The sequence below is a fragment of the Marmota flaviventris genome, chromosome 1, assembly GCF_047511675.1.
Source record: "Marmota flaviventris isolate mMarFla1 chromosome 1, mMarFla1.hap1, whole genome shotgun sequence".
Classification (NCBI taxonomy): Eukaryota; Metazoa; Chordata; class Mammalia; order Rodentia; family Sciuridae; genus Marmota; species Marmota flaviventris.
Genome location: NC_092498.1, coordinates 220,034,755 through 220,101,249, shown reverse-complemented (window position 1 = coordinate 220,101,249; position 66,495 = coordinate 220,034,755). Strand labels below are relative to the sequence as shown.

At 59.7% G+C, this 66,495-nt stretch overlaps 4 protein-coding genes and 1 long non-coding RNA gene across 12 annotated transcripts; 3 read left to right on the top strand and 2 right to left on the bottom strand.

Moving 5' to 3' along the window:
* The first annotated feature begins 11,635 nt into the window (after window positions 1-11,635).
* Window positions 11,636-34,108, top strand: Stk11 (serine/threonine kinase 11). Of its 5 annotated transcripts, none has more exons than XM_027952745.2 (10): window positions 11,636-12,194; window positions 24,922-25,005; window positions 25,459-25,548; window positions 26,229-26,361; window positions 26,444-26,580; window positions 27,100-27,227; window positions 27,928-27,985; window positions 29,398-29,594; window positions 29,978-30,161; window positions 32,180-32,261. In XM_027952745.2, exons 1-9 carry the CDS (start codon window positions 11,905-11,907, stop codon window positions 30,115-30,117), a joined length of 1,257 nt encoding a protein of 418 aa, XP_027808546.1. In that variant the 5' UTR covers window positions 11,636-11,904; the 3' UTR covers window positions 30,118-30,161; window positions 32,180-32,261. The 5 variants fall into 5 exon arrangements, with proteins under 5 accessions (XP_027808546.1, XP_027808543.2, XP_027808545.1 ...); XM_027952742.2 differs by lacking the exon at window positions 29,978-30,161 and adding an exon at window positions 33,244-34,108 and having other exon boundaries at window positions 11,792-12,194; window positions 32,185-32,391; XM_027952744.2 differs by lacking the exon at window positions 29,978-30,161 and adding an exon at window positions 33,244-33,329 and having other exon boundaries at window positions 11,792-12,194; window positions 32,180-32,391.
* On the bottom strand, window positions 33,701-42,108 carry Cbarp (CACN subunit beta associated regulatory protein). The gene is made up of 10 exons (XM_027952739.2): window positions 41,956-42,108; window positions 40,218-40,318; window positions 40,000-40,139; window positions 39,805-39,869; window positions 39,277-39,421; window positions 38,985-39,156; window positions 38,670-38,810; window positions 37,976-38,216; window positions 36,412-36,592; window positions 33,701-35,526 (listed from the first exon to the last, which is right to left on the bottom strand). The coding sequence occupies exons 2-10, from the start codon at window positions 40,308-40,310 to the stop codon at window positions 34,578-34,580; spliced, it is 2,127 nt and encodes a 708-aa protein (XP_027808540.1). The 5' UTR covers window positions 40,311-40,318; window positions 41,956-42,108; the 3' UTR covers window positions 33,701-34,577.
* A 3,149-nt stretch (window positions 42,109-45,257) lies between these two features.
* Window positions 45,258-47,712, top strand: Atp5f1d (ATP synthase F1 subunit delta). The gene is made up of 4 exons (XM_027952750.2): window positions 45,258-45,485; window positions 46,233-46,386; window positions 47,052-47,140; window positions 47,288-47,712. Exons 1-4 carry the CDS (start codon window positions 45,345-45,347, stop codon window positions 47,408-47,410), a joined length of 507 nt encoding a protein of 168 aa, XP_027808551.1. The 5' UTR covers window positions 45,258-45,344; the 3' UTR covers window positions 47,411-47,712.
* A 2,981-nt stretch (window positions 47,713-50,693) lies between these two features.
* Midn (midnolin) lies at window positions 50,694-60,104 on the top strand. Of its 4 annotated transcripts, none has more exons than XM_027952747.3 (9): window positions 50,694-50,799; window positions 52,067-52,723; window positions 53,789-53,876; window positions 54,094-54,156; window positions 56,167-56,295; window positions 56,382-56,681; window positions 56,821-56,977; window positions 57,225-57,497; window positions 58,159-60,104. In XM_027952747.3, exons 2-9 carry the CDS (start codon window positions 52,491-52,493, stop codon window positions 58,434-58,436), a joined length of 1,521 nt encoding a protein of 506 aa, XP_027808548.1. In that variant the 5' UTR covers window positions 50,694-50,799; window positions 52,067-52,490; the 3' UTR covers window positions 58,437-60,104. The 4 variants fall into 4 exon arrangements, with proteins under 4 accessions (XP_027808548.1, XP_027808547.1, XP_027808550.1 ...); XM_027952746.3 differs by having other exon boundaries at window positions 56,818-56,977; XM_027952749.3 differs by lacking the exon at window positions 56,167-56,295.
* Window positions 56,209-56,884, bottom strand: LOC117794920 (uncharacterized). Its single transcript, XR_004618798.2, has 2 exons — window positions 56,632-56,884; window positions 56,209-56,483 (listed from the first exon to the last, which is right to left on the bottom strand). It is a non-coding gene; the product is annotated as an uncharacterized lncRNA (long non-coding RNA).
* Window positions 60,105-66,495: the final 6,391 nt, after the last annotated feature.

The following is a 66,495-nucleotide window of genomic DNA, read 5'->3' as shown; positions in this document are numbered from 1 at the left end:
TCCATCCTCATTGACCAGCCATGTCACCACTGTTCCGCCGGACCCTGCACGCGTCTCGTCCCATGTTGGTAGGATTCTTGGTTGTGACAGAAATGGAAATTTTGTAAAGGAACTGTCTGCTCATGGAACTCAAAAATCCAGGGCAGGTCCAGCTGGGGTCCCACGGTCAGCACTCTGGACCTTCGGGTGTTATGGGTGCAAGTGCGCTGTGAATGTGGGAGGCTGAGCAGTGATCCTGGCTTCCACCCACTGGACGTCAGTAGCACCTCCACCCACTGAGAATGACCAAAAATATCCCCTGATATTGCCCAATGTCCCCTGGGGGACAGAACTGCCCTTGGTCAACTGGCCAGTGGTCTAGCTGGTTTCAGCCTCAGCTGGATCCGGGCCCCCAAAGTCCCAAGGACTCGTCCACCTCTCAGCTCTGTGTGTGTGTGTGACTCTTTTCCTCAACAGCCTTTCCCTTTATGGGGACAAAGATGGCACCCCTGCCTAACTTACAGCTCTCCCCCGTCACCTTCCAGCTCCAGCAGAAGCTAGCACTTGTGGCAATGGAAGTCCCAGGGAGGGTCCTCACTGGCCCAGGCTGGGTCACCTCCCCTGGCGGCCCCTATTGCTGTGGGCAGGTAATGGAAGGCCCTGGCTGGCCAGGCTGAGGTCACATGGCTGCATAAGAATCCAGTCACTGAGGCGTGGTGGGAGCTGGTGGGAGCGCTCCTGGAGGGAGGGGCTAGCCAGGCAGTCGGCCTGCTCATCACGCTGGGGCTCATCATGCTGTAGCCTTCCGAGGATGCCTGAGAGGGGTCCCGTAGTGCCTAAAGAACACAGGCAGGGCTGGGGAGGTGGCTCCAGCGGTAGCACGCTCGCCTGGCATGCGCGGGGCGCTGAGTTCAATCCTCAGCACCACATACAAATAAAATAAAAAAAGATGTTGTGTCCACCAAAAACTAAAAAATAAATATTAAAAAATTCTCTCTCTTCTCTCTTTCTCTCTCTCTGTCTAAAAAAAAAAAAAAGAACACAAAAACACAGGCAGGAGGTCATGCATGGGTGGGTAGGTACGTAGATGAATGGATGGGTGGATGGGTGGCTGGCTGGATGGGTGGATGGGTGGGTGGGTGGGTGGGTGGAGAATGAGTGGGTGGGTGGGTGGGTGAATGGGAGGATGGAGAATGAGTGGGTAGATGGATGGGTGGATGGATGGGTGGATGGATGGGTGGGTGGTTGGGTGGATGGAGAATGAGAGGGTGGTCCAGGTGGGGGTACTCATGACCCAGTCTGTATTAGCCAACTATGGCTGCATAACAAAGTGCCTGGTGGCCTCAAACCCTACGCACATTCATTTTCTTACTATTGCCCTGGGTCAGGAGTTGGTGTGGTATAGCTGGGACCTCTGCTAAGATGGTAGTGATGGGGTTGCCTGGGCTAGGGGCTCATTCAGAGGCTGGGCTGGAAATGATATCTGCTTCCTGAGACCCTCTAGTATTGGTGGAATGTTCTCCTCAGGCTTGGAGCAACTTCAAGCAATGGAGTGAACAAGGACCCCAAGGACCCCGGTTGCAGCTGGTTGGCGTGAGACCTAAGGCAACGGCAACGCAGCCTGATCATTTTGACCTGGGGGTGGGGTGGGACCAGGGGGACCCCTCAGACCTGTGGCCAACACAGTCATGGACAGAGCTCATGTGCTAGAACCTCAGCACACCAGGGTGGCAGAGCAGAGCCGCCTCCATATGGAGAGGTCAGCCTGGGACAAAATCCTGCCCGCTGACCACCCTCAGACCCATCTGCAGCTCACCAGGACTCATGGGTGGGTTGGTAGATAGATGGACGGCACACAGCGGTGCTGTAGAAGAGGAAAGAGAAGGACACACGGAGCCCGTGTCCCTGACAGAGTCCACTAGTCACTAGTGGCTCACAGCACAACGTCCCTTAAGTCACCCCAGTTGCCCTTGAGCAGTCCTAGGAAGCCAGAGGAGTTTTCTGCAGCCCTTGAGGGGCTTGCTGGCGGACACCTGCTCCCCACAGCTGCAGGTCCTGGGCCGGGACACAGGACCTGCTGTTGCCATGTAATATTCCACATGGTGTGTGAGTGACCGCCACTGCAGAGCTCACGGGCTCACCTCTGGGGGACGGTGTGGGGCATGGGAGGGGCTGGGCCAAGAAGGTCACCCTGAGGTGCAGATCCGGCCACAACCCAGCGAGAGGCAGAGGCCGGAGGCTCCCTGGCCGTGGAGGCCCCGAGATAGGGCCTGCAAACAGGTTGGGGGCTGGACACCAAGACCACCACCACACATCCTGGGCATGGCGCCAACACACCTGTACGGGGGTCCCTGGGGTCCACCCTCCGCCCAGGCCGCCCTTGAGCATCACTTTCCTCAAGGACAGGACAGGGTCTCAAACACAGTGGTGACCTGGGCTTCAGTTCTGGGTCGGTCTGCAGCACATCAGCAGGCCACTGCTTCCTCAAGGCCCGTCTGAGCAACAGGCCAGTGGGGGCACAGAGCGGGGCTCTGCTCCCGGGCACGTGCTGCCCAAGACCCCACTCTGCCATGCAAGTTGGGGTGATTCAAGGCTGGGGTCTCAGGAAGACAGGGCCTGGGGTAGGGTGGAGAAGCTCCCCAGGACCCCTGCAAGAGACCCCCAGGCTCCCATCTGCTGGCCTTCCTTCCACAGGTAGATACTGAGTGGGAGGGAATGGCCGAGGGTCCCGCCCCTCTCTCAATGCCCGCCCTGAACACTCGCCCAGTCACTCAGTCTTCAGTCTCTGCTGCTCCCAGAATGCAAACCCTTCACAGTCCAGCTGGCTCATGGAGGGTGGCTTTCGCCTCTCTAGGAGGACATGACATGGCAGAGGCTGAAACCTGGAGTTGGGCAGGGCTGAACCATGTCAGAGTGGGGTGAGGGCGGGTCTAGCCCAGGCACAGTGTGAGCCAAGGTCCTGGGGTGGGAGAACAGAAGTGAGCCCGCGGCGGCCCTGAGATGGGGCAGAGCCTTTTAATTTAATACATAAAAACTTTTTCACATATTTTTATTGTGCAACATTCGATCCATAAAGTCTACTATCTTGACCATGTTTAAGTGCACAAGCAGTGGTGTCCAGTACTGACCCAGGGCTCTGCAGCCACCTTTACATCCATCTCCAGGGTGTTCTCATCTTCCTGTGTTGAAGCTGTGTCTGGTGGAGTGCTGGCTCCCGGCCTGGGTCCTGTGGCACCCCGTGCACATGACAGGGTGGAGCCTCACAGCTGCCCATGGACGAGTGGCCTCCTGTCACATGGACGGGCCTCGCTGTACGTCCACATGGGCAGTCTGGCCATTGGCAGTTTCTGTGTGCAGAGCTGGAGGTGGAATTCAGGCCCCGCATACGCGAGGCAAGTGCGCCACAGGGCGAGGCCTGGCCCCTGCTCTGAGCCTCAACAGGTCGTGAGCACTTTCCACCCCTGGACACTTCCATGATGGCCGCCAAGTCCGCCTCTTCCCCGAGGTCCTGCACCTGGTGGGCTGTGGGCGGAGGAGGGCCTCAGCGCCCACCGTGTCTGCTCCTGCCTCCCCTGGCCTCCGAGCGCCCTCATCTCCCCCCCCCCAGAGTTCTTTCCTCATGTTTCCCACAATCTAGAATCTGCCATTTCTCCGTCTTGCTGTTGAGTCTTGAACAGCCAACGCATTGGCTGGCTTCAGGACGCCAGAGTCAAAGGTGCTCCCGGAGCCCAGCGCTGGGCCCCTCTCCTCTGCACCCTCATCCACGCAGGGGTCTGGACACACGGTCACAGCAGCCGATAGGCAGGACAGCCCAAGCTTCACCAGCAGATGGACAGATACACACAGTGGTCTGTGCTCCCGGAGGGTCCCTCGGCCAGGGCAGGACCAAGGCAACACAGCTGCTGCGTGGACGGACCTCGTGCTCAGTGAGAGCCAGACACACAGGCCACAGCGTGTGACCCCGTGACAGGAGGGTCCAGGGCAGGAGTCCAGAGATGGCATGTGATCTGTGGATGCAGGGCCGGGGAGGAGCGGACAGCTATAGGAACAAAAATTTGATCTATTAAAAAAAAAAATCCTGTGGCTGGGGCTGTGGCTCAGCAGGGGAGCGCTGGCCTAGCACGTGTGGGGCCGCGGGTCCGATCCTCAGCACCACACAAAAATAAGTAAAATAAAGGTTTTGTGTTCATCAACAGCTAAAAATTATATATGAAAAGATTGTGCCAGATGTGGTGGCCACCTCTGCTGTCCCAGCTACTCAGGAGGCCGGGGCAGGAGGACAGACAGCAAGTGCCAGGCCAGCCTGGGCAGCTCAGTGAGGCCCTGTCTCAAAATAAAAAAATGAAAAAGGCAGGGATGTGCCACGGTGGCGCAGGGCCTGTGGGGCAGGGCTGAGTACCTGGGCAGGGAGGTTTGGGGGGACAGAAAGTCCTTTGTCTTGATCAGGACAGTGAGTGTCCTTTGGTCAAAGTTCTTAGAACCATTCATTTTCAGGGCGGACTTTTGTCATAAAGGATTCTCATCAGCCTTCGCATTAATTTCCAGAGCTGCCGTGACGGGTGACCACGACCTGGGCCTTCAAACACGGGAGCGCTCCTCTCCCCGCCTAGGGCCGTGCCCAGCCCGCTGAGTGTGGGGCCTCCTTCCTGCCTCTCCCAGAGCGGGGGACCCAGGGCCTGGCTGGTGGTCGCGTCCCCAATCCCACCTCTGTCCCCACACGTCCTTTCCTCTGTCAAATTTCCCTTGCCTATCTCCATAAAGACACTGTCATTTGATTTAGGGCCACCTAAGTAATCAGGATAACCTCATCCCAAGATCCTTGACTATCTGTGAAGACCCTTTTTGCTATTTTTAAGCAAAATCCTAGACGTTGTGTCTTCATCCTCAAGTGTCTCCTGCCCACTCAGTTTCACCTGGAGGGACGATCCCACCCCGGGACTCCGGGCCAGGCCTGGGGACATTGTTGCCACTAGGGAGTTCCTGCTCAGCACCCTGCAGGGCCCAGTGCCCCACTAGAATGATCCAGCCCAGTGCCTACGGTGCCCAGGAGGTGAAGGGTGGTGACTTGGGGGTGTTAGGATGGCATCGCTGCCCTGTGACGATTAAGTCCAACAAAGCACTGGAGTCCCAAGTGTCTTTCCATGAGGAACGGCATGTGTGTTGGGACCCCTGAGACCTGGAGTGCATCTGTTGATCACACACGCTCCCCATCCACCCGGAGTTGCCCCTGCAGCAGTACACACCCGCCCCCTAGTGGCCGCAGAGTTCCACACAGACCACAGGCCCCTTTTCCAGGGGCATCTTAAACTGAACGGGCCTGTGGGACCGCGGACAGCCCCTCTGGCGGGTGGAAAGCCTGACCTAGTTCTGCGGCAGAGGGGCTCTCTTGGCCCACAGAGAGGGAGTGTTGTGGGGTCCGGGCCCCCAGACAGACAGGGGAGGCAAGATGCTGCCTCTGCTCAAGAGAGGCCTAGAGGATGTGGGTCTGGCCTCAGAGCTGCAGGAAGCTGAGGGTCAGCAAGGGGGTTCCAGGGAAGGAGTGGGTCTGGGGCAGAGATGCAGCGGAGCCACGGCCTGCAGGCTGGGCTTGGGGTCTGTGTGGTGTGGGGTCAGAAGGGAGGCAGCGGCAAAGGCAGAGATCAGGAGGCAGGAGGTTGGAGGAAGAAAGTGGGTGGGGGGCTGGGGCTGAGTGGGGGAGCACTCGCCTAGCATGTGTGCGGAAATGGGTCCAATTCTCAGCACCACATTAAAAAAATACTGAGTCCATCTACAACTACAGCCGGGTCCTGGAGACTGCAGCAGGCCTCCAGCAGTCCCGTCCCCACCTGTGCCCAGGAGCACCAGCTGGGCCCTTGCTAGTAGCCTGGAACTCCCTACTGGTGCCTGGGCCTCTGGGCCTCCCACCTGCCCCAGCGGCCCACAACCCATGGTGGTCGGTTGGTGTTTTTCCTTGCGGGGCTGGGGATGGGACTGAGGGCCTCGCGCATGGTGGGCAAGTGCTCTGCCATCCCCAGCCCCTGGCTTCACCCACGTGTGTTTTGACACTGAGTGTGTTTTCACCCTGCATGCACCTCAGTGGGGCATCTGAGGGGAGGACCAGGAGGGCTTCTCACAGGACGAAGCCCTTGGGTGAAGGTCCATTTCTGTGGTGGTCACCAATAGTTCATCTCCTTGGCCCCATCCCTGTGTTCCCTACATCAGGAGTGAGGGGCTCTGTGAAGGGCAGTGGGGCCTACGGACACCATGGGGGTCAGATGCAGTCCCCCGAGTCACTGGTGTGGGTGCAGGTCAGCAGTCAGCCTGGAAGATCACAGAGGACACCACACGGAGCGGGTCGGGAGGTCTGCTCCCCTCTGGTCCCCAGGAGAAACTTTTCAGGGCTGGTGTTATTTTCTGAGTGCATTGAAAGGTTTTTCATGAGAAATTCAGGTTTTTTTAATGTTTATTCTTAAGTTTTAGGTGGACACAATACCTTATTTACATTTACGTGGTGCTGAGGATAGAACCCAGTGCCTCGTGCATGCTAGGCGAGTGCTCTGCCACTGAGTCACAAACCCAGCCCCAAATTCAGGTTTTTTAAAAAATACTTTTCAGTTGTAGTTGGACACAATACCTTTATTTATTTATATGTGGTGCTGAGGATCCGACTCAGGGCCTCACATGTGGTAGGTGAACACTCTACCGCTGAGCCACAACCCCAGCACCCCCCGAAATCCAGTTTTGTTATTTTTTAATTTTTTGAGTTGTAGATGGACACAAGACCTTTTTATTTATTACTTTCATGTGGTGCTGAGGATTGAGCTCAGCGCCTCACATGTGCCAGCAAGTGCTCTGCCCCTGAGCCCCGCCCAGCCCCAGAGTTGAGTTTATCCGACAGGAGATGGTGCAGGTTGCCGACCTCTTGTTGCCCGAGCTTCTGTTTGCTTCTAAAGCCATCTGTCCTTTTCGGGTGAGCTGTTGCATTTTTATGGGGAGGGAGTATTTTGAGGCAATCTTTCTTTGGGGGGGCGGGAATGGGGATGGGACCCAGGTGCTCTTAACCACTGAGCCACATCCCCAGCCCTTTTTATATTTTATTTAGAGACTGGGTCTCAATGAGTTGCTTAGGGCCTAAGAGGCTGGCTTTGAACTCCTGATCCTCCTGTCTCAGCCTCCCAAGTTGCTGGGATTATAGGCATGTAACACTGCACCTGGCTTATGATTATTTCTCTCCAAAGAATTTGGGAGGAGGCTGTGGTGCAGCTCAGTGGTAGAGTGCAGGTGTAGCATGGTTGAAACCCTGGTTTCAATCCCCAGCGCACGAGCACACACACACACAATTTACTGATTATGCTCTGCTGTGTAGCTGGGTGGACTGGTACCCCCACCTCAGCATTGTACCAAGTGCCCTGCAAGGGGTCCTCTAGCAACCGGAGAATCTGGGGGGTCCTTCTCAACAGGATGAGCACTGCTACTCTAAATTTTGCAAAGTTTTAAGGATATCAGACTGTGGGCTCACACCCCATGCAGGAGCCCAAACCCCATGGGCTCAGCTCCCATTATAAAAGCCTCCTCTGTTCACTTAAGCATGTTAGTTTAACCAGCCAACATATGTTGGGGACTAAATGGGAAAGATTTGGATGGGGGGTTGGGGGTCCTGGGGCAAGTGCCTGTTTCTTGAACTACTCCAGAGGCTGAGGCAGGAGGTCATTTGAACCCAGGCATTAAAGACCAGCCAGGCAAGGTTACAAGACACCATATTAAAAAACAAAAACAAAAAACAACTTTGGCCAGGTACAGTGATGCACATCTGTAATCCAGCACCTTGGGAGGCCGGGGAGGGAGGACTGCGAATTCAAAGCCAGCCTCAGCCACTTAGCAAGATGCTGTTTAAAAAAAAATAAAACAGGGGCGGCGCTGGGGATGTGGTTCAGTGGTTAAAAGTGTTCCTGGGTTCAATCCCCCATACCAAAAAGAAATAAAATTTTTTAAAAATTGGAGGAACACACTTGGAATGAAGTTGTAGAACATGCTAGGAAACTAATCCTAATCACATTAAAACAAAAAAAAAATTGTGGGAACAAGAGACAGGTCGTCTTAAGTTTGAATGCTGGCTCTGCCAGTCCCTGGCTGTGTGGTCTTAGGGAAGTGAGTTTCCATCTCTGAGCTTCCCTGTTCTCCCCTATGAGATGGAAAGGCTGCAGCAGCACCAAACACACACAGCAGCACTGGCTACAGGGCTCCCATCCTGACTCCTGGAACTCGGGCCTTGACTTTATACGGGGGGGAAAGGTCTGTGAGATTAGTCAGGGATCCTGAGGACCTGAGTCCAACGCTGTCACAAGTGTCTTTAGGAGAGAGTGAGATCACCTCCGCAGGGCCACGCCTGTCATCCCAGCCACTTAGGAGGCTGAGGCAGGAGAACGGCAAGTTCCAGGGTAGCTTGGGCGACTTAGTGAGACCCTGTCACAAAATAAAAGGGCAAGGGGTGCAGCCCAGTGGTAGAGCACCCCTGGGTTCCGTTCCCAATACTAAAACAGCAAACAAATGGACAAAAAAAAAAAAAAAAAAGAAAAGAAAATCTAAGATCACTTATTTTTCCTAAATCGATTTACCCAGGCATGGTGGTGTAGTGAGGCAGGAGGATGAAAATCCACGACTTCCCTCAGCAACTCAGGGACCCTGTCTCAAAGGGCTGGGGAGTGGCTCAGTGGCTAGGCACCTCTGGAGTCAATCCCTGGTACTTTAACATGTTCACTTATTCGTAGCTTCTTTATGGACTCTGTGGAGTTTTCTATGTCCAAGATCCCGTCGCCTATGGAAAAGGACAGTTTTCCCGCTTCCCTTCCAGCGACAGGCTTTACCATCCTTGCCTTCCTGCACTGCCACAAGCTCCGGGGACACGTCCATTCCACCTGGAGATGGTCTGCTTCCCATCATCGTTCCTCGTGTGAGTGGCAGGGTTTAAAGCTGCCCGTTTTCAGGCGGGGGAAGTCACCCTGTTCCACCTCCCATGGCAGCCATGACATGCTGGCATTAATTTTGGTGGGTTGTCATGGAAACAATGGTGCTGCAGCTTGGAACAGCTTGGTCACCCCAGTCCCGCGTTGGGTACTCTGGAACCTTTTGCTTCCTACTTGTGGATAAGGACTGATAAGTGCTTACATGGCAGCAAAAGGAGGAAGGTGCCATGGGACGATGAACAGGAAGAGCCCAGGTCGGGTACTTCTGAAAGGTCAGCGCGTTACCAGCTAACCCGGGAGAGCTTGATAAATGAGAAGGGCTGGGTGTGGCTCAGTGGTAGTGCACTTCCTAGCACGGGCCAGGCCCTGGGTTCCATCCACAACTTCAAACATAAACAAATACATAAACTTAATAAAAAGAAAAGGCAACCACAGAACTTATCAACAAATTCCTCAGGGCCTCCAGGCCAGCCATCTGTATCAGCCCATTTTTTGTTACTGTAACAAAATATCTGAGGTGAGGGAACTTCTAAACAGCATCCTGTGGGACCTGGCCAGGACCCCCAGGTCACCCCAGGGCAGGACTGCATGTGAATGGAGAGTGACTTAGTGGGGAGGGAACCTAGGGCCTCCACACACACACTAGGCAAGTCCTCCACCATGGGCTACAGCCCAGCCCTCCTCCCTAACTGCCCAGGCTGGTGTTGCTCTTCTGTAACAACTGCCCTCACAAAAACTAACTGGGGTCCAGAGGAACCTCCTCGATCCCTCCCACCACGCAGCACCCCCAGTGACATAAGGACTCCCTGCCACAGCCCACCTCTTGAAGCATCCACCACCTCAAGGCTGCCACACTGGAAGGAGCCAGTCCAGGGCGAGCCCTCATGGCCCTCAACCCTGGCACTCAGGTGGGCTCCCTGGTTTGCCAGCCTCTCCTGTCTACCTCTGTTCAAGCCTGACCCCCACACAGCCTCCACCAAGACCTCAAACCCGGCAGTACCTTCCTGTGCCCAGTGTGGGCATGCTTCTCCTTCTGGGGAGGTTTTTTTTGGCGGGGGAGGGGGTTACTGGGATTGAACCCAGTGGTGCTTTACCACCGAGCTACATCCCATCCCTTTTTATTTTGAAACAGGATCTTGCTCAGTTGCCCAGGATGGCTTCAAACTTGCCATCCTCCTGCACAGCCTCCCAAGTTGCTGGGATGACAGGTATGTGCCACTGGGCTTGTCCACAGACAGCTTCCGATTCAGGGCAGGAACACCCCTCACCGACAGGAAGACCAGGACACAAGGATCATGAGGCTATCTTGGAGGTCGGCCGCCACATGTTGCAAAAGGGCCCAGACCTAGGCCTCCCGAGGTGGGCCATATTAAGGGCGGGGGCTGCAGCTTGCGGTACAGCGCTGGCCAAGTGCCAGCCGGGATTCCATCCCCAGCACCACGGGAACGAGTAAGCACTTCCACCACGGACAAGGGTAGAGAATGTAGCTAGCTCGGTGGCAGTGCTCACCACCGGGTTCCGTAGCCAGCACTAAAACGAAACCCCAAACACAAAAGGCCACCCCCACCCCGCTGCCAAGCACCCCGAGGCGGTTCCCAGGGCACACTACGGAGAAGCCCCGCGCCCCGCGCTTCCTTGCTCCAGTCGGAGGCGACTTCTCTCCGGGACGCACTTGGGCAGCACGTCCTGCCTCCCCCCCCCCCCCCCGAGATCCCCGCCGGTGGTTTCCGCTCGAGGCGTCCGGGCGCGGAGCCCCAGCCGCGCGCGCCCGCCCCGCCAGCCCCAGGGCAGCTGGACACCTCGGGTGCCCCAACTGGGACGCTCTCGGCTACTTTTTGACCTTTGACCCCTCCTCGAAGAGGAACTCGGGGGACGGGCCTGGGAGGCGTCCCCACCTCACTCTCGGGACTCCAGGGCCACAGTCCCCGCCACGACCCCGCGACGGTTCCGCCAAGGTCGTTGGAGCCCGAGACCCCCAACGGCAGGACCAACCCCTCCGAGGTCACAGCCGCCACCTCGCCCAACCCAGACCCACTTCCCGCTCCACCTTTCGCATGACCGGCGCCTCCGTCGGCCAATGAACGAGCCGCCTCCGCCCTCGGGCGGAGCAGAGCGCCGGCCAATCCCTGCTCATTTCCCCGCCCAGATCCAAACGGTCCAATCGGCCAAGATCGAGGGGGCTGGCCTAGGAGGCGGGGCCGGCCGCGGCTGCCAACGGGCGTGCACGTCGATGCCGCGAGGGGGCGTGTCTCGCGGCGGGGCGTGCGGCGGCGGCGCGGCGCAGGGCGGTAAACAAGATGGCGGCGGCGTGTCGGGCGCGGAAGGGGGAGGCGGCCCGGGGCGCCCGCGAGTGAGGCGCGGGCCGTGAGGGCGGTGCCGGCGGCCCCGCGGGTGGCCTTGCATGGGCTGGGCCCCCCTCGCCGCCCCGCCTCCTACTGTCGCGCGGCGGCCGCGGCGAGGGGGACGCGTCGCCCAGGCCTTGTCAGCCTCGGAAAGCCCCCGACCCGGAGCCTGCGGCCTGCGCCGCCCCGGCCGCCCGGAGCCCGCAGGCCGGACGCCCAGCGCGCGGCGGGGAGCGCGGTCGCGCCGCTGTCGGAGGGAGGGCGCCGCGAGGACGTCCGCGCGGGCCGGGCATGGACGGCGCGGACGGGCCCCGGCGCGGCCGCCTCGGCGCCTGACCGCGGGCCGGAGCGCCTGGACGATGACCTAGCGCCCCGCACCGGCCCGCCTCGCCAGGGCCCGCGGACCGCCGCCTCGCCCCGCCGCCCGCCCTCGGGCCCGCGGGCGCAGCGCGGACTGACCAGTGGACAGCCGCCCCGACGCAAGAAGAGCTCCCGTGGACTGTGGTGGGGGTGGGGGGTGGGGGGCTTCGTTGCCTTTTCCTTTTTTTGTTAAACCGTTTGGAGGAGGGAAGTGGGGGTCGGAGAAGAGCCGCCCACCGAGGGGACAAGGGGGACCAGGGCTCCCCGGCGCCGGGTCCAGGATGGACGTGGCGGACCCGCAGCAGCTGGGCATGTTCACGGAGGGCGAGCTGATGTCCGTGGGCATGGACACCTTCATCCACCGCATCGACTCCACGGAGGTCATCTACCAGCCCCGCCGCAAGCGGGCCAAACTCATCGGCAAGTACCTGATGGGGGACTTGCTGGGGGAGGGCTCCTACGGCAAGGTGAAGGAGGTGCTGGACTCGGAGACGCTGTGCCGGAGGGCCGTCAAGATCCTCAAGAAGAAGAAGTTGCGGCGGATCCCCAACGGGGAGGCCAACGTGAAGAAGTAAGTGCGGCGTCGGGATCCTGCCCTCCGCGCTCCTCCCTCGGTTCCTTCCTTCCTTCCCTCCTTCCCTCCTTCCTCTCTCCCTCCTCCTGGTCCTTCCTTCTCTCCTCCCTCCTTTTCTCTTAAAGACCCGCGCTGCTAACAAGGATATGCCAGCACCATATCCTCCCAGCGTAGGACAGTGTGGTTGGGAGCCCTCGGGAGGACCTTCCCTAAGTCAGAGTGGGTCCTGGAGACGGGCATGAGTTCCTGGGGCCCTCTAGGAGGGCTCCTAACACGCCCGGTAGTCAGCCTCTTTGGGAAGGGAGCTTGCCTCTCTCCTCTCCCCAATGCCCATGGCCCTGTAGCAGTCCAGAGAACACAGGCACCCCGTGGAACCAGCTTGTGTTTATTTGGGCCCCGCGAGTTTGTGTGCTTGCCGCCAGCAGGTTGTCTGCGCAGTGTGTGGTCGTTACCAGGGCCAGGCTAAATGTGATTTGTTTATCCTGTCGGAGGGGAACCCTGTGGTTGCCAAAAATAATTGTTTGCACCAGCTTATCGGTCAGCGGGAGGGGAACCTAGCCCTTGTTGTTTGCCCAGGATGTGAGGCTGCAAGCATGCTGACTCTGAGCTCTGACCACCGACCTGAGCACTGGACCCTGAGCAGTGGTGGGCTTTCTGTTGTACTTTTTAAACAGATTCCACTAGGTGCTCAGCTGTCCCAGGCCTCCCTGTCAGGGACTATGAAGAAGCAGCTCCTCCCCAGGGCTGCCACTGCTCCCCCTAGCTGGGGGTGGCCTCCTTATCTCTACCAAACACTGCTCCTCCTCCCCATCCTCTTAACTTCAGAACTACCCCCCCCACCAGCCCCCATTTCTAAGAAGGGGCCTTATCTGCTGGGCTCGGCTGCAGAGCTGGCGGGGACACCGTGCATGGTGGATGGTGACCTTGGACAGCAGTCCTGGGGAAGGCTGATCCCTGCTTGTGATCACGTCTTTGTCCCCATCATGTCATGGGAGGGTGCCCAGCTGGGCTCTTACTCACTTTAACAGCCTTGTAGGCTGAAGATGGCAGTTGTGACCCACTGGAGAGGTGGGTGTTTTCCACTAGGCTTTTTTAAAGCATGTGGACACCAAGAGATGACACCAGGTGTCCTGGGGTTGAGTCAGGTCATTTGTCTGTAAGGTGTCTTTGGGGTGAAGAGGGTCTGAGGGATCAGGAGAGACACATCTGGTGCTCTTTCCAGGGGCCAGTGATGCCCTTCTCCGGGAGTTTGAGACCTGAGCTTAAATGCTGCCATTGTTCCATTAAACCAGAAGCCTGGGAGTGTGGAGTGGGCCCATGGACTGCCAGTCTGCCCTTGTTCTGGGAAGCCAAGGAGGTGCCAGTGTGGGCCATTAGCTGGCTTCACCTGTCTGGGGAGTGTGGCACTGAGGGCTGGGGCCTCTGCACCTTGGAACTCCAGGAAGCTGCCTGAGAGCACTTGTCCCAGGGCCTGATACCTGTTAGCTGCAGGGGCCTGGGCCCGAGCCTGGCCCCCTCCCCCTAATGGGAATTGTGTGCTGCCCTCTGGTCCTGCCTGTGTGGGGAGTGCCAGAGCGCCCCAGAGCACGCTGCACGCCACATGCCACACGCGTACCTTTCACTGTGCCATTTCTGCCTCTCCAGAGCCACCACGCAGGAGTGGGACTGATGTCGTGGGAGACAAAGGGCTCCCAGAAAGTTCCCTCTAGGTGTGCCCAGTGTACCCTTCACTGCTCAGGGGTGGGCCCTTCTGGCCGTGTGTTGGTGTGCTCGGGAGGAAGCCATCTGTGCGTTTCTGGGTCTTCAGGTGTATGCCTGGCTGGTGGCAGTAGTTTTCAGTGGGTCAGTGGGCCACGCCCTCAGCACTGGAAGTAACTTGTTGGGTGGGTAAGGGCCAGGAGGTTCTGCCTGCAGCAGACCAAGGATTGATGTGTCCAGGTGTGCGGTGTTGAGCAGTCACAGGCAAGGTCAGTTAGAGGGCTGTGAGTGTGGAGGGGGCCTAGGACTGCCAGTCTGTCCTTGCATACAGGGGCGTGGGGAGAAGACCTGGACCATACGTGTCTGAGCCCCTGGTTTCTTGACTGGCCACTGAAGGTCCAGAAAACATGAGCACCCAGAGCCATGGGGAAGAGCCTGAGGATGGCAGCGGAGGTGGCTGTTTGTGGGAAGAACAGGAGAGGGAACTGAGGCTGGGCTCTCACTGAGGTCCCCCACACATGGCCCCTGACCCGGCTAGTCTCACAGCTGTAGACCCCAGCCTGGGTGTGCAGGTATCCTGGTGGGGGAGCCCTTGGAATGCAGTGAAGGCCCCGTCTGTCCTGTCCTGGCCACCCCCTCGCACACACTGGCCATGGACATCTGCTTTAGAGGCTGGGTTTGCAACTGAGGCAGAAACTGCTGTGCCTCCTGACTGCAGCCCCATCAGAGCCACCCTGCTCTGGGAGCCAAGAGTGCAAGTGGGGCCTGCTCTGCTCAGAGCTCTGGGAGGGAGAAGGACTGTCCTCTAGTCAGTGCTGTACTCCAGCCCACCACACTGCCAGCTGGCTGCAGGGAAAAAGGCCCCTTTGTCTGCAGGAAGCTCAATAAACTCTACTCAGATTGTCTCTCTCATGATGAAGTGTTCAGAACCTCACAGACATGCCTGGAAGTCCTGTCCCCCAGTTTGTGTTGAAGACTTTTTCTTAGCGTACGATGTTGTGGATCTTTGCCAAGGTGGTGGTCATGTAGATGGATGGAACTGGTCGGGTAGCCTGCCGTGCCTTCCCTCTTCCCTTCCCTGGAACCTGGAAGGCTGTTGTGGAACCTGTGCTTGGTCCACTCTCTCTGTGAGAACTACTATGCCAAAGTAGCAAAGTTTCAGAAAGTTTTAAGAAACTATTAAAAACCGGGGCACCTGGCTTTTAATCATGTTTTACCTGTTTTTTGTTTTGCTCCGATGCTGGGGGTGGAGCCAGGGACCCATGCATGCCAGGCAAGCTCACCCCACACCATGTCTAGCCACAAGCAAGTTTTGATGAAAGTTAAATTCTCCTGAGGATCATTTTACTACATTGTGTCCACTTGTTTTCACAGTGGGTGGTGGACTCCCACAGGGGGTCACACAAGGACTTGGCAAGGACCCATGCAGTCTTCTCTCTAGGGGCGAGGGGCTCTGTGCAGGCAAAGACCACAATGAGTAGGTAATTCCTCCTTTTGTACACGAAATGTGCTGTCTTTTCTGGATGATAGTAGAGACCTCCAGTTTTGTGGGATGTGAGATAGCTTCTGAACCTCACCATCCCAATGCAGGGGCAGCTAGGGACAAGGCAGGCCATGGCCCCACACCACTTCACTTGTGGACAGTGAGATTACAGTTTTGTTTCATGTGATGTTGACCTGTGACACAGAGGGTAATTCTGTATGTTTCCCCCAAACTATTTTTTGAGATTGTTTTTTTTCTGCTTTGTCCATGCTGACCCCAAAGGCCCCCGGCTCATGAAGTGGTCCCTCCCACTTCAGCCTCTCAAGTAGCTGGAACTACTCTGCGCCTGGCTCTCCTTCACCGTCTAGAGACCTGTAAAAGTGACTACCACAGCTGTGGTGCAGAGGCAGGCAGTGCTGCTCGACGCCTGCCCTCCAGCCCAGCAGACTCCTTTGTCTGCAGGTCTTGGTTGGCTGTGTGGCACCAGCATCCACTGGCCTTTGCTCCTGATGTTCCAGTGCCATTGCATAGCCCAGGCTGGGTTCCACCAGTTACACCTTACAAGAGGCACCAAGGTCTGCGGGCCTTACCACCAGGGGTGGGACTCGGAGCCAGAGGAAGCATGTATTTAATGAGCTGCTATTGACACCTCTTTGGGGCCTGGTCCCCCAGCCTGCCAGTGTGGTTGGTCACACTGCAGTGTTGCTCCGACCACCTGTCTGGGGCAAGGGAGCATCTGTAGTGTGGAGTCCTGTTTCTGTGGGACACAGTTGGGCTGGGGTGGGGAGCGGGGTGAGGGGCACACCATGTGCTGCTGTTCCTGCTTCAGGCTGTAAGTGATTGGCAGGAGCACGTTATCCCAAAGCACCTGTTGCCACTGCTGGAGCCCTGGGGGTGGGGGTAGTGGCTGGCCTCTCCCCAGGGCCAACTGAAAATGCATGTGGGGGGATTTGAGTGCCTGACCTCCAGGGGCAGGGCCTTCCCCTGAGGTTGGCTGGTGGATACTTGGATCTAGATGGTAAATAGCTAGGATTTTAGCAAGTTGGGAATCAGAGCCTTGGGCTTTGTGGGTTTTCATTCCCACTTCTACCAGAACATTTGGAATGGACTTTATGAGGCTCGGGAGTCTATGGAAGCTTGTGTCCCCACTGCCCTGTATTGGGAAGAGTGCCACTGCAATGCCCAGGTCAGCTGGCACCAGAGGGCACAGGGCTTCTGTACCTTCATGTGCCCCCATAGGCTTCTGCTTGATTTCTTCCCTACCAAGGGTGCCTCTGGAGTGAGATGGAAACTAGGCCGGTCTGTACGGCTGTCGTACAGCTAGCGGAGGAAATGGGTTAATTGCCTGGGGGTCAGGTTGTGCCCTTAGCCATGTGGGGTGTGCAGTGGATTGGGCACCTATGCCAGGCTGTGGCAGGTGTGAAAGGCGTGGAATGCTGAGTCCTTGTCGTGCAGCCTGGAGTGCCCACTGGAGGTACGTCTGGGAATCCCAGCTTCAACTACTAGGAACCCAGTCCACCATATCCCTTGAATTCGACGGTCTTTCTTTCTTTCCCTCCCTCCCTCCCTCCCTCCCTCCCTCTCTCTCTCTCTCTCTCTTTCTTTCTTTCCCTTTATTTCCCTTATTTATTTTTATGTGGTGCTGAGGATTGAACCTAGGGTCTTGCACATGCGAGGCAAGTGTTCTACCGCTGAGCCACCACCCCAGCCCCAGGACTTTCTTTTTTTAAACAGCTTTTTATTTATTTATTTTGGTACTGGGGATTGAACTCAGGGGCACTTGGCCACTGAGCCACACCCCAGTCCTATTTTGTATTTTATTTAGAGACAGAGTCACACTGAGTTGCTTAGCACCTTACTATTGCTGAGGCTGGCTTTGAACTCGTGATCCTCCTGTCTCAGCGTCCGGAGCCACTAGGATCACAGGTGTTTACCTGTTCACCTTGCCTGGCTTTTTAAAATACTTTTGGTTTACTTATTTATTTTTGTGTGGTGCTGAGGAACAAACCCAGTGCCTCACTCACACAGGCTAGGCAAGTGCTCTACCACTGAGCTACAACCCAACCTCTTTAAATAACTTTACTGGGTTAGGGTTAGGGTTAGGGTTTATTGGCATAATTCACATATTATAAAACAAGTCCACCTTTTTATTTATTGACTTTTGCAGTTTTGGATATTAAATCTAGGGATGCTCTACCACTGACCTACACCTGTAGTATGCTGCTAAGAATCGAACCCAGTGCCTCACGTGTGCTAGGCAACCACTCTACTACAGAGCTGCAACCCTAGCTGCACCCCCCAGTTCTTTTTAGTTTTTATTTTGAGGCAGGGTCTTGCTAAGTTGTTCACACTGACCTTAAATTTGCATCTTCCTGCCTCAGCCTCCTGAATCTCTGGGATGACAGGTGAGGCCACCGTGCCCGGCTCGGTGGCACTTAGTACATGGGTAGAGTTGCACAGCCACCACCACTGTCTAGCTCCAGGATGTTACATGACCTTCACCCCTCAAAAGAGTCCTGTCTCCTTGGCAGCATAGGTAGGCTGAGGCAGGAGGATCACAAGTTCTCGGCTAGCCTGGGCAACTTAGCAAGACCTTGTCTTATAATCAGTAATAAAAAGGGCTGGGGATGTGGCTCAGTGGTAAAGTGCTTCTGGGTTCAGTCCTCTGCACCAAAAAAACAAAACAAAAGCCCTGTCCCCATGAGCCCCATTCCCCAGCATCACAAGTTCACATCTGTCTCTGCACTCTCCTATCCTGGATGTGGGCTGTCACTGGGTCACACACCATAGCCTTGTGTGTCTGATTCTCACACTGCATCTGTGTCACCTTGCTCTTGCCCTGCCCAAGGATGCTCCAGGTGTGTGTGGACTACGCTGTGTCCAGTCATCCCTTGATGGACACCCTGACTTTTCTCACCCTTTGGTGATTGTGGACTGTCTGTCATGAATGTGTGTCCTGGTGTTGATATGGAGTTGTGCTCTTCGCCAGCTTCCTCTCCTAGTCCCCGCACACACCTCTGAGAGCCTTTACTGATTGATTTGTTTGTTGGTGTTGGGGTGAAACCCAGGGTCTCATGCTTGCTGAGCTGCACCCCTCAGAGGTGGGCTTTTCTTTTAAAGCATCAGTAGAGACTCAGCTGAAGCCTGGAGATTTTTCTCAGTGCCCATCAGCAGTGCCGTAACCACCTCTGGTGTACCCCTGGGAGCCTCTTCTTGCTTCTGGGCCTGAGGGAGGGTGTCTGGGACTGCAGGTGACCTCTTTTGCTTGCATGCTGGGCGTGGCCACTGGCCTGGCCTGGGTCTCCCCTGTGACCAACTCTGGAGGCAGCTGCTTCCGGTTCCTCTCTTCTTCTGTCATCTCAGATGGCTTTCACAGCCCTCCTTCCTAGTTCCTTTTCTGGTTAATCAAGTCAGTTGGCCACCCTCTTTGGGCAGCATGGGCAGGCTTCTGGGGGCAGCAGCCTGGCAGGTTGCTCCTGGTGGACGGAAGGCGCTGCTTCCTTTGCTCAGGAGCACTTCCTGCATCTCTGTCCAGCGTGGAGCTGCTGCTTTAAATATCACTTTTCTTTTTCCTTTTCTCTTTTCCTTTCCTTATCTGTGGAAAACACTGAGAATGGCAGGTGGGGCAGGCGGGCTCCTCCTGCTGTGCAGTTAGGATGATCCTGAGCTGATCTGCCTAACCCCACGTAGTTGCCCTCTCTTCACTTTGGCACACATGTGTATCTTCTCACTTCTTTTCAAGTTGGACATGGTTTTTCTTTTCTTTTTTTTATATATATATATCAGTGGTTGGTGAACCTTTATTTTATTTATTCATATGTGGTGCTGAGAATCAAACCCAAGACCTCACACATACTAGGCAAGTGCTCTACCACTAATCTTCAACCCCAGCATCTCTATTTTTCTCTTGGTACAAATAACGTGGCTTATATATGGACACAGAATGTTTTGGTCCCCTTAATTAGAGCGCACGTATGTACACTATACCTATAGAAAGAGTATTTATTTATTTATAGTTTTGAGACAGAATCTCACTAAGTTGCCTAGGTTGGCCTTGAACTTGAGAACCTCCTGCCTCCACCACACCCGCATGAATTCATTCCTCTTGATCCTGATAATTGCACAATTTGTTTTCCCTGCATTTTTCTCAAGGTAATTATAATCTATGTTTTTAAGGAGTTTTTCTATCAAGTAATTTCTTTTTGGGATACCACTGAGTCACATCACCAACCCTTTTTTGAATTTATTTAGAGACAGGGATTCAGCCTCTCTGTTCCTGAGGCTGGCTTTGAATGTGATCCTCCTGCCTCAGTTTCCGGAGCCACTGGATTACAGGCATGTGCCACTGTGCCTGGCTCTACCAAGTAATTTCTTTCTTTTTTTTTTTTTTTTTTCTTTTTATGGTGCTGGGGATATTGAACCCAGGGCCTTGTGCATGCAAGGCAAGCACTCTACCAACTGAGCTATATCCCCAGCCCATTTTCTTAATTCAAATTTAAAATTATCTAAGCCAGGTGAAGGGATGTACACCTGTCATCCCAGCAACTCAAGAGGCTGGGGCAAGAGGATGGAAAGTTCAAGGCCAGCCTGGGAAACTTAGTGAAATCCTGTTTCAAAATACAAAGGGCTTGGGGGTATGCTTTCCCAACATGCGTGAGGCCCTGGTCTCCATCCCCAGCACTGCACAAACAAAATATTGTCTCTTTGGAAAAGTTTCCTATGTTACTCTTTTCAGTTGAGGTTTTTGGGGTTTTTTAGTCCATTTTTTTTCTAGTCCAGTTTTTCAAATAGTGTTTTAGATGTTGATGGACCTTATTTTATTCATTTATTCGTATGTGGTGCTGAGAATTGAACCCAGTGCCTCACCCATGCAAGGCAAGAGCTCTACCACTGAGACACAACTCAGTCCCAAAGTCCATTATTTTAAAAAAAAGATCTAAGGCATTGATGGAATGTGATTTTATGCATGCATTTGTGTATATGCTGTGCTGAGGATCGACCCAGTGGCTCACACAGGCTGGTAAGTGCTCCACCACTGAGCCACAACCCCACTGCTCTAGTTCACTTTCTAAAATCGGTTTATTCCGTCACCTGTTAGGAAGTCACCTCAGGAAGACAGGTAGGAGTCACAGCCAGCCTCAGTCGGGTGTGAAGTGGAGGGCTGCAGAGAATCTGAGCAGCGCCAGAGGTTCTGGTCCCTCCTTGCTCGGATGTCCTCGGTGGCATGATTCTTAAGATCTTTCCCAATAGTCGAAAGTCTGCTGCTGTGGGACTTCTGGACCAAAACAGGTCACAGAACCAGTCTGTTGCCTTTCCTGCTGTGAAACGATGGCCACTTTTTTTGTACTTGGGACTGAACCCGAGGCATGCTGGTAAGGGCTCATCGCCCAGCATGCACCTGCACGAGTGGAGCGCTTCTCCAGAGATGTGCCCGTGCCTGCCTGAGCCCCAGTTAGATGCCACCCCTTGTTGGCCCCACTAGGACCTCAGGGAGAGTCAGTTTGGGGAGTGAATGGCAGGTGCTGGAGAAGTCTTGAGAGAAGGCAGCTCTGCACTGCATCTGGGATGCCTGTGGCTTGTGGCTGTGGCAGCTGGTGACATGGATTCTATGCCCTAGACCCTAAGAAAGAGCTGCAGCTCACTGCCCTCAAAGGCCTTGGGGGAGATGGGAAGCCCTGGGTCTGCTTGGCCCTCCATGCAGGGGTGTTTCCTGTCAGCTGGAAATGGGAAGTCTCCTGTAGAGAAGAGCCAGGAAGCCAGGGCTACTGTAGGAGTCCAGGTGGACAAAGTCCCACAGAGTGGAAGGGGAGACTGGGCAGGTCCAGGTGCCCCGGGGCTGAGGGGTAGCAACTGTCACTCAGATGGGTGTGTCCACTGGATGGGGGCAGAGACCATGGAACCAGAGGAGCATTTGAAAACAGGGCTATATGCGTGAGCAGTGGCTGGGTCTGGGGGTCAGCACTGGATGCCAGGCCAGGAAGGCCCTGGGGAGGACAGCACTGAGCCTCACCTGCTGTGGTGCTGCCCCAGGAGTAACTGGGTGATGTCAGGACTGGGGTGCACCTGGCATGCAGTGGAATAAGACCAGGGTCACTGCTCAGCAGCTGTAGTTCCCAGAACACCCTACCCTAGAGGGCAAACTGACCCAGTGTCCATCATGGTACCAAAGGGAAAATCCTGTTAATTATTTGCAAAAAAGTGTTCAATCCATTTCTGGTTTTCAGTAGATGCCAGAATACACTCCTGATGTTGCAGGCAGTATAAACCGGGGTCCAGCTCCTGGGCCTGACCACCTCAGCATGTGGGTTTCAATGTGGACAGCACCCTAGGGCCTTAGCAGGGCAAGTGATTGTGGATACTGGCACTCAACGAGAATTGGGCAGAATGCTTGACAGGGCAGAGTGCAGGATTGGGGTGACCAGTTTTCTTCTCTGGTGGGTCTCTGGGCAGCCCCTGAGCTGTTGGGGACATTCCAGAGGACCTGTGTTGACTTGGGAGTCGGAGGCCTCCTGCTCTCTGGTCTCTGAGGAGCAGGCACATGTGGAGCTGCATGCTGCGCACTTCCTTGGAGGGTGCTGGAGTCTGCCCAGGGCACCGGCTGGGGCAAGGCCTGAGCCTAGAGGGTGCTCAGAGCTGGGCTGTGGCATGTGTGTCAAAGGGTGGAGGTAGGGGCCTGCTCTGTGGAGGGCCTCCTCCTGCACAGCGAGCCTTGGTGTGAGCAGGTGCCCCTGCTGTGGCTTCTCTCTGGTACACTGAGGGCTTGGGCATGACAGGTGGCCTCTGTGTGTGGACATAGCTGCGTGGAGGACCAGCCTTTGCCTCAGCTTCTCTCCTCTCCTTCCTGCAGCCAGGGTCCATGGGAGCCTGGGGTTGTATGGGCCTGTCCCTGCCACAACCAGCGGGCAAGTGAGCCAGGCTGCCCAGGCCCTGGGGGTTCTCAACCTCCAGACCTGGCCCAGGTTTTGGGAGCTCAAGAGGAAGAGGTGGGGCCGGTGGTGGGAGTGAGCAGGAGGCAGGGACAGGAGTGGCGTGGTTGCCCTCACTGTCTCTGGGTTCCTGCCTTCTCAGTACTTTGCAGATGTGTGACGGGTGGCTCTGCAAAGGGCCCCCTGAGCCTGGAGGCTGTGGCCTAGGCTCTGTGCCGCCCGTCTCCCATCTCCCTTCTGCCTCTGCTTGAGGAGGCTCAGGGTCTTGGTGTCAAGAGAGGTGTGCCTGTGCTGCCTGTCTCCTTGGAGGTGGAGGCACACCTGCCTCCTGGGTCTGTGACCCCAGCTGGCAAGTGAGTCCAGGACCACAGAGTGGACTGAGGCCGAGCCAGCAGGACCTCCTGAGCCCACGCGGCACTCTCCTGAGGAGGGAGTGGCCCACGCTGTGTCCAGCCTGATCCCTAGTGTCCTCCATAGGTCTGGGTGCCTGCCAGGCTGAGAACACAGGCACAAGGCAATCTGTAAATAACCTCCCTGGGTCCTGCCATTGTACTCAGAGAGAATGGCACTGCCAGCCCGAAACAAGCCCCAAATGCAGAACTGTGGGGCCGTGGCCACACCCCCACCTGCTTCCTTTCCTCCCTCCTTTCCCAGCCCTTCCCCAAACTGACTGTCACTCTTCACACCCAGCCCTGCTCCAGGGTCCCCTCCCTACCCTGTCCTGGTAGGAGACTGACCTCCCTCGATTCAGTGAGGGGTGAGCAGCACAGAGTCACAGGATTGTTGCACTGGGGTGGGGGCAAGGGCACCCAGGGGCAGGGGCAGGGGCGGGGGTGGGCAGGCTTTCCTGGAAGAGGCAGAACCTTGGGGGTGGGGCCAGGCAAACTCGGGGACACCCTCTCTTTTTCATGTGTCATGCTTGGGCTTCCTAGGTTGTTTGGGTTTTTTTTTTCCCCCTTGTTGATTGATCTCTATTTTATTTATTTATACATGGTTCTGAGAATTGAACCCAGTGCCCCACGTGTGCCAGGCAAGTGTGCTACTGCTGAGCCACAGTCCCAGCCCTTCCTACTTTTTTTTTTAAGAAATTTTTTTTGGCACTGGGGGTTGAATCCAGGGGCCCTCTACCGCTGACTTACTCCAGCCCTTTTTATATTTTTTATGTTGAGACAGGGTCTTGCTAAGTTGCTGAGGTTGAGGTTGGCCTCTAACTTGTGATTCTCCTGCCTCAGCTTTCTGAGTCACTGGGATTTACAGGTGTGTACTACCTCACCAGCAGGATTTTATTTTTAAAATTTAATCGGGATGAAGCTTATATACTACATATTATGAGTGTTGCCACAATCCAGTGTGAGAACCTTTTGTATGGAACAAAGGAAACTCCCATTCCCAAGAGCAGTCGTTCCCCCTGCCCCACTCCCCCCAGTCCTGCACTCATGTATGTTTCGTTGCTGGGTTCTCCTGTCACTGGGCTCATACTGCGGCCTGTGTGTCTGGCTCTCACTGAGCAAGCACAAGGTCCTCAGGTCATCCTCGCTGCAGCTGTCGCTGTGCTCCTGCCCTGGCCGAGGATGCTGCAGGTGTGGATGTGCCAACTGTGTGTCCCTTCACCCTCCTGTGTACTTGGGCTGCTCACCTTGTGTGTGCTATGAGTGTCCTGCATAGGTGCCTAGGAGGACGTTTTTGGTCCTTCTGGACAGCTGCTTGGTAGGGGTTCCCAGGTTGCCAGCTCACAGACCTGGGTAGGAGGCTCCTTGCTGGTCAGACTTGATCTGTGGCAGTGAAGCAGTGCCAGGTTCTCTGCTGGAGGCCGGCCCTGCTGTGGGGGTCCACAGGCACGCTCATCCTGCCCATGCCTTCTTCTCTGGACCATCCTTCCACCACTGGGGCTTGTCTGGGTGGTGTGCCCAGGGAGTGGACCTAGGGGGTTGTGGGTAGAATGCCTGGAGGTGTGGCCTTTTAGTACAAGGAGGGTTATGGAGCCAATGTGGCCCACCCCCAGCACACAGCAAGTGTGCGTGCACTGACATCAGTGAAGCACAACTATTATTTATTTATTTATGAAGCACAACTATTATTCTTGAGTTGAAAAAGTCTGGCTGGAGCTGGGCACGGCTGTACACACCTATAATCCCAGCAGCTCAGGAGGCTGAGGCAGGAGGATTACAAGTTCGAGGCAATTTAGTGAGGCCCTAAGCAATTTAGCAAGACCCTGTCTCAAAAAATAAAAGGTCTGGTAATGTTGCTCAGTGGTTAAATGTCCCTGAGTTCAGTCCTGGCACCAGTAGGGGGTGGTCCTCTCACGCTGGTACCCTAGCAAACCTGACCATACATAGCAGTGGCAGCAAGACCTTCCCAGATGGCTCAACGTTGCTGGCCAGTGGGCTGCCTCGGCAGACGTGTGGTCCCTGTGTGGAAGGTGTTCAGCCCAAGCCCTGGCCCTGAGGTGGCCCAGGGAGACCCGACCTGACTTCTGTAGCTGATAGGCCTCCAGGGGAAGGGGCAAGGGGTGAGACGGCAGGCCTGGCGTCGGCCCTGCTGTGCTGTCGTGGAGCCTGTGCTGACGGGCCGGGGTCACTGAGGTTGAGGCTTGCTGTCACCCGCCTTCTCACTCCAGGGAGATCCAGCTCCTGAGGCGTCTGCGGCACAGAAACGTCATCCAGCTGGTAGACGTGCTATACAACGAGGAGAAGCAAAAGATATATCCTTTCTGCTGAGGGACTTTGGGGTGGGTGTCCTATGTGCAGGCCCTTGAGAAGGTTTTAACCCCGCATCCTGGAGACCCTCCCTGGAGACAGTCCCTGTGGACAGTGCTGCCCCACAGTCCTGCCCCTGGGGCAGCAGCTGTACCAAGTCCTTGTTCCATCGAGGTGTGTACTGCTGGCAGGTCCAGCACTGCCCTCTGGTGGCTCTTCTGAGGTCCTGCAGGGGTAGGAGCCCCGGTGGGCTCTGGTGATAGCCAGGACTCCGAGAGAGTGTAGGGACCTGTGCTCCTTGTTCCCTGCCCTAAGCATGGCTGTTCATCTTCATTAACTCAGTTACTCTGGGCCCGGGGTCTCTCTGGGGTGGAAGCTGCAGAGCCGTCCCTCCTGGCTGCTGCCCTGGTCTGGGGTGGGTGGGCCCTGCCCATGAGCGTGTTTCCTTAGTGCCCCACGTATATGGTGATGGAGTACTGCGTGTGTGGCATGCAGGAGATGCTGGACAGTGTGCCCGAGAAGCGCTTCCCTGTGTGCCAAGCCCATGGGTGAGTGAGCTGTGGCAGAGCCCACCAGCAGTCCCAGCACACACAAGTCCAAGGCCTGGACCATCTAGTCCCATGTTCAAACTGAATTTCCTGATTACCATGGGAGTGAAAACCCAGGTTTTTTAAAAGTAGTTTGGGGGGCATGAGTGTGGTATCCACAGCCCAGCTGCTGCAGAACTGCCCATCATGGGGTCCTCCTGCCTATCATAACTTGGGTTCCCACTCCCAAGGCCTGCAGCCCCTCCCCCTGGGAAGCACTGTGGCTTTGAGACCTGCTGGTTGTCAGGAACGCCCTGGTGGCTGCCTGTGGCCTGGTTGGCCCTGCTAGGTGGCAGCAGTCAGGAGGCTGCAGCACCATGGGGGTGAAGAGAGATCAAGGTTTGAGCAAGACTTAGGGTCCGGGGAGCCTGGGATACCAGGGGCCAGCCAGGCCAGTGGGGTGAGCCTGGGGTCCCTGGCCTGTGGGGGCGATTGCACAGCCATGTGGGGCCCCAGTGGGCTCAGCTTCAGCCGGTGGTCTCTGAGGTTCCCTGGTCTGTTTGCCGGGACCCTGAGCAGCCATCCTGTAGCCTCTGGTCTCTGCGAGACTCCTGGACTGCACAGATCTTGTCCTGGGTGGTCCTGGTGCACCAGTGGAAAGTCAGGAGGCCAGGCAGCTAAGACATGTGCCCCCCTGGCAGGTACTTCTGCCAGCTCATCGACGGACTGGAGTACCTGCACAGCCAGGGTATCGTGCACAAGGACATCAAACCCGGCAATCTGCTGCTCACTACCAGTGGCACACTCAAGATCTCCGACCTGGGTGTCGCGGAGGTAGGCGCCTGTTTCCGCGAGGAGAGTCGGGGTGTGGGTTCCTCCCCTGGCGCTCCCTGAGGGCCACGTGGCACTGCTGCAGGCCCTGCACCCTTTTGCTGCGGATGACACTTGCCGGACAAGCCAGGGCTCCCCAGCATTCCAGCCGCCTGAAATTGCCAATGGCCTGGACACCTTCTCTGGCTTCAAGGTGGACATCTGGTCAGCTGGAGTCACACTGTAAGTGCCCTGGACTCTAGTCCCACCCTGAACGTGCAGTGTGTGCAGCGTTGAGGGGCTATAGTGATTCTCTGGCACCCACAGGCCCTGTCAGGCATAGGGTGTGGCTGTAAGTCCAGACCCTCACACCTCTAGACAGCTCCTGGGTAGGTGTGCACCTTTGTGGAGGTAACAGGTCACCTATCCCACATTCCCCTTCTCACAGTGTGCAGTCACTGGGTTCTGGTATGTCCAGAGTGGCTCGTCCCCATCTCTAGCTAATTCCTAATGCTTACATCACACCAGAGGAAGCCCTGCCAGCGAGCATGGCCTCAGGACTGTTGGCCCCATGGGCTCAGGGCATGCTCCCCTCTCCCACCTCACCTGGCCATGGTCAGGGCAAGTTCCTGCCTCCAGGAGCATGAAATGGTGCTGATGGGGCCTGTCTCAGAGCCTGTACAGCCCCCACAGGCAGCCTCACTGGGGGTCTGAGGGTGCCAGCCGGCAGCTGACCACCTCTTCCTTCCCTTGGACATAAAGCTACAACATCACAACGGGCCTGTACCCATTTGAAGGGGACAACATCTACAAGCTGTTCGAGAACATTGGGAAGGGGGACTACACGATCCCGGGTGACTGTGGCCCCCCGCTCTCTGACCTGCTCAAAGGTGGGCGTTGCCCCTGTTTGTGGCCCAGTGTGGGGCACTTGGGCCTGTGTCGGCCAGAGGGTGTCCTGTCGGTGACTGGGCTGGAGGCACAGACCCGAGGGGAGGCTGCCAGTGGATGATGGGTCTTGGGTTGGCCTGTGGTCTCATCACCCTTTCTGCCTCCTGTGAGCAGTGTCCCAGATGATCTTGCTACAGGGTGGCTCTTAGCGCCCAGAGCTGCCTCCTCTCATGCAGGGCCTGGCTTGCTGCCCCCCCGCCCATGTTCTGCTCTTTGCTTTGAGCCTCTGCTTCGGGGTAAGGCACCCTGAAGGCACTGGCTACTGTACCCACATCACTTCTCTGGTGCCCAGTAGGGTCTGTGGGGCCTCTGCCTGCTGTTGCTCAGGCAGTGCAGCAGGTGGCGCTGGTTGCCCAACACATGCCAGGGCCCAGTAGAGCATGGGGCATTCCTGTCCAGACTGCAGGGCCAGTTCATAGGTGCTGTGGCCAGTAGGATCTGTGCTAAGCCAGTCCCTCCCCCAGGTGGAGGCCCTTCCAGGGCACCAGGTCCTGCGCTCTTGGCTCAATTCACAGCAGCCCATCCTGGTGCTCAGTGTGCACAGCAGGGTGGGTGGCATATGGATGACTGAGGTGGAACAGGCAGCAGGGAGTGGCAGGGGCCTGCCCAGCATGGTGACCTGGTGTCTGCTGATCTTCGCAGGGATGCTGGAGTACGAGCCCACCAAGAGGTTCTCCATACGGCAGATCCGGCAGCACAGGTGAGCCTGGGCTGCCCTCCTGCCCAGGTCTCTTCTACTTGGCTTGCTGGGCACCAGCGACCAGTTCGTGGGGAAATGAGCCAGCTGGATGTTTGGGTCGAGAGGACAGGGATGTGATGAAGACGACGCTGGGGTGGGCCCAGCAGGGCAGGCCCATGACCACCTGGCTGGGTGTTATGGGGCCACTTGTGAGTGTAGGAAGCACCCACTGCTGGCCTGTGCAGGTCCCGTCGCAGTGTGAGCCTGATGGGGTGTGTGTGAAGTGTGCCTCCCCCTCTCTGCCCTTGGTTTCCTCCCAAGAGTGGCGACAGTTAGCCTGGGCCCCAGCAGCTCAGGGGCTCCAAGTGAGGAAGAGGGGACAGGGTGGGTGGGTCAGAGGTTCTGGCCAGAGCTGCCTCCCCCTGCCAGACTCCTCTAACCTCAGGGGTGAGGATGTCTGGCATCCAAGAGCTGGCGCCAGCTTGGTCTGGGGTCTGGGAAGCTACAGGCAGCCAGTCAGGATTAGGGGCTTAAGGAGTGGCCCCCCGCTAGGGGAGTTTCTGGAATGGATACCTAGAGGCCTGGGCAGGCCCAGAGGGATGTGACGACAGTGGGCAATTGTAAATCGGGGTGGCCACAGAAGCCTCTATGGAGACCCCAGACTTCACTGATACCCCAGCTGTCTAGAGCCCTGGGTCCCAAGAGGACAGGGCCTCAGGGGTTGAGGTACCTCATCAGAGTCTGTGCTGGAGCTGGCAGGGGCCGGCCACAGAATCTTGACCCTGCCGACAGCCTCGAGGGCCTCAGCTGCTAGCCAGCAAGTGGACACACCAATCTGCAGAAACTTCTGTTAAGGGTCAAGAGCTGTGGGCCTGAAGGGCTCCTCCCTGGTGAGCAGAGGGCGTGGAGGAGGTTGGAGAGCAGTTAGGCAGGGTGGGCCCAGTGTCAGTGGGGTGTGCCGGTTCCTGGGTATCCACTGCCAGCCCAGGCCTGCCATTTGCTGTGTTAGCATTTGGATTCTAGGTCTCTGGTGGCCGTGGTATTAGTATAAATACCTGAGGAAGGTCTGGGAGCAGCTCCCCTCGTGTCTCCTGACCACTGCCTGGGTTTCTATGGATTATGCCACTCTGCCTCAAGGGGCAGGCCATAGTGCCCTGGGGACCTGTTTCACTCCTGTCTGGCCTTGGCTCCTCGGCCAGTGGACAGCCCAGTCTAACCCCCTGCTGTGGTGGGGGTGAGAGCCATGGAGGTAGCTAAGGGCCTGCTTCCCCTGTAGGGGACAGTGTTGTGGTCTTGGCAGATGGCCTGATCCTGCAAAGACTGTGGCAGGCAGACGGTAGGGGAAGCAGCTGAGGGTCACAGCAGTCCCTGGCTCCTGCATGAGTGGTGGGACCAGTGGTCACTGAGGAGCCTGTCCTGATGGGCTCTTGTAGCTGGTTCCGGAAGAAGCATCCATTGGCAGAGGCCTTGGTGCCCATCCCGCCCAGCCCAGACACCAAGGACCGCTGGCGCAGCATGACAGTCGTGCCCTACCTGGAGGACCTACATGGCCGCACTGATGAGGATGAGGATGAGGACCTCTTTGACATTGAGGATGGCATCATCTACACCCAGGACTTCACCGTGCCTGGTGAGCTGGCAGACCCCATGCTGTGGGTGCAGAGCCAGCCCGGCCTGGATGTTCTTCAGTTGGGCACCTGGCAGTATGCAGGGGGGCCAGCTGTGTTCTGGTGGCAGGTCCCTCCTCCCTGAAGGCTCCAGCCTGGTGCAGGCCACCTCCGTCCCCGGCTGCCAAGGCACAGCAGACAGGCCATGGGAGCTGCTGGGCATCCGGGGGCTGATCTTGCTGGGAGGGTTCCCTGGGCATCTGCCTCCTGTCAGCCCTCCTGGCCCAAGCCCAGTGGGAACAGGTGGGGAGACCTGCAGGGTGGAGGGAGGGGCTTCTCACTGCAGTCCTCCCTCCCAGTCACTGTGGCCGCCTGCACTCTGACCCCATGTTGCCTTCTTCCCCAGGTGACGAGGAGGCGTCTGAGGCAGGGCTTAGCGAGGAGAGAGGCGTGCAGAAGAGCCAGGGTGCAGACCCCTGTGGAGAGAAGGCCCAGGAGGCTGGCACTGCGGTGGCCCCCGAGGAGGAGCTTGAGGCCTTAGTGTAGCCTGCTCCACACCGCTGCCTGGGCCAATCCCCTAGTCCTCCTGGGTGTGTCCTGCCATAAAGCTTTGCCTGGCCGTGTGTCTGCAGGTGGATGCTTACTGTGGCCTGCGCCCTCTCGTTCAAGGTCCCACTGGGGCTGTGGCCTCCAGGCTGTTTGAGAAAGAGTTGGTATACAAGGGGCCTGAGGCGAGCCGAGAAGGCAGGGCAGGGTGCGAAGGCAGGTCCCTGGAGCATGGGATGCCCACTGGCCAGAGGAGGGTCCCAGAATGTTAGAGTCCCTGGGTGGGCCCTGATATCCTCCCTCCCCTCAAGCCAGTCACAGTGCTCAGCAGCACCTGCGTCCTCCAGGCCCCTCAAGTAACCCAGCTCCAGGCAGCTGGCCCTCAGGCCCAAGGCCAGGGAGGTACAGCCAGGAGCCCTGCGCCATAGCAGTCAGGACAGTGTCCTGGAGGCCTCTCGTGCCCTGAGGTACTTGGGTGCACACTGCCTCCTGCCAGCTACTAGGTGCTAGGCACTTTCTTGGGACCCGGGTTGTCCTGGGAGGAGAGGTGTGCACTGTGCCCCCCCACCCCGGGAAACCCTACTGGAGGGGGTCTGTGTCTGGTGTCTGATGGCCTTCTTCCCAGAACACTGGGGCCTTGTGTCAGACTGGTGGACTGAGTGAGAGTAAGCCTGAGCCCAGCCAGGTGCCCAGAGCCTCTGCTGGAGACGAGTCCTATGCCACCTCTCAGGCCACCCCTCAGTTTCCACAGCCCCTGGTGCCCAGCACCCAGTGAGAGGCCTCTGCATAGGGCTGGGTCTGTGCTTGCTCCCAAGGGCTACCTGAGGACCTCTCAAGCCATCAGTCCCAGTGCTTTGCCTTTAAGGAAGGTACCTGACAGAAGAGGGGCTGAAAACTCGGTCAGTGGACACCCTCTCCCTGCCTCTGTGCCTGATTGGGTGGCTCAGGATGTGCCCTTGTGGTTGGAGCCCTACCCCTGACCTTGGACCGCCTTTTACAGAAGCAGGACAGCCACTCTGGGTCTGGCCACGGCCCTCTCTGAGCTGCTCCTGGGCCAGCCCTGTCACTTCACCTGCCCCAAGACCCTCCTACTTTGAGCTCCTTGACTGCCCCACTCAGAATGGGGGTTTAGTCACCCACTCTGTAGGCTGCTCCCAGACCACAAGTTCTGGATTGTGCCTGTGGAGGTAGCTTTTAAGCTTGTATGTGTGTGTTGGAGGGGAGATGTCCCCTAGGTGCTCAGTACTCCGGCAGACAAGACGGCGTTGTGTCTAACCCCCACTCACATTCCAGCTCATGGCCCAGACTTTAGGACAGGGGGGGGGCTGCTGTTACCAAGGTGCCTTTTAGAACTGATGGCTTCTGCACACAGTGGGTTCACAGTGAGTTCCCAAAGCTCTGGAAGTTCCTCCCATGAGGTGCTCTTGGCGCCCGAGAGCTGTGGGTAGTATAGCTTTCCACCACGTGTGCAGGGTGGGCATAGCCATGTCCTGTGTTGACAGTGGCCCCAGTGCTCCCAGTCAGTGCCCACTGGGCAGGGAGGGCTAGCAGTGATCCAGCCTGTGGTACCCCCAGGATGCTGGGCAGTTGGCAGCCAGCGGGCCTGGGGCAGGCAGAAACCCTGGTGGTGTGCCTGCTGAGCTTCATCCCCAGTAGGCTTGTGCCAGGTGCCTGTGCCATGCAATACAGGCTGGAGGGCATGAGGGCAGCCCAGGCCCACCTGCAGGCAGACACCCAGAGCACACACCTCAGCAGGCAGGTGAGCATGAGCAAGGGCCCTGTCCCACCAGCCCTCCCCCTCCATTGAGTGAGGTTCCTTCAGAGGAGACCCATCAGGTCCAGGCGGGTACAGTATATGGTGGGCATAGGGAGTCCCTGTGCTTTTATTGCCTTTGGGAGGTATCTGGCCTGGATACACAGAGGGCCCCCAGAACCCGAAGGTGGCTTTTGAGGGTGCACAGGTCCTTGGTTTGTCCTGGTGGTGGGCAGCAGGTGGCCTGGGCCTGGGGCTCTGGATGATGCTGCCCCTTGGCTTAGGCCACACTTGCGGTTTTCCTCCTAGGACAGGTCCCAGAAGAGGAGGCCAGTCAGAATGGACAGAGCCGCAGCCTGCCCAAGGCTGTGTGCATGAATGGCACAGAGTCTGCGCAGCTGAGCTCCAAGACCAAGGTGGAGTGCCGGGCCAGTGCCAGCAACCCTGCCCGCAAGGCCTGCTCCAGCAGCAAGATCCGCCGACTGTCAGCCTGCAAGCAGCAGTGAGGGCCCAGCCTGCAGGTGGTACGCGCCCAGCCAGCTGGTGGGGGGATGGCAGCCACAGCCAGGGCCATTCTGGCACCCAGGCTGTTGGTGCAGTCCCCAGCAGTCCTGGACTCTTGAGTCCCAGGGCCTAGGAGTGGTTGTTAGAGGGGACCTGGGCAGTGGCCCCTGAGCTGACACGCACTCAGTTTCCATCAGGACAGGTTGGTGTCAGTGCCTGACTCCCAGTCCACTCAGCTCACAGCCCGAGCTTTAACAAGCCCGTCTCTGTTGGTCCTGCTGGTCACTGCAGCCCTGCTGTGGGCCAGGGCTCGGCAGCTCATGGCCTGTCTTGGCAGGGCCAGGGATGTGGTCGAGGCCATTTTCTGAAGGGTGCTGTCCTGCCACACCAGCACCTGTGGCCTTTGCTGGGCCAAGTTCCCTTCCCACTCAGGGCCCAACTGGAGCCACTGGCTCTGTGCGCTCAGGCCACTCCCGAGAGAGAGGCTCTTGAGGTGGCTGTGTGGGTGGCAGAGGGGACCAGCCCTGCCTGGCTGCTGGTGCTCTGAGCGTCCTGAGGGGCTGAGTCATCCTAGATGTGCTGCTGGACTCCCAGGGCACCTCCTCCAGCTCTGCCTGCCCCACCCCACCCAGGGTCCAGAGCCAGCCTGCAGGGTGGGAAGTTGCTTTTGGGGAAGGGCCAGGCCTGCTGTCAATTTACTCTGGGGAATGACTGTCAGGGTAGTCTCCCTGGGTCAGGGCCCGGGAACCTGGCAGCCCCTGTTCATGGGCTTGTTTCCCCATCTTTGCAGTGGGCCATTAGTGCAGGCTGCCCCTCAGGAAGCAAAGAGGTCCAGGTGCCCAGAGTGACCTGCCTGTGTCCTCCCGCAGCCTGTTTCCAGGAGCCCTGGCCAGGTGCCATGGCCCAGGCCCTCCTCAGTCTTCCTGTCAGCTCTTGGTCCACTGCCTGCCCAGGAAGGTGGCCGCCATGCCTCTGTGCTGACTGCTCAGGACGTCAGGAGCACAAGGGCCAGGACTGGGGTGGGCAGGGACTTGGGCCTGGCCCTGCCCTCACCCCCCTGCACACAGCACCGCTGGACAGTAGGCACCACTTGACTTTGCCGTCCTGTGTGGAGCCTCCCCAGGGAGAGGGAGGGAGGGGCCTGGCCTCTGAGATGCACTTTATGTTTAGACTACTGGCTCTCCAGCCACCTCCATGGTCTTCACTCTGCTCCTGTCAGGGCCTCCCATGCCTGCGGACTGGAGATCAGGCCTCTGGCAGCCGCCTTGCATGCAGAACCACCCGAGGGAGCCGCTGGCTGCCTTGTTTTTGTCATTTGGTTGGTTCCTTTTCTCTTTTAAATAAAACAGGTGGATTTGAGCTATGGCTGTGCAGGTGTTTGGGAGTTGTCGGGAGGCAGGTGGGGCTGGCAGGTGGGAGCATGGCGGCCCACAGATGGTCATGGCTTCTTGCCGAGGCAGTGGGATCTAGACTTGTGGACACAGTGGCCAGGGCCTGTGAAAGACCGTGACCTTCCTCCCCCAAGGCCGTTGCCGTCTGGGGTCTTCAGAGAAAACCCAGAGCAAGTCAGAATATGCAGTAAATATTTATGATCAACCAGAAAAACAAAAACACAACAGGAGACCCATGGCTGGAGGGTACGGACAGGGCGGAGAGCTTGGAGGAGCGGCAGGGGCTGCTCAGCCGCGGGCTGCCCCATCTTTTGGCAATAAATAAAGCTTGGGAAACTTGAAACCGTGTCACCCGGGCCGTCTCCTTCACGTCTCAACACTGGCGGGCCACATGCGGAGGGTGGGGGCGTGGGGCGGCAGCCGCCGTTATTGCTCGAGTGGGAGTGGGAGGGCGCTCGCCGTAGTGAGGTAAACGGCTTCGGCGGGCGGTGGCTCCCGCGTGCACCCGGCCCGCGTCGGCCCCCAGCTCGAGCTCGCAGTCCACACGGGCCTTGGGGGCCCAGGGTGGCTGGAGGGTGCTCACTAGTCGTAAGAGAACTTGTGGTTCTCCCGCCACTCGAGCCTCGCCCCTCGGGACGTCCTATGACCCACCAGGCGCCCGGAGGGGGCGGTGCGCGCACACCCAGGGCAGCGAGACGCGGCGGGCTGGGCGCGGCAGCGAAGGGCGCCCAGCACACGTGCTGGACTTCGCGCCCCAGCTTGGTCCTGGGCGGCGCCGGAAAAGCTGCCGAGGTGGGATGGGGACACGGGGATTAGGCCGGACTGTGGTCAGGGGACGTGGGGGCCGCGGCGACGACCAGCGCTGGGGCCGCGGCGACAGGCTCAGCGAGGCGCGGCGGGAAGAGTCTCTCATCGAGGCTGGCCGCCAGCTTGTCCAGCAGCGCCCCCGTGGGCTCGACGCATAGACCCGAGCCTGGGCAGCCCCCGCCAGGCTCCTCCTCGATGACGGGGATGCTTGGGTCGTCGCCAGTGCTGGCAAGCGCGCGGCCATCGAGTGGACAGTCGACGCTGTCTCCCCGGCGCAAGGGCGCACGCGCGGGCCGTGGTGCTCCAGGGGGCGGGGCCGCGCCACCCGTGGCTGGAGCCCCGCGCGCGCCGCCGGGGTCACTGTGTTGCCGGCCGCGCTGCCACTGCTTGCGTGCGTGCGGGTGCACGCGGGCGCGGTGTCGCGTGGCAGCAGGTGCGTCGTCGAAGTGCGGGTCGTGGCGCAGGAACTCGTGGAAGAGCGCGTCCGTCTTCTCATCGATGCTATAGTCGCGCCGCGGACGGCGTGGCCAGGCGCGTGGGCTGCGTGGCGGGGCGGGAGCGGCGGGTGGCTCGGCGGCATCGTCGCCTGCACCACGGCCCTCGATGCTGGCGTAGCCGCTGTCCATCTGCAGCAGCCGGCGCGCTTCGCCGTCTTTGGGTCGCGGCGCGGGAGGTGAGGGCGGCGGGAAGGCCGGGGGCGCGCCCCCGGACCCAGAGCTGTCGCCGCTGCGCACCGAATCGCGATCGTTGCCGCTGCTACTGTGGTCTGAGGCAGCGGCCGCGTGCAGCTCCAGGGAGGCGCGCAAGCTCCACAGGTCGCGGTAGCTGGCCTGGGTCTGCTCGGGGTCTGGCTCCAGTTGCTGCTGCTGCGGCGGCTGCTGCAGTCCCGCGCCAACGCTGTGCTCTGGGGGCGACCCGGGGCTCGCTCCTCCCGCCGCCTCGGCTGCCTCTAGCCTGCAAGCCAGGCCACGGCTGTCAGAGCCCACCAGCTGAACCCCTCCCAGCCGGCCACCCGCCTCTGGGTCAGGGAGGGTGGGCACAGAGGTACTGGGGGACTGGGCTGCTTGCCAACCCAAAAGCTGATGTAGGTCCCCAGCACCTGCTGAGGCTGCAGAAACAGGCCACCCCAAGAGTTAACATTCTTCCCGAGTCCCTCTTCCTGGGCTCTTGGTGGAAGTGGGGGCCACAGGAGAGGAACTAAAGACTAAGATGAGTCCAGCCTGTCCTCTGTTCCTTAGTGGGTCACCTCACTCACCCATCATACAGGGCCAGAAGGGTGATGCACAAGAGTTAAGGGTCACCTGCTCACACAGGAGTGACCCCAGCTTGGAAGGCTGCACTCGGGGTCCCATTCCCACATCCCACTGGTTTGGCTATGGGGCTTCAGGACAGTTGCCTTTGGGTTGGGGTGGAGAAGGACGTTGCTGGAGAAAGGGGTCAAAATAGTTTCTGAGAAACAACTGTCCATCCTCAGGAGCATGGGCAGGTGGGAGAAGGCCTGGAACCGAGCAGCCCTTCAGGCCTAGGATTCCACTGGGAAATAGCAACATTAGGATGGACACAAGTCCATGCTGGCCCTGCTTGGGCAGGTGTCCCATCTTGGGGACCCTGGGGCCATCATCCAGGGCCATGCCCACCCGCCTGCCCTTACCCAGTCTTTCCCTCCTTCCCTCCTCCTCCTCCGGTCCTCGCTGGAGAGGTAGCCCCTGCAAGGCTGCCAGGGGGTTGCGAGTGGGAGTCCACAGGACCAGGAGGGAGCTCCCTGAGCCACCTAGGGGGGATGGAGCAGGGCAGGGGCCCACAGGTCCACCCCTAGCACCTCTATCTATTGAAAAATACCTGCCGAGAGAGGGGGGTGGGCTGGTGGGGCTGGCCAGAAAGGGACTGGGGGGTGGGAAGGCCACGGCGTCGCCAGCTCTAGCAATGTACTGGATGAAGTCTGCATGAGGGGTGTCCCCTTCCTGCTCCATGCTCTCGCTGGCTGCTCGCTGCCGTTGGAAGTGGTGCCGCTTGGGGGAACCTATAAAGGGAAAGAATGGTCAGTCTGTCTGTGCCTCTGTCCCCCATGCCCATGTCAGACCCCAGCTGGCAGCTCCCAGGCTTCAGGCTGTGGACAGTGGGTCCCAGGATTTGTGCCTGCTAAAGTACACGTGAGGAAACTGAGGCAGAGGGCAGAAAGACGAAGACCAAAAAGCAGGCCCTATGTAAAGGTTTTAGGTAGAAGTAGTGCCCCCAGAGCAGCCCTGGCCAGACAGATGCCACTAGGTGCCCGGACACCCAGCGGCAGGCACAGCCCAGCTCAAAGTGCAGAAGTGGAGCTGTGGGAGTCTGGGTTAAGAGGCAGCATCCTGGCCTGGGGAGTTTTGGGGACTGTTGCACCCTCACCCAGGGGCAGGCTCCCAGCAAACAGTCCTGGTTGGCTTTGCGACACCCCAACTGCGCCATCTCAAAATGCCTTCCTTCAGCTGAAACAGGGCAGCCTACAGGCCTTCGCCTTCCCCATACCCGCTGCCAGAAGCTGCCTGGGTGGACCGGATGAAAGAGAAGTCACCCACCAGGTCTCAAAACCACATCACCCAGCCACACCTTCCTTTTCTTGCTATAGGAGGCCTCTCAGGATGATGGCTCCTACTACCTTCCCTTGACAAGGGGAGAAGGCACCCCGGGCCTGACTGGCCAACCCTCTGAGCTGCCGTGCCCCACTAAGGTCTCCTGGGCAGGGAGGATTAAACCAGTCAGGGCACCTCTTTCCCCACAACCCTGCACACATCCTCTATTTAGGGGTCAGCAAACTGCTGCCCACAAGCCTAACCTGCCCCCCACTTGCTGGTGTAAATGAAGTTTTACTGGCACTCCTCTTCACTGACTCTTCCCCGGCTGCTCCCTAGCTACAGTAGCGCCTGAGCAGTTGAGACAAAACTATCTGGCCGTAAGACACAAACACTACAGTCCAGGACCTCCCAGAAAACATTGGCTGATCCTGGCCTAGTCCAGCCGCGTTGCTCCCGACCAAAGGAGTCAGGGTCCCACAAGGGAAAGGACTCTTCCCAGGGAGGAGTCCCTCGAGAAGATCTCTCCACAGCACGCCGTACCTCTGGCTGAGAGCTGGGCCTGCGCATAGGGCCTGGGGCATGCAGGGAGGAATGCTGGGCAGAGGTCTTGCCTCAGAACTTCTGTGCCAGGTGGCCTGTGTGTCACCAGACGGCAACTAGCCAGGGTGCAGGGAACCTTGGAACCATGACAGCCCCTCTACAGTAAGCCAGGCCCCGGGTCCTCCTGCCGGCCCCTGGCCCACAGTGCTGATGGCTTAGCTAGGAACCTCCCCGGGGCAGAGCTTTCTGCACTGTGACTACCTACCAACACACCTCCTGGGCCTTGCTGCCTACCAGGAACTCAGGCTCACCTCTTGTGTCCAGACTGGATGCTCGCTGACTGGGCTCCAGTTTCCACTTCTTGACCTTGAAGTAGGGGCTGGCTCCATCCAGGCTGGCATGGCGGCGCAGGCGGGTGAAGAACTGCAGCATGGTGCCTGCCCCAGAGCCTGCTCCTGCCTCCCCAGGCTCTGCTGCAGCCCCAGGCCCAGCCCCTGGCCCTGGCCCTGGCCCTGGCCCGCCAGCTTTGGCACTCCTGGGACCTATGTCCAGCTGGGAGGGAAAAGGAACAGTCCTTAGGGATATTCCCCTCCTCTTGGTCCTGCATTCTAGCCCCTGCCAAGACAGAGTGTCCCAACACCCCAGACCCACCCAATGGAGAGGTGAAACCTGCCGGAAAAGGTAGGACAGAGCCCTTGGTGGGTTGTGGCCTGTGGCCTCCTCCCTCTGAGACCCTGCCTCCCTCAGCCAGCTCTGCCCCTGCCCAGGCAAAGACCTCCAACACAGGCATGTCTGAGGGTGCGTGGCTAGCTCTCTTCCCAGGGCTAGAGGTGGCTGGCCGTACCCTCTCCAGCACCTGGGCATTCCTCCTGGGTGTGAGGACCATTCAAGGCCAGGAAGGCCATGGCAGGTGAGAGGCCACAGGCTGGTCAGTCCCAATGGACAGCAGGGAAGGGCAGGAGCCCATTCTCTGGGCACTCTGGGAAAACACAGGAGAGCCCCTACCGAAGTGCCTTCCCCAGAGTCGCTGGATGCTGAGGGGCTGATCTCCGCAAAGTCGGCAGTGCCTGCGGCCGAGTTGTAGGGGTCACCTGGCAGGGCGGAGCTGGGGCCCACAGAGCGGCCAGTGAGGGCCTTCCCCGGGGGCTGTGGGACAGAGCCAGGTGGGGAGGAAGCAGCAACAGGTCAAAGAGCACAGGTGGCCAGCAAGGGGCATGAGGGCTCAGCCTCACCATCACCAGCCACCCCAGCAGACCATTCATCACCCTCAGAGGCCCCCTGGCCACTCAGCCTTGGGGTGGGCTGCCACCCCTCCCTCACCTGGAATATGGCCAGGCTATCTTTGGGGGTGGTGGCAGGGTGGGGGGTAGTGGCCACGCTGGCCTCGCCAGAATCACACTCATGTATGGTGACGATCTTGAGGGGTGGCAGGTGTAGATGGGTGAGCCGGGCGTTCTTGAGGTGGTGGAAGTCCCCTTCTGTCAGGGTGTACCTGCGAGGAGCACCCACCAGGCCCCTTGCTGCATGCTGCTGGGCCCCACAGACAGGAGGCCCTCGCCCTCAGCTGACTAGCAGGCCCTCCCTGGACAGCAGCCCCCTGCCAGGCCCTCACCTGCGGCCCTTGTCCTGTGCCTTCCGGCTCTGTTCAAACAGGGCAGCCTCGTTGAAGGAGACCCGGCGGCCCGTGGAGCTGGTGGACAGGAAGCGCTCTGTCTCCACATCCTGGCCCTCGGGGTCCTCCCCCCTGAAGTCGGGGTCTGCGAGGAGAGCCAAAGAGGGTGGGCCCCGGGTGGGCCAGGCTTCATCCTGGGTGGGCCTCCGGGCAGGGTGGGACAGGAAGGGGCGCAGGGTGGAGTGACCGAAGGACAGGGTGGGCTGGGGAGGCGGGCCGGGCGGGCACTCGCTCATCCGCTCACACACTCACTCGCTCAGCACGCGTGTGCGCACCTACGCCTGGGCGTTAAGGAAACAGAGATGAGTCGGAATCGAGCTGCGCCCAGTCTGGTGGGGGAGACAGACAGACACAGACGGTCAGGCGGCCCGAGGGGGCAGGCAGTGGCTGAGGGGCGGGCAGGCAGGTGGGTAGGCAGACAGACAAATGGCCAGAGGTGGGGGGAGAAGAGGTGGGTGGACCCCTCACCTTGGGCAGGGTGGGTGCTATTGTCCAGGTAGGTAGTAGTGGTCTTCTCTGCTTCCTCCATGGCCCTGGGGAGGTAGAGGCGGGATATAAAATGACAGTGACCTCAGCCCCAGGGCCCCAAGCTTGTGCACCCATTCTTGGAGGCCCCAACTGCAAGTAAGTCAGCTCCCAGCACCTGGGAATGGGGACGCATACCTGTTGAAGCGTTGGTGGACCTCCCAGCAGCGCTTGCACAAGAGCAGGACACCGGACAAGACCACCAGAGTGCCCCCGACAAACAGCGACATGACCACCACCAGCAGCACATAGTTGTCCAGTATGGGGTCTGGCGCAGCCTGCAGATGTAGAGGCGAGTGTCAGGGTCCCGCCACTGGGCTGACATCCCATCTAGCCCACCTCCCCAGGTCACCCACCGTGGGATGACTGGTGGCATTGTCCCACGATGTCGTCAGGGCAGCCGTGGCGGTGGTGGCCGCGGCTGTGGCCATGGTGGCCGTAGGCTGCATTGTGAAGGCTGGGACAGGAGGGCAGGGCCTGCTCAGCTCCAGCTGGATAGCCCCTTCCCACCAGAGCTGCTAGAAACAGGGCCCCTCTTCCCTCCCGGGAGCAGAAGCCCACACAGGCCAATGACTCATGGGCAGGCCACAGAGCCCTGCAGCAGCCCCCACCTGCTCTGACCAGTGCTGGGTGGGCCCAGTGCAGGACATCTCTAGGGACCTCCATTTTGCCACGTTTACCTCTCGGGAGGTGGGATTGTGCATGCGTGTATTACAACTGCCTCCCCAGGGAATGTGGTCAGCCCAGCAAGGTAGGGCAGGTGGGGGCCTGCCAGGCAAAGTAAAGTGCCCCTCAAGACACGGAGAAAGTGAGGCATGTAGCACACACAGGGGAGACCCCGGTGAGACCCAGGGCCCTCCTCTGGGGAGAGGAAAAGGTGGCTTAAGGATGCGCAGTGCAGATGAGGCGGGGAACTTGAAGCGGACCCCCCACCTCTGGGGGCACGGAATGGCTGCACCAGTGACCCCCCAAGTCACGACACAAGAGGTAAAGGTCCCCCCTGCCCACGCTGGTGGGAAAGGAGAGGACAAAGGAGGCACATCTGTTCCTGCCCCGAGAATCTTGTTCCCATGGTGACGGTGTGCGCAGGCCGAGATGGGGGGGCGGGTTGCCAGGCAGAGGGAGGGCGGGAAGGGGGCGCGGGGGAGGAGGCCTCCTGCAGGGGCGCCCCAGTCACGGAGGCAAGATGGCTGCGCCACCAGCCAGCGCCCGCAGAAACCAGCCTAGTGGACCGGCCTCCATGGCTACTCGCGTTTGGGGGAAACTGAGGCTGCGGATGGTCAGCACTCGGGAAGGGGCTGCCTGGAAATTGCAACCTGACCCACCCCGGGGCTGGAAGGACCCGTGAAGCTCAGGGACCGAGGGTAGTCCCGCTTTTCATACTGGCCCCAAGCCGGCACGCCACGCGCCAGCCCCTTTTCCCAAGGAAGAAGGGCGCGCAGGCTCCGGAGTTGCTTGCCACTTTCGGCTCTAATCCCCTGGACCGCGGAGAAACAGGCGCAGAGAAAGGAAGGTGCCGGGCAAGACCAGGTGTCCTCAGCGGTCCCCGTCATAAGTTAGAACGGGGATCGCCTATTTGGGGGGAGGGGGCGCTTATGTAGGTCGGGAAAGGAGTTCAGGCTGGAGAAGCTGGGGCAGAAGGAAGGGATGGTTATGGGAGGAGACACGGAAGATGGCTGCAAGCCGCAGGCAGGAGATGGGCTGGGGGGGATGAGAGCTCAAGGCGGAGGTCCCCACGGGCGGTCCCTGGCCCTAACCGCGAGCCGGCCGGGGTTAGACAGCAGAGAACCTGACGGCAGGCTAAGCGGGGAGGCCAAGGTGCCATCGCCCTCACCCGACCTCACCGGGGGAAACTGAGGCCAGGGAAAGGGCGTGGGCGGGGTCCCTCTCCAGGTCGCCAGACGATGGGAAGGTGCGGAGCCGCGCTGGCCGCCTCCAGGCCCAACCAGTTCCTCCGCGTCCTCCCACCCGTCAGGCGCAATCATGCGGGAAAAGGCGGGTGGTCTGGAGCCCGGGCGCGCCCCGATGCCGGCCGCCATCCCGGCCGCGCGCGCGGTCCGCCCGCCCCCGCCCGCCCCGGCCCGGCGCGCCTACCTCAGCGCCGGGGCGTGCGGCCCATGGGCTGCGGGCTGCGCTGCGGGCGGCGGCTGAGCGGCGTTCCCGGCTGGCTCCGGCACCTGGTGGCCGCGGAGCCGGCGGAGAATTTATGAATGGAGAGCGCGGCGCGCGGGGGAGGCCGGCGCGAGAGGAGGGGCCGTGCACGTGACCGCGTTGGCGGCGCTCCCGCTCCGGCCCACTCGGTACGCCCGGTGCCGCCGGGTCCCCAGCCGACCGCCCCCGCCGCTCTGGCCGCGGCGTCTGGCTAGTTCTGCGCCGGCCACCGCCTCCCTTTCCCTTCCGGCGGGGGCGGGGGGCGGAGCCTGCGCTCCCGTTCCCCGCCCCCACCCCCCAGTGCAGCTGCCTCTTCCCGCAGAGGCCGACAACCAGCCCCAGCACCGCTGCATAACTCATCTACCCTGGGTCCTGGGGTTTTCGGGGACACGGCGCCAGCGCGGAGGCCTGGGGTGCAGACTCCCCATGCCCCAGGTCCCAAGAAACAAAACCAGAGGATATGAGATGCACAGCCTCCCCTTGGGCACAGGACTCCCCCTAGTCTAACCTGGGATAACCCAAGTTGGTGGGCCAGGGAGTCCTGGGGTGCACAGACAGACCATCTTGCTCCTCCCTTGGGAGTATGGAAGGCACACAGCCATGGTCTCTCGTGACACACAATTTCCCCAGTCTGGGGGTCCCCAGGATGTACCAGCCAGGTGATCTGGTGCACTTCCCTCACCAGTTTCCCCTGTACAGGTTCCTGTGGGCACTGTCAAGAGCTTGCCATACCTCCTTTGCAGATTTTCCCCGTTCTCACTTCATGGCGCACATGATAACAGCTGCTCAGAGTTGAACTGAGTTCCCCCTACTGTACCAAGGCCTTGTGGGTGACACATGAACAGAAACCCCACTTTTTTGTGCTGGGGATCAAAATAAGGGCCTCTACCATGTTAATTGCATGCACTGGGAGCCCCAACAGCCAACCCTCAAAGCTGCCTCTTTGTTCTTCCTTTCAGACATATATGCCTGATCTTTTTAATTGTTCAGTCTACCAAATCTGCCACTAGCTTGGTCAAGTGGACTCTCCTCCCAGCTTACTAGGGCCTGCCCTCCACACCTGACATCTTTCATCCAAAAAAAAGCTTATTCTGGAATGTGTCAAGCCCTGTTCAACTTCAGAGCTTTTGTATTTGCAAATGCCCCCCACACATGGGTCCTTGAAAGATTCACCCTCCTACACACATACACACTCTATGTCTGCAGCTTTTCCCAATGTCAACATTTCAGGACCCATCCCTTGGCTACCTCTGCTGACAGCAGCTGCCACACACAGTCTGGATCCCTGGTTCCATCTAGTACAGTTGAGTATCCTATTTGCTCTTGTGCATTGTCTCCCCGCTAATCCTAGGAGCTCCAGGCACAGAATTTATTTTCTGACCGAGTCCCAGTCTCAGCACAGGGCAGGTACACAGGAGGTAATGGGCATGCTCTTACTGAGTTGCAGCCATGTGAAAAATGCCCAGAATTTATGAATGGAGAGCGCGGCGCGCGGGGGAGCAAAGGCCTGGAAATAGGTTAAGTGTGTTTGCAGAAGACCGAGAAAGGAGACCACAGGTGCTGGTGTGGGTCCCAGTAGGGGAAGGTCATGGTCAGGTTTCAGATGTTTTTTGGGGGTGGGGCGTACCAGGGATTGAACCCAGGGGCACTTGGCTATTGAGCCACATCCCCGCCGCAATTTTTTATTTTATTTAGAGACAGGGTCTCACTGGATTGCTTAGCGCCTTGCTCTCTGCCTTTGAACTCACTATTCTCCTGCCTCAGCGTCCAGAGCCGCTGGGATTACAGCGTGTGCCATAGCTCCCGGCAGGTTTCAGATTTTTAAACAGACTCTGTGGTGAGGCAGAGAGGAGGCCTGGGCAATTAGGGCCAGAGATAATGGTCCAGTGGGTGGACAGGAAAAGACAGGGTGGAATTCTCATGTCTTCCCAGGTTTGGGCCCCAAATAATGGTGCTGCCCTCACCCATAGGATACCAGGAGTAGGGACCGGACAGAAGTCATCAGCCGGTTGGATTTGAGGAGTCCATTACGTTTCCCCTTATTATGAAGTAGTTGGTGGCTTATGAAGAACCTTTCCCTGTATTATGAAGTAGTTGGTGGCTTATGAAGACCCGGGGCTAAGAAACTTTAGAAGTGCAGACAAAACGCACTTGGGAAGGGGAGTTGAAAGCTTCGCTCTGCACCCTCCTCTCAGGGTCAGAATGTCTAGATCATGGGGATTGATGCTCTAAGTGTTCCTCATGGTGCTGGCCTGGGGCTTCCGAAGTATTCCAACTGCCCAGATTCTTAAGTCCAGGGGCGCGGGTCTCCAAAGGGTCTGAACTCTGGCATGAGCGAGGGCGTACGCTCGCTCTAGGGTGTGGGGAGCCACGGAAAGCGTTAGTTGCTGGATCTCACTGGACTAGGGTACCAGCCCCAGATCCCTGACCAGGCGCGACCACGACCTTCTCGGGCTTCCAGTGCCCCTGGAGTCCAGCCCTCCGCCTCTTAGAAAAAACCCTCCTCAGCATGAGTCCCACCCCGCATCTTCTGGGAGGGTGGGGGCCAAGGACCTGCGTGAGCGCGGGGGCGGGGCGGTGACGTCATGGCCCCAAGCGAGGCTGCGCGGCACCTGGTTGACGTCAGCGGGGCATCCAAGTCGCCCGCGCACGCGCTCCTGCGTCAGTGGCGGGAGGGGGCGGTGGCCAGGCGGGGGCGGGGGCGGGGGAGAGGCGAGCGCATCGCCGGTCGCAGGGCGCCCTCTGCGGACGTCTGTGTGCCCGCCTGTCCGCTGCTGCAACCCTATTGGGCTGCCATTCCCTGGCACCTGCACTGCGTGTATAGATAAGGCCTTCGTGACTGTCCCATTCAGTCTTTTACTCGGCTTGCGATATGGATTTATTTTTAGTGCATTATAGTTACACATATGCAGTTCGTGTTTATTTCAGTTCGTGTCATTTTCTGACATACTATTGATTTGCCTACTTTCGACGTCAACGCCTGTTGAACGCTCCCTCCCCCACTGCATAGGGGAACTGATTCTCAGATGTCCTTGCAGTGAGCCTCCCCTTAGCAATCTTGGGGCTGAATTGTCCTTTCCCCCGCGCAGTTACCCGTGAGAATCGTTTTATCGCCCTCATCGCCTCTCACCTCAAGAAAACTACAGCCCCCAGCAAGCATCGCGCTCGGGCGGTGACGTCTCAGCACCGACGTCGCGCGCAGCCTGTTGGGCGTCGTAGTGCGCGCGTGCGCACTCGCCGGAACTGCTGCTCCCAGAAAGCCCTGCGCGTCGTCCTCTCGCCCTCCAGGCCGTCCCAGCCGCCCAAATCCGCTGTCTGCCGCCGCCGCCGCCATGCTTCCCTCCGCCCTGCTCCGCCGCGCGGGCTTGGGCCGCCTCGTGCGCCAGGCGCGCGCCTTCGCTGAGGCTGCCGCCGCCCCGGCCCCCGCCGCCGGCCCGGGTCAGATGTCCTTCACCTTCGCCTCCCCGACGCAGGTCCGGATCCCGCGCCCTCGCCGTTCGACCCGGCACCTGCGCTTCCAGCCCCAGGGGTCCGGCCTCCTTCCCGGCCCTCACGCCCACCCAACTCCTGAGCGGCCCCGAGACCGAGGTTCCCCCAGCTCGCGGGGTCGCAGGACCACTGTCCTGCTCCTCGGGCGCCCTAACTTCCTTTAAAGACCGCCCCGCCCCCTCCCCTACTGTCGGCACCCCAGTTTCGTATCCCCAGGCCGCTGACCGGTGGCCGACCTGTTTCCCTGGATCCGGACTCAGGTCCCCACACCTCCGTGCGGTCCCGAGGCTGAGCCCTCCCACCCTCGCAGCCGGCGGGGTTGCTGGACCTGGCGCTCTCGCTGTGGTTCTTAATCTGAACCCCGGCCCCTTCCTGAGCCCAATGCCCCACCTTCATCGGGCAGGTAGCTGGACCCCGCCCCCACCTTGGCTCCCTCCTGCACCCAGCTCCCAGGCTTTCTCTTCTTCCGAAACTAAGTTGTCTCCGGCTCCTCCCTGTCCAGCCTTCATGGATGCTTCTCTCTGGGAAAGGAACCGGGTGCTTCCCAGTCGCAGACAGTCCTACTTCCAGATGAACAAACTGCCCCAAGATCACGGGTAGTTTGGACAGTCTTTGTGACCTCTTCAGGGCTGGACCTTTCCCTGATGCTTTTCAGAGCAGTGAAGGTCAGGTATTTGGCCGCTCCTGAGGCTGTTCAGTTGACACATGCTTGCTCCTTTTGTTCTCTCCAGGTGTTCTTCAATGGTGCCAACGTCCGGCAGGTGGACGTGCCCACGCTGACTGGAGCCTTTGGCATTCTGGCAGCCCATGTGCCCACTCTGCAGGTCCTACGGCCAGGGCTGGTCGTGGTTCACGCAGAAGATGGCAGCACTACTAAATACTTTGGTTAGTCTGTGGGGGGCACTGGGTAGAGGCCTTGGGTCTCCATTGGGCAGCCTGTCTGAGCTAAGAAAAGCAAAGTTTGGTGGGGTTTTTTTTTGTCATGGGTATGGGCACTGATGTGATCCTCAGAAATGCAGCAGGAAGCCGACTTAGTTCTGAAGTAGCCCTGTTCCTTCAGGTGGGAGTGGGGATGGGTGAACAGGTGCTGGAAGAGGATAGCTGTGTTGGGAGGGGTGATCAGCTTAGGGAAGGAAATGTGTTTGCATAGGAAGGAGTTGAGTCTGTGAAAGCCTTTCCCCAGTACCAGTTGTCACCATGAGTAGAACTGGGATTCAAAGCCAGAAGTGCATTTGACGTGGCCCTTGACCCAGGTTCAGCTTATGGGCTGGTAGGTTCAAGGGATGGCCTTGGTTTCCCTGCAGAGTTCTATGGTGTCATGGGTGTCCTTGGGTCTGTCTCCTATTCCTCTTGGGGTATTTCTTCCTCTTCAGCCACCTGGTGTGCTGGGCCCTGGGACTGGTCCCATGGGACCACCTGGGCTAGCAGCTGTTGGCATGCTTGGGATGCAGACTTGGGTGTTTATGGAGCTCCTATCAGAGAGTTGGTGAGGCTGCCTGCATGGATGTGGTGGACTCAGGCCTTCCCTCCTGCTCCCCTCCACCCTGCAGTGAGCAGCGGTTCTATCACAGTTAATGCAGACTCCTCAGTGCAGTTACTGGCAGAAGAAGCTGTGACACTGGACATGTTGGACCTGGGGGTGAGTATGAAGTGGGTGGACACTGCAGCTTGGAGCAGGTGGGAGCTGTCCATGGGTTCCCCGGTTGCTGGGGAGGGAGCTCAGAGGAAGGGCAGGTGCTGGACTGGCATGCTGGCTCATCTTTCATCCCCTACCCACCTCCTGCAGGCCGCCAGGGCCAACTTGGAGAAGGCCCAGTCGGAGCTGTCAGGGGCAGCAGATGAGGCCACTCGGGCAGAGATCCAGATCCGAATCGAGGCCAATGAGGCCCTGGTGAAAGCCCTGGAATAGGCGGTGCATGCCCTTCACCAGCAGGGAATTTGAGGTCCTGGTCATTCGCTTGCTGAGACCACCAGGGGGTAGTGTGGTGCTGGCTCTGCCCAGGCTCTCAGGCCTGCCCCTCAGGTTATACCTGGGGCCACTACAGCCCTCAGCAGCTTTGGCAGGCCTGATGTGGGGTCTGTAACCCTGTAGGCTCTTCTTGCCAAGTCCCCCCATCCTAATGGGCCAACGACTCACCACCCCTGCCCCTGCAGAGCCTGAGACATTGATGCTCCCCAGCCCCTGCCCACATTAAAGGCCAGGAAGCCTGACTGTGTGCACTGGTTCTGTTGCTCTGCTTAAGGCTGTGGGGTCAGGGTCCTCCCTAGTTCATCCTGAGTGTTTCCTGTGGCTCTGTGAAATGCATGTCTGAACCTAAGGAAATAATCCCTTGAGGATACTCAGTAAACAGAGGCTTGGGAACATTGGTTGTGTGTGGGTCAACTCAAAAGGGCACAGCCTGCCTGGCTGGGTGGGGGTGGGCAAGGTGCCAACCTTCACCCCAAGAGGGTGGGAATAGGCAGAGGTTGACCACCAGGATAGGGAGGGAGGGAGGGAGCTCTTGGGGGATCAGGCTTGAACTAGGGGACAGGTTCCCCAGGCCTCTGCCAGGTTCTGGGTCTTCAGGCCCAGTGCTGTGATCCACCATCAACTCCAAGCCTTCCTGCTGCAGGGCCCTAGGAAGAGGCTGGCCCTACCTGCTCCCACAGAGGTCCCACTCTGGGCACACCCATCCTATGGGTGGCCCTGGCCTGGCCAGCTGCCCAATCTGGGTGGTGTCAGCATTTCTGTGGGCATCCAGGCTCCTAGCTGGCTTCAGACAGAGTGGAGCTGACCCAGAAGGGGGTGGATCTAGCACTGTCCTGCCAGGGTGCTGCCCCACCCGCTCTGAAACCCTGGGGGACTGACCCAGTGCTTGCCTGGCAACTGTGGGGCAGGGGTCTCAGCATCCCACATGCTCTCTCAGTAGGATAGGGAGGGGAGTGCAGGGTGAGCATATGGAGAGTCAGGGCCTGCTCATGTCATCGCAGCAACAGTAGTGACAGGGAAGTCATCTGTGGCCTGTCAGTACATGGGCAGCTCACAGTGTGTCACAGCCTCGTGCAAGTGACTCCACGTCATGTCTGAACTTGGTGGGTTGGGGCCTCCTGGCATGCTCTGGGCCCTGGGGGTGATCTTTCAACATGCACTAGGCCCTGGTGTGAGGGTCAGTGGGCCGGCCTTGGCATCCATCTATGTCTTGTTCTTTTGGGGCAAGGAGCTAGCCACTCCCTAGTAACTTGGGAACCTTGTGCTGGCCATGAGGTCATATGTGTGTCTTCCCTGCCCAGACCCCAGCCATTTCCTGCTCAGGTCCTGATGGGCCACCAGCATGCCTCATGCAACACCAAAGATAGCTGGGGCCCAGCAGGGGCTCAGCAGAAAGCTAGTTACCCCTCACCAGCAGAACCCCTTCCCCACATGAGGTAGAATACACCTTAGAGCCAGGCTTGGGGGACAAGCAGGGTAGAGTCAGAATGTAGAGGTAAAGATCCTTTCACAATGGTAGGGTCTGGCCTGATAGGGACAGGTCAGAACATGGGTCTGTCTCCTACCTAGAAAGTGTACACTCAGTGCTTCAGGGATTCCTGGGACAAAGGACGCAGGGACAGGGGCACCACATGGGAAGGAAAGTCAGGAAGTAGAATGCCGGCCTTTATAAAATTTGGAACAGCACAAAGTATCTTATTCCCAAAGGACCTTTCTCTTTTCCAGGCTGAGTGCCTCAACACAATCCCTGTGTGTCTGATTCCATTCCCTACTGGCCTGAGGTCCTACAGCATTCGGGTGGCAGTGTCACCACCAGGCAGGCAGAACCCCGTCTACCCCACCAGCAACCCCCCAACTGCCCACCCATGGTAGGGAGGGTGGGAATAAGGTTAATGGGGCCAGGGATACACCGACACAATGGGCCCTGATTTCCAGGGTCCCCACTTCCTCTGCCACCAAAAGGTCCTAGGGCCAGCTCCCTGACCCAGCCTTGCCTCCCTCCTCCAATTCAGCCCCGTTTCCCTGGGCATGCAGTGGCTTCTGGGACCATGCTAAGCTGTTCCCATTTCCTGAGCATCTTTCTTGTGAGACAGACTCCTATTCATCTTTTAAAAATCAGCTCCAGGACTACTTTTCAAAGGTCCTCCCAGCTTTGCCCCTAGACTAGCTCTGATCCTGCAGGGCTGGGAGTGTCTGGGTGTGCCCAGTTTGTGTGTTAGGGGAAGCTGAGGCCAAGGGAGAGTTGGGTGGGAAATGGAGGGAAACCTGCAAAGCAACGGCCCTGGGAGGGGTGCCCAGACCAGGGTAGGGGTGGATGAGGGGGAGGTGGAGAAGCCAGATAAGGAAGGAAACAGATAAGTGGACAGAGGTGATGGGGTGGAGCCTGGGGTCTCCCTTCCCTGCAAGGGCAGAGGGAGCAGAACAGAGGGCTTCAAAGCTACCGGCCAGGGCATCCATGGAGAATCTGCAGAGGAGCAACACTCCGTTTGTTCTGCTGGGTGGCCAGGTTCCTTATCCGTGAAATGGATGAATGCCCACCTTTACAAAGGCTAGGGCAAGCATGTGTGCATGCATTCTTGGAACAATGGCAATATGTTGTCCCTACAACTCCAGCGCCCAGAGTAAGCCGCTGGACTCTCATATCTCACTGTCTAAGACATCCTGTAGAAACAGGCTCAGAGAGGTCAGTTTCTCACTGAGCTCACACAACACAGCCAGGGGTGACCAACTGGGTCCAAGGTGAGCCTGACGCTGGATAATCGCTCCAGAAATGCCTTCTGAGGTCACCGTTGAGAGATGCTGGCGGCCAAGCTGCCAGGCAGCTGGCCCGAGCACCCCACTGCTTAGCAGGTGACTGGCCTGTTTTCCTGGATCCTGGCCGCTGACTCAGGCACCTCTTCCCGTTCTCCCCCACGCGGGCGCCCCCAGGCGGAAGCACCCGGTCCTGGCCGTCGGAAAGGGGGCGGGGCAGGAAGCCCGTCTGTTCGCCCCAAAAGCCAGCCTACGGGTGTGCAGAGTTCATGGCCCTGGCCCCCTGCTCAGTGGCATTCCAGGAGAAACACCCATTTACAGAGAGAAGCCTGGAGACCGGTGTCCCGGTACGACTGCGCCCGGGGGCCTCGGTCAGCAGGCAGGGGCGGGGGCCAGCTGCGTCACCGCCCGCCAGGCCCCCCCCGCCCCCTACCCGCCCAAACTCCACCCCGAGGGAAGGCGGCGCAGATAAAGGCTCGGGGGCCGCCCGCTCGGCCCCAGACTGGCCCGGGCACTTCATACAAGGCCTCCCGCGTGGGTTCACTGGGAACTGTAGGACACAGGACAGGCCACGCCCGGTGAGTGGGGGGCGGGACCTCGCTGTTTGGAGAGGGGTATCTACTTTATACTACCTGGTCGCCCCTACTTTTCTTTGTTCTTGGGGCCGACAGGGCTTCAGATGCCCCCGGCCTGGGAAGCCCACCCGGTTGTGGAGTAGGAGGGGCTCCTAGCAAGAGGCATCGCTCGGGCGGGACCACAACCCCCGCCCCGCCCCCCCGGGGCACTCCCCTTTCCCCGCAAGTGACCTTGAACTAGTTGCTGCTCCGGTTTCAGTTTCTCAGATTGCAGTTCTATTCTCCGCACGTAGTACGCTCGGTCCCTTATCGCGGTCACCTGCAGACTCTCAGTCTCGGTGTCCATTATCCTGTCCAGGCTCCGTAGAGCCCCCTCCCCCGGGACTTGGCGCAGCGCTCCCGGGAGGGCCGGCAGAGGGCGCTCTGACGCTGCTGACTCACCGCAGCATCCAGCGCTACGCTCGGGCGCAGCCCGGGACGCCGCGTCGCGTCACGTCACGGCTCGGGAGGGCGCGTCTCGGGAAACGGGCCGGGGCCGAGGGAATTGGGAGGAGGGCACCAGAACGCGAGGTAGTACCGGTTCGAGAGGGGTACACCAGACTGCGGCCACGTCACCGAGGTGACAGGCCTACTCCCTGGCCACGCCCAGTTCTCCGCACCCACCCAGGAAGGGGCAGGACAGGGGACTGGCGGGTCCCGGCGGGCCGCTGGGCCTGGGAACCCTGCCACGAGGCGCGGGGTTCAGGCTCCCGCTCCCGCTTCCGCTGGCGGCTGCTTCCCGGACGGACGCTGTGGGGCGGCCCCACAATTTCCTGCCCCTCCCGGCGCCGGGAACAATGGCCCTCGCCCCCTCCCCACGCCCTGGCGGCTCCCGCGAGGACCAGTGGGGGAGGAAGCCTAAACCCGGGCCCGAGCCCGCGCCCCTCGGGCCCGCCCGCCCTTTGTTGCGGACTCCGGGCCTTATGAATGGCTGGGGGCGCAGGCGGGGGCGCGGGGGCGGAACCGGAGCGGTGCCAGCCCCACCCCCGCCGCGCTCCCATTGGTTGCCCAGGCAGCGGGGGCAGGGCGAAGGGTTGGGCGTACTGCCACGTGGGGCAGCGCCGCGGCGGTTCCCATTGGCTAAGGAGCGCGGCCGACTGGGCGTTCGGTGCGTGCTGATTGGTCGGCACGGGGCCGGCGGAGTAAGTAGTGAATGGGAGGGGGCGGCAGCCCCGCCCCTTGAAACGTTGATACATTATAACTTTTTTTTTCTTGTTACTTTCACCCCCAGATCCTGTGAGCCGCGGCTGCGGCGGCTGTTGCTAAGGGAGGGGACGCTTGAGGTAGCGCGACCCGAACTGCAGAGGCATAGAGCGCACACGGCCAAGGAGCCCCCTCCTCCAGGACCCTCCCCGCGCCGCGTCCCGGCCGCCCCCCATCCCTTCTCACTCTTGAAGAAGCCTCTATCGCAGACCCCAACCCGGAGCGCGCCCCGAAAAGCCGACGCGATCGACCCCGGAACGCCTCTCGGATTCTTTATTGCTGATCAGCCTTCCACCACTGGGATCTTCAGGGTCACGCGTGCCGCCCCCTCCTCCAGCCCCCAGCGCCGGGAGAAAGGAACACGAATCCGGGGAGTTCCCGCCCCGGCCCTGTGGACGCGGCGAGGATTGGCGGCACCCCGCGGACCCCAGCCCCCCCAGCGCGCGCCGGGGATGGAGCCGCAGCCCGGCGGCGCCCGGAGCTGCCGGCGCGGTGCCCCCGGCGGCGCCTGCGAGCTGGGCCCTGCGGCCGAGGCGGCGCCCATGAGCCTGGCCATCCACAGCACGACCGGGACCCGTTACGACTTGTCGGTGCCGCCGGACGAGACAGTGGAAGGGCTGCGCAAACGGCTGTCCCAGCGACTCAAAGTGCCCAAGGAGCGCTTGGCGCTGCTCCACAAAGACACGTAGGTACCGCGCGCCGCCCCCGCCCGTGCGCCCCCGGCGCCGGGCCGCCCCCTCGGGCTCGGGCCCCCGGGCGGGAACAAAGAGCGCGCCGCGCAAGGAAGCAGGGGGCGGCCAGACTGGAGGGGGGGCGCTGCGCGCTCTCGGGCGCCCTCTGCTCGGCCTCGACTGCCTCGGCCTCCTCCCTCGCCGGGGGTCGCCGCACAAAAGCGGAGGCGAGAGTGCCCAGAGGGGTTTCCTTGCCTCCCCTCGGTGGAAGCAGGCGTCCTGGGGCAACACGGAGGTCTCAGCTACGGGAGTGGGAGCCACAGCCATTCTCTCTTTCGCTTGTGTCCTCACCAGCTTCCGTATCTGCTCAGCTGCCCCCTCTGCGTCTGGCTGTCTCCCCCACCTTGTGTCTCTGCCCCCCTTTGTTCTCGACTCTCAGCGCTCCCTGCAGCCTCCCCCTCCCTCCTGGTATTTAAATCGTCTCCAGGCCCGGCAGTCCCCCCCCCCCCCCACCGCGGGCCTCCGGGGACAGGCAATGTCCATCCCCAGCGGAGGGGCCCCGGTGGGGGAGGGGCGGGAGGAGGAGGGTCTCCTTTGTCTGAGCGGCGGCGGCCTGCGCCAGGGAGGGGATGGAGGGGTAGCCTCGCCCCAAGCAGCCCCCCAAGGCTTCACCCAGAGCTGAAGGCCCTCGGTTCCTATAAAGAGAGGCCTGGGCAAGAGTTAGTGAATCCTAGGCAGGGGTTGCCCTGAGGGGTGCGGAGGATTGTGGCAAAGGGCATATGAGTGCCCAGTTGATGCGAAAGTGCCTTGTTGAGCAGCAGAAGGGGTGCCCCAGTCGGAAGATGGGGATCGTGGGAGATCTGAGCTTCCAGGATGGGAGCTCCCAAGGCCAAGGAATCTCCCCACACGCGCCACCGGGATCTGGAAGCTGGGAACGGGTGGAGGCAGAAAGGACTCCTGTCTCTCATTCCCCTCCCCCCCCTCCCTGCGGCACACACACAGCCCTCCTCCCCCGCGGCCGCTGCTTCCGCGTCCCAGTGTTGTCTCTGCCGTCTCACCGTCTTCCTTCCTCCCCGCAGCCGGCTCAGTTCGGGGAAGCTGCAGGAGTTTGGCGTGGGGGATGGCAGCAAGCTGACTTTGGTGCCCACCGTGGAAGCGGGCCTCATGGTAAATGGCTGTGGGCGGTGTGTCCTGGAGGCCCTACAGACCTCAGACCCTGCTCCCACACACACAGACGGTGGTGGGCTGTTCACCATCACTGCCAGTGCACAGCCTCCTCCCCTGTAGGGCAGTCCACCCCAGCCTGCAGGGCCCTCCCCACCCCTGCTCAAACCCACTGTGCCAAACCCACACTTAGGCGGGGTCCTCCTTCCTCTCTTTGTAGTCCCAGGCCTCAAGGCCGGAGCAGTCTGTCATGCAAGCCCTAGAGAGCCTCACCGAGACCCAGGTAAGACCTGCGCCAGCCCCTTCCTAATCTGCAGGCAGGCCATCCCAGAGAGCCTGGGTTGTCTGTGCTCCCCAGAGGCCTGTGGGGGTGGGGAGGGACGCCTGCCTGGTGCCAGCTTGGCCTGGTCACCTTGCTTCCTCTTCCTGCCCCCCACTCGCCACCTGACCTTGAGGTTCTCTCCCACGGTGGCTGCCATGAGGGGGAAGGGGCTGAGTTTCTCTGAGCCTGTCTGCCTGAGGGATGACCTTGGCCCAGAGCTCGGAGCTCACTCAGGGCCTGTCTCCAGCCTAGCATTAGGTCCCTCCCCTTCCAGAGACCCAGTCCCCAAGCCAGTGAGGCTTTCCCAAAGGGATGGGCCAGTTTCTTTTTTTAACATTTCTGCTGTGGTGCAGAGTGGTGGCCAGCCAGGGTGACACTCCTTCCGCTTTCCTGACCCCCATTGCAAGGGGGTGGGGAGTCACCACAGCACCCCCCCTTCCTCTCTCTGGCCTTTGTTCTCTGCCCCAAGGGGGGGGGGCCAGGGGCAGGCAGCCCGGGGCCAGGGAGGCCTCCACAGGATGTTGGGAAACGTTTAGTTTAGTAGGCAGCCAGGAGGTGGGCTGGGGCGGCCTGAGTCTGGCTCCAGGTCTTCCCAGGCCTTTTCCCCCTCCTCCTATCCTCATTTTCTTGGCTGAGGCTGGGCACTCCCCAGAAAAGGGCCCTGGCCACCTCCCAGCAGGGTGACACAGGCCTCAGCAAGCTGCCAGGGTGGGGGAGCAGGCTACTGCCCGCCCCAGCAAGGGGGTGGGCAGGCTCCCGGGCCTCCCCGTCTGGCCACAGGAAACCTGCTCGGCGGCTTTGCTCTTCCCTCCTGCTGCCCCAAGGCCCTCGCCCCCTTCTTGACGCGTAGCATCCTGCCTTTCAAGCAGCACAGAGGAGGGGGGCTGAGGGGCTAGGAGCTGCTGGTGGTCTGCCATCATGGGGGTGGCTGTGGGATGGGGGTCACAGGGGTCCAGGGGCTGGGGGCCGGGGTGGAGGCTGCAGGTGATTTCCTGGGGCAAGTGTGAACTGCTCCCTGCTACCTGATGGGGGCTGCGGTTGGTTGGGTTGGCAGGGGGGCCGGGCAGGATTGGTTCACATCCTCCCTGGGCGCCTGCGTCAGGAGGGAGATGGGGGGGGCACTGGGCGAGTGACTGGGCTCCCCGGGCTGCTTCCCTGCCTGGCACCAAATCATGCCCGCCCATTCGCCCTCCCCAGGGAGGAAGTTGCTGGGCGGGCAGAGCTAGGGGGCTCCAGCTGCTCTGGGAAGCCACCCCAGGGCCCTGCCTGCCAGGGGTCTTGAGCAGAGGGTGCTGTGCAGACTGGTCAGGGTGGGGCTGTGCCCTGCCTCCTCTCCCCCTCCTCAGCCCCCAGCAGAGAGGATTGCGCCAGCCAGCCACTGCCAGAAGAGCAGGGAGGGAGTTCTGGGAGGCGGTCGGCTCTGAGTCATCCAGTCTATGTCACTTCTCAGAAACCTCCGCCCCCCCATCCCTGTCCCTGGGGAGAACAAGGCGCTGGGCCAGGCCCCAGAAGGGGGTTTGTTGTAGATAGGGTTAGATATACTTACTCATGAATCCACCCGCCACAGAGGGGCAGGTCTGAGGGTTCCTGGTCACCAGGGTGTGTTGAGGGCCCTGGGGACATAGGCTCTGGGGACCTCTTTGGGCCCCCTTGGCCTCCACCCCGCCCAGGACAGATAAATATTTATCTTGAGAAAGCAAAGGTTAGGAGGAAGGATTGTCCAGGAATTCCGCCCACTCACTGGCTGGGTGATTTAGCTAGGAGGGGCCCTGAGACCCGCCCCTCTCCCACATTCTCAGGAAGAAAGGGTTTGGGGATCCAGGAGGATGGGGAAGGAGATGAGGTGAGGGTTATTTGAGGGCAGTGACTGCCAGCTGGGCCCCACCCCCTCTGACCTCAGTTTCCCCTTGAAAGAACCAAGTTGGCCAGGGAGGGCCAGGCCCCCGTCTGACCCGCCTCTGTCCCCCACAGCCCTCAGCGGTGCCTGGGCCGGGCCGGGCTGGCGGAGGCGGCTTCCGGAAATACAGATTCATTTTATTTAAGCGTCCGTGGCACCGACAGGGACCCCAGAGCCCAGAGAGGGGCGGCGAGAGGCCCCAGGTCACACGATGAGGGGGGCTGGGCTGGGCTGGGCTGGGGGCGCCACAGACAAGGGCCCCCCAGCTGAAGGGTCCCTCTTTTGGCAGGTCAGTGACTTCTTGTCTGGTCGCTCACCACTGACCCTGGCTCTTCGCGTGGGAGACCACATGATGTTCGTCCAGCTGCAGTTGGCTGCCCAGCACGCCCCCCTGCAACATAGGCATGTGCTCGCTGCTGCTGCCGCCGCCGCCCGTGGAGACCCCAGCTTAGCTACCCCGGTGTCCTCTTCCTGCCGGCCAGTGTCCAGTGCTGCCCGTGTCCCCCCAGTGCCCACCAGCCCTCCTACATCCCCCTCACCTGTCACAGCTGGCTCCTTCCGATCCCACGCAGCCTCCACCTGCCCTGAGGTGAGAAAGGGGAGGGGTGTCTTTGGAACCTGAAGGGATGGGCTTGGAGACCACAGGGCTCTGCCCCCAGAGGCATCCTGTGGGTCAGCTCTGGCACCTGACCTGGGCCCCGTGCCTGTATGCTTCCTCCTACCAGCAGATGGATTGCTCCCCTGCTGCCAGCAGCAGTGTCAGCCCTGGGGCCAGCACTGCGTCCACCCCAGGGGGCAGCCCTACTCCCCGATCCCGTAAACCCGGCGCCGTCATTGAGAGCTTCGTGAACCATGCCCCAGGGGTCTTCTCAGGGACCTTCTCTGGTAGGTGTCATGTCACACGAGGCTGTGTATGCCCAACTTTACGTACCCGTGCAGTCACATCCACGCCCACCGTGACAGTCACACGGGGCTGAGAGTGCTGCACGCGCCTCCCCCTTCCCCAGGAACCTCCAGGCATACAAGTGCCTGTCCCTGGGCAGGTCAGGTGACCTGACCCCAAGACCCACCTCATGCCTGAACACAGGTGCCTGGGGGCATCCTGCCAGCTCAAAGCCACTTTCCCCTGCAGGCACGCTGCATCCCAACTGCCAGGACAGCAGTGGGCGGCCACGGCGGGACATTGGCACCATCCTGCAGATCCTCAATGACCTCCTGAGCGCCACAAGGCACTACCAGGGCATGCCCCCCTCGCTGACCCAGCTCCGCTGCCACGCCCAGTGCTCGCCTGCCTCGCCAGCCCCTGACCTCGCCCCTAAAACTACCTCCTGCGAGAAGCTGGCGGCAGTGCCCCCGGCCTCCTTGCTGCAGGGTCAGAGCCAGATCCGCATGTGCAAGCCCCCTGGTGAGTGCTGACTCTCAAGGCCCCTCTGTGTGCTGGTGGGCACAGGCAGCAGCTGACCTGCCTGGGGGTCCAAGGGCCAGCAGCTGCCGGACCCCCCAGCTCCGCCCAGCCAGGAGAGAAGGAGCCATGTGTGTGTCGGGGCACAAAGTGTCCTTGTGTGCTCCCAAGGGGGCTCCGGCCCCGCTTCCTCCTCGCCCCCCAGGCACCCGGTCCAGATGGTGTTTGGCGCCTGCATGAATGACTCAGTTCTGGCAGGCGAGGCAGGGCCAAAGGGCCCCCAGCGTTGAGGACTTGGGAAAGCAAGGAGCCCCCCTAATCACCGCCCCCCACCCACTGTTTCCCAGCGGCTGGTTTACTCCCCATCAAAATTCCATGAATCCTGGCCACTGTTCTGCCCATCGGGCATTCTGGCCATCAGTCAGTCTCCACAGCCCTGGGAATAAAAACTGGAAACTGAGGCATGAGCCCAGTGTTTTCCTGGGCCACAGATGCAGCCAGAGGCATTCAAGTTCTAGTTGGGTCACTGAGTGACTCTTACCTGAGTGCAGTGCTCCACCAGGGACATGGTGCAGAGCCCTCCCCATCAGAGCCCTGGCCCCCAGGCCACAGCACACCGGGGGGGCCTGGACCTTAGTAACCACAGGATGCTGACCCTCTGCAGGGGACCGACTCCGGCAGACTGAGAACCGAGCCACGCGCTGCAAGGTGGAGCGGCTGCAGCTCCTGCTGCAGCAGAAGAGGCTGCGCAGGAAGGCCCGTCGGGATGCCCGCGGCCCCTACCACTGGCCACCCACCCGGAAGGCCGGACGCAGTGACAGCAGCAGCAGTGCAGGAGGCGGCAGCACCGGCGAGGCTGCGGGCCTGGGCCTCGACTTTGAGGACTCGGTGTGGAAGCCAGAGGTCAACCCTGACATCCAGTCGGAGTTCGTGGTGGCCTAGGATCTGGCACCCTCGCCCCGTGGCCTTGCCCGGGCAGCCCAGACCCCCAGAGCCACAGCTCAGCTCTGGAGGGCAGGCGGCCACCTCCCCGCCCACCCCCAGCCTCTCTTTTTCACAGCCTCACCCTGATGGCACCTCCTGCTTCTCTTCCATGCCCACCTCTTCCTCCTTCGCCATCCCCAGCCTCTCTGCTGGGTCCTCCCCTCCCACCTTCCCCAGCTCCAAATATGTAGCAGCCTTTCCAGATGGCTGAGAGAGGGAGACGGAAGCCGCCCCCACCCCTTCCGCTCTGCCTTCCTCCCCTCCCACCCTCACCTCCCCCCACCCTATTCAGGTTTAAGTCAAAAAAAGTAGATGCCTCATGATGCACTTTACAGATAGGGGAGGGGCTGTGGAGAGGAGAGTCCATCCCACCCCCACTGCAGACTTTGGCCTCCACCCCGGGCCAGCAGGACCCAGACAGACGGGACCCAGTGTCCCGGGGAGTGAAGCCACAGGGGACTGTCTCTCTTCCACCTCTGCCCTTTTCCTCTTGGTCTTTCTCCATGTGAAGCTGGTTCAGCATGGGTCTGGCCAGGGGCTGCGCTGGGTCTGGGCCGGGCCTCGAGACTCTTTCCTGGCTGGAAAGCAGACAGGGAAGAGCCCACCCGCCCTCTCCAGTGACTGGCCACAGCTGTGCTGTTCTGCCCCACCCCTTTCCCTGACCTCCCTCCTGAGCTTGGGGACTATTTATAGACTATTAATTTTCTGACTGAGCCAATAGTGGTTGGGAGCTTGAAGAACTGGGAGAGAAATGGTGGTGGGTGGGGGGCACCCCCACGCCTTCCTTCCAGCCCAACCTGAGGGATGTGGGACTGTGGACTGCTGGGGCCTCTCCTGCCCAGCATGGGGAGGGGGTGCTGAGCTGTGAATGCCCTGATGGGGGCAAGTGTAGCATTAACCCCCCCTGGGGTCCGCTGCTGGTCTAACTGGGACCCTCCCCACTCAGCGCCCAGGCCCTGCAGGTCTCTGGCCCTAGGGACTGAGGGAGAAACCCCTTGCTGGGGCCATTTCAAAGGGGGTGGATTTTTTGGTTTTCCCACATTTTTATTTTTTTAGTGACAGGGTGTTTTGGCCCTGCTGCCCCCACCTGTCAGTCTAGTCCTGGCCGCCTGTCCACCCTTGTTCTGTAGGTGAGACCCCAGGTCCTTGTCCCTTCCTGTGTTCAAAGTTAATGGTTTCAGATGTGAACATCACGTGTTAACTGTAGCTGTAAATTTTTTTGTGGGGGGTGGGTGGGTAGGGAGGGGTCCCAGAGGGTAGAGGTCACGGATTTGGTTTGTTTTTATTTTTGTTTTTTCCAAAAAAAGAAAAAAGAAAAAAAGAGGAGAAGGGAGGGGTACATTTTGTTTTTTGAAGAACTGTCTTGGATACCTATTTAAATGTGTGTTCTGTTTTGTTTTTTAACAATTTTTAAATAACGTCTGTGCCTCTGCGGGTCTGAGGGTGGAGGCCCCAGGCAGGAAACAGCCCATAGCCCTGTGCCCTCCCAGGGCCCCCCAAGCAAGCATTACCTGCCCTGGAGATGGGGCTGTGGGGGTGCCGCCCCGCGTGAGTCTCCTGTATGAAACAAATTGAAAAGACCTGCACAAGCACCGGGACTTCAAGTAATAAACAGAAGGAAACAGAGTCTGGTTCTGCCTGTCAGTGGGGGGCGGGGGGGGCGCCCTGGCATCCTTCCTGGTTCTCACACCCTCTCCCCAGCTCTGGGGTAGGCAGGAAGCCACTAGGGCAGTGAAGGGAGGAGCCGGCCACTTCCTGGTACCCAGGGCCGGAAGTCCCTCAGGGCGTGGGCATGGACCTGCTTGCCCATTGCTACCTACCCAGTGCAGGGACCCTGCTCCTCTCAGTTCTGCAGTGGGTAATGGGAACAGGACTTGGGAGTCTGTATCTAGGGAGACCTGAGTTTGACCCCAACACTAGTGGCTCCAGCCCTGCCAGAACCTTCTCCTGGAGTCTCACCACTGGTTTGCTGATCATGGAGACTGCCCAGGGATAAGCACCAGTGTGAGCCACTGTTCCCAGGGAGCTAGACTTCCTACAGCCCCAGGCCTCACCTGGGTAACTAGTCAGGTGTGCTGCAGGCCAAGACCCAGCCCAGGATGACCTCTTGGCCCCTATGGCCACACCCTAGTGTTGTATTATCAAACCTCTGGCCCTGGCCTTAACAAAGGCCCTAGCAGGAACACCTCTTTCCTGGCTGCCCCATATTCAGCCTAGGAACTTCCCCAGAATGCCCCTCCCACCCCTCCCTGACCTTCTGTCTTCCCCTCTGCCAGCCTTGGGCTCCCCAAGGACCCAGCTAAGGTTCTCTGGGGTTCCATCTTTATGTCTTTTGGGGCTGGGCAGAGGGAGCAATCATCCCACACCTAATCTTTCACATGCATTTCCTCATTTAAGAAGCACGGCAAGCTGTGAGTTAGAAGTAGTTATATTCCTACTTTATAGAGAAAAGAGGTCCAGAAACAGCACTTGGCCAAGAGGGTGAGAGGAGTTTTTTTTTTAATTGTGACCCCTTACCCTCCTCCAGGTCCACATGGCCAAGCTTCTGCCCTCCCCAGCCCTGATCCAAGAACCCCCAGGGGGGAGGGGCAGGTCCCTTTTACAGGGTGGCCTAGGACACATCTTCCTGGACCTTTTGCCCTTCCCACCACTCAGTCCCCAGATCATCCCACACCCAGGGCAGGAAGGCAGATGCCCTGTCAGCCCATCCCCAGGCCTCAAGGTCGTGGTGAAAAGTCCTCTTCCCCCCACGCCCAAGTTGGAGGCCACGGGGTGGAGGTGCAAAGGGAAGGCTCAGGAGGAACAGCAGCCCCAGCCCCACGAGTCAGGAGCGTCACCCTGGCCATCACCTGCCGCCCAGGACTGAGAGGATGAGGAAGAAGGATGCCACAATGGGCCTGCTGATTCACAGGAGATGTTTGTACCTACAATCCAGGAACCGCCCCCTAGCATGCTGACTCCGCCAGCCTGAGGCCCCAAGGGAGTCAAGGCCATGCCTTGGGGAGTGGGGGACAGGGCCTGCCTTGGGGGTGGAGGCCCAGGTCTGGCTGTATTCTGGGGCTCTGAGGAATAAACTCCCGGAGGGCGTGAGAGAGATCTCTAGGAGTCCTAGAGAAAAAACCCCAGCCCTCCGTGCACCCTGCACGACCCCAGCGCCTACACACACTTGCCCAGGGAGGTGCTCGGCCCGGTGAAGCAAGTGGTGGCCATGCGTTGAGTTGGAGGAGCGAAGAGGTAAACTGAGGCACAAAACGCGCAGGGGGTTACCAGGCTCGCAGGGGGCGGAGTTGGCCCTGCACCGCTTTCTCCCCCATTGAGGAAAAAACTGAATGGGAGGGGGCGGCCCCCGGAAACCCGCGGAGATGGAAACGCGGTTTCCAGGGCAACGCATCACGAAAGGAGCCTGACGTCACTGCGGGGAGGGCGCGCCCACCCCCGTCACCTAGTGGGGAGGTCCAGGCCCCGCCCACCCTCGGGGAAGTCTCATTGGCGGACACGCCGTTCGCTATTTTCAAAGGCCAATAGTAGCGTCCGTAGTCACCTGGAGGCGGGACTTCAGCCCAGCTGGATCGAATGCGCAAGCGCGAGCCAGGAAGCACAGCAGCCCCTCCTTTCTCCCTGCGCACCCGCAAGCTGGGGGGCGGGAAATGCAACCTAGGCCTGACGGCTGCGGTGGGGCCCGGACGGAAGAGGGGGCGTACCTGAGGGCGCCGCACGTGGACACCCCCCCCCCCCGCGTGGGCACGCTCACGTGCACTTCTCCTTTTATGCTCAGGCATTTTCTACTTAATTCTGCATCGTGTTCTCCAGTGCCCGACCCCTGCGCCCAGCCCTCCTGTAACTCCCAGGCTGAGGGAGGAGCTCAGGGAGTGGAGACTACCTGGAGGAAGGGGTTGAGGCTTTGCTGGAGGAATATGAGTTCATAGGGAGAGGGAAGGTGTGCCCAGGGTAGGAAGCACGGTGTGTGCAGAGGCCTGGAAATAATGAAAGAAGGAGCCTTTGTGGGCAGCGGGGAAGGCAAGTTGGTGGAGAGAAAGCAAAGATGAGAGGAAAAGGTCAAGCTGGCAAGGACCCAAAAGGGCTATACCCCAGGTCTGTGACCTGAGAAGACCGGAACAGAGGCCAGGACATCCAGGAGGTGGCTGGACAGACGCTTGGCCAGAGGAAGGGATAGGTGGAAACCCTGGTAGTATCTTCCTGAAGGAGAACTTGGGCTTGGCTTGGGTTCCTGTCCACAGGAGGCCTCTGGCAAGGGCTGCTGAGAGCCCTAGAGTCTGGGGAAGGGGGAAGAGTTTGCTTGCCTGTGTGTTTGAGTATTTGGCTGAGAGGCTGGCAATTGCTCAGGAGTTGTTGAGGACCCAGGGGGTGGAATTTCCGGGCCAGCTGCCCCCTGCCTTGGGTTCAGCTTTGGTTTTAACTAGGCTTACAGAGGCAGCAGTCAGAGTCAACAGGGGTGGGTATTTGCCAAGTGGGGAGGATGTTAACCAAAAGCTTTGGCCCCAGGCTGGCCTCTGGCGCTAGTCCGGGAGGAGGAGTAAACAGGGAGACTATGAAGCTAGTGGAACGAAGGGGCTGCCAAAGCCGGAGGGACTTGACTGCCTCAGCTAAGGGGGTGACCTCCTAGGTGGGCAGGCTCTGTCGGAGAAAAGGCAGCTGTGGGATATGAGGGCACTGGAGGTCAGGGCTTTCTGGCAGAGGCCTGAGTGCCCTGGGGGTAGCCAAACGAGCATTTGGAGCTGGCTCCAAGGTTTGGGGATGGCAAAGACCACGGTTGGTCAGGAGGTGGCTCGTGGTGGGTGGCGGGAAGAAGCCAGGCCCCTGGCCAGAAACCTTGGGGAGGTGGGACAGGGGTGCTCCCCACACCGCCTCCACAGGGCCTGGTGCGAACCGCCCTCCTTCGCAGAGCCATGGGAATGGGAGTTGCCACTTCCCGCGGCCGAGGGCGTTGGGGCCCTACCCGGGAGTCGTGACTCCAGCCCCACCCGCGGCTGCCCAGCCTTGGGAGGGCAGAGAACTGGCGCTCTCCGGTGTCACTGGGAGCAGGTGAGCAGCCCAGCGGTGGGGGAGGCCCGGCCGCCGGCCCGACGGCAGGGCCGGGCGCCTCCTTCCACTGCCTCCTGCCTCCTCCCGCTCGCGTCCGGTTCCCTCTGGCTCTGTCAGTCTACCCCCTGTTGCTCTTTCTTTTGGTCTTCCTGGGTCTCCCAGCCTCTATTTCTGTCCCGTCTCCATCCCCCTCTATTCTCGTCCCTCTCGGCCGCCCCGCCCCGCCCCGCCCCTACTTCCGCCCCCTCCCGGGCCCCCTCCCTCACCCCCGGCTCACATTCCAGCCTCCTCCCCCGCCCCGCGCCCCTCCCTGGAGCCAGCTGCTGCCTCGGGTGCCGGGGAGGGAGTAGGCTCTGGCCCGGGTCAGGTCTGGAGCGGGTGGGCCCGAGGGCACCCCGACCCCTCTGGAATGTGGGCGGGGCCCCCACCAAGGAGGCGGCCACCCCGCCGGCTGCCGCAGAACGCGGGCTGCGACTGCCCAGCACCCGCCCCACACCCAGGACGCTGCCCACACCCAGCCCTCCTGGAGAATAAGCAGTACCCCACAAACAGCCCCATACCGCCCGGCCACCAGACACACGACCGGTGTGTACAGCACACCCCTCAACGCTCTAAGGGTGTTTATTGAGTGCCATCTGTTTGCCAGGCTCTTAAGCACACAACACCCACACACACCCCCATAAACCTGCCCCAGGCCCGCACTGGTTCCTCCACAATCCCTCAATCAACTGTGTGACCCTCAAAACGAAGGGTACCCCCATTCTTGCCCTGGTCCAAGACCTCCCTTAAAACCCTAGTATTAAAAGTCACCATGCAGCACCCTCCAACAAACACAGTGGGAGAAGTGGGCTAAGAACCACTGGCCACTAGCTCTGGGCCCTAGGCCCTCCCCTTCCCCCACCCGTGGCCACTGCAGTCTTCTGGTCTGGGTGGGAAGCAGGTGCACACAGGGGGGCGGTTCACAGCTGTCCCCTGACTTCAGCCAGGAGCCTTTTGGTTACTGTTGGAAATACAGGCAAAGAAGGAAATTAACTTGAGTGACAGTACTCTGTGAACTGCCACATGCAGAAGAGAGAGAACCCAAGCTCCCCTGTCCCCAGAGGTGCTGCTGCCTGTCACCCACTTTTCAGCTGGCCCTTGGTTCTGTGTGACCCTGGAGGGACAGATCCTGATCTATGGATGCATGGACATATTTTCTAGGCATCTGCTTGTATGGGGGCCCTGCAGCCTCTGGGGTGGGCAGATGCTATGTGACTTGGATTGCCACACGCAGGGGTGCGAGTCCCTATAGCTGCCCCAGGTTGAGGGTGTGGAGGAGAGGACTGGATCTCCACTTGACTTCCTCCGTTGTTGACACAGAGAAACCACCAGCCCCAGGCAGAAGCCACTCTGTGTCCTTTGGGTTTACAGGGAACCTGTGTACAGGTGATGCCCTGCTTTGGGGCCACAAGGTGGGGAGTGGGGCCCAGAGTACAGTGAATGGCTATAGTGGGACCTGTTCCTTTGGCCCCTAGAGGATGGGGGTTATTGCTAAGCATCTCTGAGGCCATAGAGGTGGGCAGTCTGTACCCACCCCCTTACCCGGTTTTAGAAACAGTGTGCGTGTCCTGAGTACCCCCAGGTAAGGCACCTAGGCCAGCTGCAGGGTGTTCTTGGCTGCTGCAGGGACTCTGGCATTTCCCAGACATCTCAGGTGGCATGCCCACAAATACAGGTCACTGTACATCCTGCCAGGTGTGCTCACTTTCTGCCCTTCCCACTGTCCATCCCTCAGTGGCAGGGGTCACTTTCTTGGCCTCTGCATTGTATGGAGTACAGAAAGACTGAGCAGGTGTGGTCTTGAGAGCAGGCATGGGGCCTTCTGTCCTGACCACCATCACTGTGTGACCATGTATCCTCTGGATCTCATATGCAACCTGTCATGTATGCATGCAGTTGGCAGCAATAGGGGACTGCACTCAATTTTCATGCCCAGGGCACTTCTTGGTGCCCAGTGCATGGTGGCTGTGTGACTTTGTGCCCAGTGAGTGCATATGTGTGTGTGTGGTGTGTCACAGGATATGTGTGCTAAGGCCCAGCCTTGGGGCTGCTGGGATGGCCTGCTCTGGCCTGGGCTGACCAGGAGCAGATGTGGCCTAACAGCCTGTACATTCCTGGGCTGTGACTCAGTCCTGTGGGGAGGGGGTGAGTCACTGGCAGCTTAGGCCCAGCCCCAGTCTGGGCCCTGCACCCCATCCTGGATGTAGACCCCCTCCTAGGAACAAGGTGCAGCCCCCCTCTGGCATTTCTGTGTTGCAGACCTCTGAACCTTAGGCACTGGGGAAGAGAGACCCCCTTGGTACAGGTAGGTCCTGGGGGTCCTGGGGTAGGGGCTGATTTAACCCTTACTGCTCTGGACGTCTGGCTTCTGAAACTGCCCCTTCTTCTGCTGACATAGCTCAAGTGCCCACCCAGGGACATGAGTCATAGCACCAGGCATGGGCACATACGCTTTGTGGGTCCCGGCCCACCCTTGTCACGCATACCCATGCGTGTCCTGAGTTGCTCCCACATGCACATCCGGATTGTGTACATATTTGGGGGTCTCAGCACCCCTTCCTGTGTGTTGTGGAACACAGGCTTGCATGCCTGGCAAATGTGATCCTGTCCTGACTGGGCTGCCAAGCTCCCAGCACCCCCCCCCCCCACGCCTGTGTACACCCAAGTACATCCCCACTTTCCTGTCCACACGAACCTGTCCCTAGTCATCTCAGTGCCCACGAGTCCGAGGCCCACGAGCACACACATGCGCCACACCTGGCAGCACGCACAGTCTGCTCATCCCCCACCCTGGCTCTGGGCCCCGAGGATTGGGGCCAGCTGGGTGACTGGAGTCTACCAGGACGGCCCCACTTTTGCGCCCCCGCCTGGCGGCCGCCAGGTGCACCATCCCAGCCCCGCCTGGCCGGGAGGGGGCGGTAATTACGCGGCCCCG

Coding starts and splice junctions, on each gene's coding strand:
- Stk11 (XM_027952741.2), top strand. CDS start 11,905: ATGGACGTGGCGGACCCGCAGCAGCTGGGCATGTTCACGGAGGGCGAG. Junction 25,549..26,228: donor CCTGTGTGCCAAGCCCATGG/GTGAGTGAGCTG, acceptor CCCCCCTGGCAG/GTACTTCTGCCAGCTCATCG. Junction 26,581..27,099: donor TGGTCAGCTGGAGTCACACT/GTAAGTGCCCTG, acceptor TTGGACATAAAG/CTACAACATCACAACGGGCC.
- Cbarp (XM_027952739.2), bottom strand. CDS start 40,310: ATGCAGCCTACGGCCACCATGGCCACAGCCGCGGCCACCACCGCCACG. Junction 40,140..40,217: donor ATGCCACCAGTCATCCCACG/GTGGGTGACCTG, acceptor CTACATCTGCAG/GCTGCGCCAGACCCCATACT. Junction 36,593..37,975: donor ATCCAGTCTGGACACAAGAG/GTGAGCCTGAGT, acceptor TTCCCTTTATAG/GTTCCCCCAAGCGGCACCAC.
- Atp5f1d (XM_027952750.2), top strand. CDS start 45,345: ATGCTTCCCTCCGCCCTGCTCCGCCGCGCGGGCTTGGGCCGCCTCGTG. Junction 45,486..46,232: donor CCTTCGCCTCCCCGACGCAG/GTCCGGATCCCG, acceptor TGTTCTCTCCAG/GTGTTCTTCAATGGTGCCAA. Junction 47,141..47,287: donor TGGACATGTTGGACCTGGGG/GTGAGTATGAAG, acceptor CACCTCCTGCAG/GCCGCCAGGGCCAACTTGGA.
- Midn (XM_027952746.3), top strand. CDS start 52,491: ATGGAGCCGCAGCCCGGCGGCGCCCGGAGCTGCCGGCGCGGTGCCCCC. Junction 56,296..56,381: donor GGGGCGGCGAGAGGCCCCAG/GTCACACGATGA, acceptor CTCTTTTGGCAG/GTCAGTGACTTCTTGTCTGG. Junction 56,978..57,224: donor CTTCTCAGGGACCTTCTCTG/GTAGGTGTCATG, acceptor TTTCCCCTGCAG/GCACGCTGCATCCCAACTGC.